The sequence below is a fragment of the Rosa rugosa genome, chromosome 2 (genome assembly GCF_958449725.1).
Source record: "Rosa rugosa chromosome 2, drRosRugo1.1, whole genome shotgun sequence".
In the NCBI taxonomy this organism is placed as follows: Eukaryota; Viridiplantae; Streptophyta; class Magnoliopsida; order Rosales; family Rosaceae; genus Rosa; species Rosa rugosa.
Window position 1 is genome coordinate 51914375 of NC_084821.1, and position 71222 is coordinate 51985596.

The 71222-nt window shown below is 38.8% G+C and overlaps 5 protein-coding genes and 1 pseudogene across 6 annotated transcripts; 2 read left to right on the forward strand and 4 right to left on the reverse strand.

Moving 5' to 3' along the window:
* Positions 1-4188: 4188 nt before the first annotated feature.
* On the reverse strand, positions 4189-8597 carry LOC133730959 (tRNA dimethylallyltransferase 9-like; annotated as a pseudogene).
* Positions 8598-31444: 22847 nt separating this feature from the next.
* LOC133728147 (protein trichome birefringence-like 31) lies at positions 31445-33458 on the forward strand. The gene is made up of 5 exons (XM_062155560.1): positions 31445-31868; positions 32206-32377; positions 32483-32682; positions 32801-32947; positions 33019-33458. The coding sequence occupies exons 1-5, from the start codon at positions 31492-31494 to the stop codon at positions 33371-33373; spliced, it is 1251 nt and encodes a 416-aa protein (XP_062011544.1). The 5' UTR covers positions 31445-31491; the 3' UTR covers positions 33374-33458.
* LOC133728146 (uncharacterized) lies at positions 33422-38907 on the reverse strand. Its single transcript, XM_062155559.1, has 7 exons — positions 38857-38907; positions 37992-38096; positions 37221-37332; positions 35214-37113; positions 35000-35116; positions 34092-34246; positions 33422-33805 (listed from the first exon to the last, which is right to left on the reverse strand). The coding sequence occupies exons 3-7, from the start codon at positions 37314-37316 to the stop codon at positions 33638-33640; spliced, it is 2436 nt and encodes an 811-aa protein (XP_062011543.1). The 5' UTR covers positions 37317-37332; positions 37992-38096; positions 38857-38907; the 3' UTR covers positions 33422-33637.
* Positions 38908-42195: 3288 nt separating this feature from the next.
* On the reverse strand, positions 42196-45414 carry LOC133728148 (UBP1-associated protein 2C). Its single transcript, XM_062155561.1, has 2 exons — positions 44046-45414; positions 42196-42598 (listed from the first exon to the last, which is right to left on the reverse strand). The coding sequence occupies exon 1, from the start codon at positions 45310-45312 to the stop codon at positions 44047-44049; it is 1266 nt and encodes a 421-aa protein (XP_062011545.1). The 5' UTR covers positions 45313-45414; the 3' UTR covers positions 42196-42598; position 44046.
* A 14379-nt stretch (positions 45415-59793) lies between these two features.
* On the forward strand, positions 59794-64031 carry LOC133728152 (uncharacterized). 2 transcript variants are annotated; one of them, XM_062155564.1, is made up of 7 exons: positions 59794-59862; positions 60738-61153; positions 61260-61318; positions 61517-61554; positions 62328-62718; positions 63245-63528; positions 63657-64031. In XM_062155564.1, the coding sequence occupies exons 1-6, from the start codon at positions 59846-59848 to the stop codon at positions 63500-63502; spliced, it is 1179 nt and encodes a 392-aa protein (XP_062011548.1). In that variant the 5' UTR covers positions 59794-59845; the 3' UTR covers positions 63503-63528; positions 63657-64031. The 2 variants fall into 2 exon arrangements, with proteins under 2 accessions (XP_062011548.1, XP_062011550.1); XM_062155566.1 differs by having other exon boundaries at positions 61260-61312.
* A 348-nt stretch (positions 64032-64379) lies between these two features.
* On the reverse strand, positions 64380-66980 carry LOC133728151 (multiple organellar RNA editing factor 8, chloroplastic/mitochondrial-like). The gene is made up of 4 exons (XM_062155563.1): positions 66460-66980; positions 65927-66024; positions 65772-65837; positions 64380-65276 (listed from the first exon to the last, which is right to left on the reverse strand). The coding sequence occupies exons 1-4, from the start codon at positions 66870-66872 to the stop codon at positions 64651-64653; spliced, it is 1203 nt and encodes a 400-aa protein (XP_062011547.1). The 5' UTR covers positions 66873-66980; the 3' UTR covers positions 64380-64650.
* Positions 66981-71222: the final 4242 nt, after the last annotated feature.

Here is a 71222-nt window from a genome sequence, read left to right on the forward strand (position 1 = left end):
CCAACCATTTTTCTCTTTCTTTGCAACGTCTTACTCTCTCTTCTTCCATAAATCAAGAAGAAACTTTTTCTTTTCTCAACTTTTCCCTCCATATCTCTCTCAATCCCTCTTCCCTCACAAACTCATTTGAGTCATTGCCTCAACTGATAATTTCTTCCTATTGATTTCTCTTCTGACATTTTTTTCTTCTTCTTTTTTTTTGCTGCAATCTCTAAAAATTGGGGTTTTTGAAATAATAAGAGGTATGTTTTCTGCTTTTCTAGACTCCAATCGAGAATGAGAAAAAGATTATGTTGTTTCTTTTAAGGAGTTTGGTTAACCTCAATATTGATGCAAGTTTTGTTTATAATTTTGCTTGTGCAATAGAGGTTTTTCATTGGTTGCATGAATTTTGCAGTAGAGTTTGACAGTTCATAATATATTTGTTTTTTTTTTTTTTTCAATTAAGAGACTCACCATGATTTCCAAATGGTTGAATATAACTATTGGTGTGATGACTTTCACTTATTTAGGCGTTTCCATTTTCTCTGGCGGCCCAAAGCGACTTCACTTTCAAGGGCTTGCTGATAAAGTTAAAAGTCATTTCTCCCAATGGCATGGAACCTCTCTTTCTATGGCTGGGCGTTTAAATCTGGTAAATTTAGTGATTCATAGCATGTTTTCTCATAGTTTCTTCATTTATGCTTGGCCTAAAACAGTGTTATTAGACTTGCGAAGATGGGTGAGAAATTTTATCTGGTCAGGTAATGTGCTTACTGGTGGGTTTTCTACTGTTGCTTGGAACAAGTGTTGTGCTCCCAAGAATGAGGGTGGGTTGGGCCTCAAAAATTTTCCAGTTCTTAATAAATCTTTTCTTCTTAAAAAGTTCTGGGATCTCTTAACATCCTCTTCTTTAGCTGCAAATTTTATTCGCCATCGGTTTCTTGACAAGTTTGGGCAACCGTGCAATTATTATAAGCGTTCCTCTATTTGGCCTGGGTTTCGTCCTTTATTTATTGATATCAGGAAAGGTTCTCAATGGGTTGTCGGCTCCGGTTCTAAAATTGATTTTTGGCATCTTGATTGGTTAGGCTCTCCCATTGTTGAGAGGTTACATATTCCGCCTGCAGTAGCTAAGACACTTCAGTCTATGTTATCTTCATTCATTCATAATGGTACTTGGGTATGTTCTGTGGAGTTACAGGCTGTTTTTGCACCTATTTGGAAGGATGTTGTTGAGGTTACCCTCCCATGCAAGGCTGGTTTGGAAGACAGGTTGGTTTGGAAAGCGGCAAAGGATGGGAACTTAACAGTTGCTTTAGCTTATGATTTAAAGCGCACTCATTTTTCTAATGTTTCTTGGGCTCGGTTTGTTTGGCATTCAAGTTTTCGCCCTAGAAACTCTTTCATCTTATGGAAATTTTTGCATGGACGTTTGCTTACTGATGATATCTTACAACGTCGGGGTTTCCATCTATCATCGATCTGTTCTCTTTGTCGTCTTGGTAATGAAACCTCGCATCATCTCTTTTTTGATTGCCCATTTGCTGCTTCTATTTGGGGGAATGTATTGGACTTGTTTCAGGTGGCTACTCCTTTCGATGATATTAATTCTTTTTTTTCTTATCCAATTCGCCATGGTTTTGGTTCCCATTTGAGTATTATATGGTGGGGTATGATTGGAGCTGGTTTTTATGCTATTTTGCATGCGAGAAACGCTATTCGTTTTCAAGATTCCATGCTGTCGGTGAGGACATTATACCATTCCATTCGGCTTCAACTATTTGAGATTGACTCCCTAAGTAAGGGAACCATGAAGAATTCAGTTGTTGAGCTTTGCATTTTGCGTCGGATAGGTGTTCTTGGGAGACCCCCTAAAGCTCCAAAAATTATAGAGGTTATGTGGCATACTCCTTCTATTTTACAAGTTAAGGTTAATACTGATGGTGCAGCTAGAGGCACTCCCGGTCCCGTAGGTTTTGGTGGCATCTTTCGTGATCATTTGGGGCGTGTGCTTGGTTGATTTGCGGGGGCTCTTGGGGTGGCCTAGCTTTGGAGGCTGAGCTTCAGGCAGTGATTCATGCTATTCATATTGCATCACAAAACGGTTGGCGTTCCCTATGGATTGAAAGTGACTCTGCTTTGGTAATTCATTTTTTGTCTTCTCTTCAGAGTGATGTACCATGGCAATACTCTACCAATTGGTTCAACTGTCGGGTTATGCTTGCATCTATGTCGGTGAAAGTTTCTCATATCTATCGCGAAGGCAATCAGGTAGCGGATTCTTTAGCTAATTTTGGGGCAAATTAGGTTGGTGTTCATTGGTGGGACTCTTGTCCTCCTTGTGCACTTGCGGCATATTCCCGAGATTTGGCAGGCCTTTCTAATTTCAGGTTTGCATAGTAGATGTTGGTTGCTTTTCTTGGGTTGTTCTTTTGGGGGTCCTTCCTAGTCCTCAGTTTTTTCTCTTCTTTACAGATAGGACGATTTGCTATCTTTAATGTTGGAAATTTCAGTCCAGTTGTAATGTTTCTTGGTATTGGGAGAGGTTTTGGTTTATGTCCCCCTCTTCCATCTTGTATTTTGTTTTTTATTATTCTAATAAAATAAAATAGAGGGACGGGGGGTGGGTTCCCGGGTGTAGTGGTCCCCTCTCTATTTTGGGGAGGGTAGGCGCCTTGCGCAATGACCACTAACGAGGGGCTAATATCGCCTAATCCTCTATTTTAATTATTAAAAAAAAAATTAAGAGAGAAATTTCGTTTTGTTTATGTATAAATGTGTTAATCCTCAATATATTTTGAAACATGGATTTATATAGACTCTTTAACAATTTAGAGATTTTTTTTTTTTTTTTTTAAAGAATACTCTTTAACAATTTAGAGATAAGGGGCTTAACGATAATTCTCGCCCGGGGCCTCGAAAGACTCAGGACCGACCCTAGTTACGATAGGGTGTAATTTGTAGTGTAATGATATATTATTCGTTTGGCGGACATTTTGAGAGAGTTGCTTTGGTTATTGCTAGATTTTTGGTGCGTATACGTATCCATGCACATGTATATTGAAATAATATTCATGCAAAAGTGAAAAGAAAGAATCTGGTTTACAAAAAGAGGTGTCAATTTTACTCTCCTTTAAATTCCTTGTACCTTCTAATATTTAATTCAGTTAAGTAATCTATCCTTTATTCGTGAAGTGAATTCCGATTGAATCATCAGCACGTTACAGTGAAGGACTCATGGAACACAATGCATCGTCATATTTGTCATCTTGACCTCCATCTCAATATGATTTTGGATAAGCTTCACCTTAGACTCGTAGCACTAACATTCACGTAACTGATGCCTCGCTCACTGAGTTCAACTACTTCACTGAAAACAAAACCCTCAGCTATGATCTTTTACTCGACACAGCCTTCAAAATTCAAAGGAGATTGCATTTGGACGTCTATTATGATCACTTCGAAAGCATAACTATATTGCATTCAGGGCTTATTACCAAAACCAGAGATATTTTGTTGGGAGAATTATATGAGCTCTCTTTCCCGAAGGGAGAAAGCTAGGTCAATACATCTTTTGTGACAGTCTCATTCAAAGGGAAACAAATCTTATTTTAATGTCAAACACCCTAGAGAATCTAGTGCAACAAGATGATCGACGATTGTCGTATCGATGCCAACAAGAGCTAGGATGTCGAGGATCAAAACAAGAACATTTCCACATGGCGTTTGGTGCATATTTTTATATGGGAGTCCGAGTTTGTATGTGAGTTGATCCATTCATGTTAGGTTGTTAATCGCTTTACAATGACTGAATGACATTGCAAAGATGCTAATATTTTCGAGACTGTGAAGTGCAATTCTCGAAATCTATCAAGAGTTTCTCTTCTCTAATTTGATTATTCATGTATCCATGGATGATTACGAATTTATGATTCTATATGTGGTCGATCTTTTGGATAATAAAAAGTTATTGTCGTTGAGCTTTTGCAAAGATACATAAATCACAGTGAGGACTCAACATAAAAGCTGCTGTAAGCTGGAGCCTTAAAAGCTAACCTATCCAAAGAAACAAACTCTGTGATGAGATTTCTTGGCCGGTAAGGGGAAGATTATCCCTACTCAAGTATAGTTCTGTTTGATCATATCAGACGCTTTGGCAAAAATAAAGCACCGAGGAAGTGAATATTAAATAGACAATTCATTGTTTCAGCCTTGTGTTCTCTGTATCCAGTCTAGAATATCTGAACAATCTTCACGTCTGATAAAATGCCTGCACGATTGCATAAAAACAAAACTATTAGCCCTTTGTGCCAACTCAACAATAACTAAAACCATTCAATGTTCGTATACTATACCTGTTCTTAGTTCGAAAGCTCTTTAGTTCAGTCTCTTCTCGGCGGCTTGACAATTCTTTCTTCATTTGCAATGATTCAGGCACAACCCAATTTCCACTTTTGTCATGGTATGCATCACAAATAAAGTTTAGAACAGTATCCTGCAAAACTTGTCCAGTGTGAGATGAGTACACAAAATTTACATGAGCATAATTTAACAATTCCAGATGCCCATATTGATTAATGACAAAAAAAAAAAAAAAAATTGCTAAAGCTAATATGTCTAACCATTCACAGGTGCAAAGAAATAGTGTGGGAAATAATACATATAGCTGAGGGGAGAGTTACCTACATCTCTAGCAAATAATGGAAACAAATTGGAGAGCATACCAAGGGTTTGGAAGCGTCAAGCCAGTGATAGGTATGCTCGTTACGAAACCATGTCAATTGCCGTTTTGCAAAATTTCTGCAGAGAATTAACAAATTCTGGGTTAAAAATTTGAATGTAATGAGTAAGAAACAGGTAAACACTAAATAGGACACAGGGACTATTAAAGCTCCATGCAGCACCAGGTTTTCTACACAATCATGCAAGTTAAATGTTAACTTCGTTTTGGAAAAGAAACGAGATACCGTCAAACATTTGAAGATGTCTGTAACAAAATGAGAATGCTACCCTTTGGAACAAATTTGAATGCTGAGGATGGTGGCACTCGTACTTTTCTTTCTTGTATTACTTGATCTTTTACCAAGTAAATTCAAATGGATAACTCCTAAAAGATATTTGCAAAATGTCTCTTTGTTCCCCCTAACCCAATGGTTTTATCAGATGTTGCTTTTATAAAAAGTATAAGCAATATTTATTGAGCATGTCCAAAAAAGTTGGCTTATGGCTTTTTATACAGATTTATTACACACACACACACACACACACACACACACACATATATATATATATATATATATATATATATATTATTCAAATGAGCTTTTAAAACAGAATTGTAGAGAGAAAATGCATTACCTAGATGCCTTTTGAAATTCAGCCAAAAAGTTGTAGAACTCTCTTGGTGAAGAACTACCTCCTTGCTCTCTACACAATAATAAATACTCCATAGCCTGAAACAATTCCGAGTGTTACTACTTACTACCCATTGCAAACAATAATAACATGATATAACAAAGAGCATAAGATTCTAATGAAAAAAAAAAAAAATCAAGAATGATTGTTTGAATAATAAAAAAGTTTATGTAATATCAATGAATCAAACAAGAAGAGAGCTATACTTGTCTGTAGCCAATTGCTCTGGTTGCTGAATTGGAATCTGGAATAAGACCCGCATCAAGCAGCCATCTGGCCTCAGACAAGAGACCATCAGTTCCTGCAGTAAACTAAATGATGAGCTTATGTAAAACAAATGAAATTTCTGATTTGATTCGATAACACAAAGATGGATGATCAATCTGTAGTAATGTACCCCAATATGACTTACCTGACACCATATCTTCACATCGCCAATCAATTGATCTGTATAGATCAACCCTTTGGTTTGAGAGGAAAAAGCAAATGAAGTCATAGTCCAATTCCTTTGATTTAACTTCCTCCACAACATCAGCAGAATGACTAATGTCATTAGTGTCTACTACACTAGAATCACATTCTTTGCGGAAAGAATCATACGGTACTTTGAAGGCAGATGGAGGTGATCCACTAGACTGTCATTTCATGAAAAAAAAAAAAAAAAATTCAACCAGAGAGACAACAATGAGTTAAGTTATCAACAAAACACTTATGTTTGTCATGTGTCTCTCTGTTTAAAAAATGTATCATTTAAGTCCCTTCTTTTTTGTTTGGAACGGGGCTAGGGGGAGATTCCATTATTCACATATATAAGCAGAAACATTACAGACTAACCTTGATGATCTCCAGGCTGCGTCTTAATCGGTACCAATCATTAGCAGCCAAAAATTGAGCCTTAGGGTCACCTGCTTTGATCACCAACTGCACAGCTGCATCCCAGTGTCCATTTCTTTCTAAATCTGCCAACTTAGAAGACACTTCAGATGCGATCTCTTTTGAGGCTTTGCGAACATCTGGTTTTCCATATATTAACCTGATATTTATGACAACAAATAATGTTATGAATACAACCGAAGAGAAGAGAAAAACAAATAAATAACAGCATCCCTCTAAATTCCAGAGTGTATCTGAATTCAACCTGAAGAGACTGAGTTAAATGGTGCCAATATCACCGACAAACATAGAGTTGTCTTTTCAGAAGATATTTGTTTACCAGGAAGGCTATTTTATCAACAGCTAAGTGGCATTTCTGTGACTTAACATTCTAACTTTAACATAATTAAAATATTCATTAAAGAGAAAATTTTGTAGAAAATATTTACACAAGAACATAGTAGCACCTACCATCGCACGTACAATCCAGTGCCACCAGTAACTATGGGAACACGGCCATTATCAAGAATACACCTTGTAGCTTACCTTGCATCCTCATAAATTGTCCAACAGAGTAGTCTGAAGAATAATACATGTGTTAAATTGGGAGAACAGATATATCCAAAGTTCCAAACATAGCAGTAGAAAACTCAACATCATTTAGGCATACAACTAGAACCATCTTTTAAAGCCTCCAAGTTATAGCAGATGAGAATATATATACGATGATGCATTTCTATCTGCCCTTATATTTAGTAGGTAAACACACCTTCAGATGGGTGCAATATGTCAACCAGATGATGTGGTACTTCCTGCACCAAAAAAGAAAAGAAAAGGAAGAAGCTAATAATTATTAAAATGGCATTGACCTAATAAACCAGAGAAGCTGAGATTTTGATGGAGGCAGAAGCTTTCCAGTCATCAATTATTAGCAGTAGAATTCAATATCATGTTACATGAACCTATAATGACTAAAAGAAAAGTCATAAAAACCTATCTTCAATTAGACTGTTTTCTTTTCTTTCAGTATAAAAATTATTTGTTTACCAATATGATAAAGTGTTCACTTTTTCCATGATCTAAGGACCTGACTTTTGCAATTGGTAAGAGTTGTTCTACACTTCTATCTATATATGAAATTTTCACAAACAGTTATAAAAAAGTCCATAGCACAGATTTACTGCATCCATTACTATTCCTAAATTGCACAAAAACAGATAATAATAGTTCTGGATAGTATGTTCAGACTCATTGCAGAAGATACAGTGATCTGCCAGAGCTAGACAGGCTCAAATTCAAGTCAGATCTTAGGGACAATCCAATCCAAAACAATCATGTTACATATGTTTTAAGAACACCTAGAGCTTTTTAAGTTGCCTATCTTCTTATGATACTAAATTTTCACCATAACGATGGTTAAAACATAAAACTAACATGAACATGAAATACTTTGGAAATCCATAAATTGAATTTCAGTGTAGAAGCATGCTCAAACATATTTCTCAATTAAGAAAGCACCTTTCTATCACCTGGAGAAGGCTTTCCCGATCCAACATCAAGACCCCGATATACCTGTGCCGCAAAAGCCATATCAAATGAAGTCACTTTAACCTATATTGCACAAGTTGTAAACTGCTCTAATTCTGAACAAAAGTAAATCAACAAAGACAATGTGATTTCGATGGAGATTGCTTATCTCATCTTACACTACAATGTTTCTTCTGTCTGAATGTGTTTTTTACTTCAATTGCTTATCTTTTTGTTTTGTGGACACTATAAGCAGGCCTAAGAATTACTGGTTATAGTCAGCCTTCATTTACAGATCAACTAGAGCTCCCCCTCTTCTTCATTGTTCTATACATCTTCCACAGTCAATCCTTCTATAAGCAACCAAACTAGCTCTTACATAAGTTCAATGCATCATAACAAGTACAAATTTCAATACCCAATTCAGCAATACATGCTTTACTTCAAAAAGAAACCACATTTTCCCATTTTCCTTTAAAACTTTCCAAAAAGCCAAAAACTTGAAGTGGGTATTGCAAATTTGGTCAAACCTGGACAGAGTCGGCGCTGATAATCTCGCCGTTGAGCACCTTAGCGAGCTCGAGTGCCAGCCGGCTCTTCCCGGCTCCGGTGGGCCCCGATACCACGATCACCTTCTCCTTGCTCTTCTTCTTCTTCTGGGTGGCCGAAACAGAGCACAAGGTGGTGAAAGGTCGCCACCGGAGAGTGAAAGTAAACTTGACTGCCGACCGGAAGACATGCTTTTCCGACGAGGATGGAAAACGAGGGAAGCGTCCGGACATGGTACTGCTGATAATCATTTTGAGGTTTCAATGGGGTTTTTGGGTTTTGGATGAACTGAGAGTGAGGCTTTGGAGTGTCTTATTTTATTTTATTTTATGTGACATATGCTAAGTGTCTAAGTTTTTATTGTATTTTTGGGTACAGATAAATATATCTCCCCAACTTTTCACCTTCTTTTATGTTCATAACTTCATATAATTAGGAGTCACTAACTTGTTTTGGTTTGCTTTATTAAAATCTTATTATTCATCTAGGCGCTCTCTGGAGCACAGCACCGCCAAACCCTAATATGAAGGTTTTGGCCTGGAACTGCCGTGGGATTAATAATCCGGCCGCCGTTCAATCGTTGAAACGTCTTATTCGACAGCATCAACCATCGATTATCTTCCTCTCCGAAACGAAGGTGGATGATTGGGATTATATGAACTCTTTAAGGCTGTAGCTTGGCTTTTTGAATTGTGAAGCGGTGTTCAGTGCGGGACAGTCCGGTGGGGTAGCGTTGTTATGGGCTGACGGTCTAGATATCCGCTTCCTTTCAAAGTCGTCGTCTCATGTTGACGTGGAGGTTAGGGTTTCTGATGGATCTGGGATTGCATGGCGTCTGACAGGTTTGTATGGGAATCCTGTCACTGCGAACCGGCATCTCACCTGGTCCTTGCTGAACTCTCTGGGGGATGAATCATCTTTGCCTTGGGTGGTTATTGGAGATATGAACGAGCTTCTTCATGCCTCGGAGAAGGAGGGTGGCGTGGTACGTAGGGAAGGTCAGATGCAGCCTTTCCGGGATGTGCTGAGTCACTGCGATCTGGTGGATTTAGGTTTCCACGGGGCTTCTTTTACATGGCGTGGTCCTGGAATGAGAAGCAGACTTGATAGGGCGGTGGCTACGTCCACCTGGTCTGATATCTTCCCTGCAGCACGGGTTCTTCATCTCCCACCTATCCACGGCGATCATGTTCCTATCCTTTTGGAAGCTATTGGGGCTGCGGTGCCGGTCATTAAAAAGGGTGGGCGTAGGTTTAGGTTCGAAAGCTTCTGGGTCCATCATCATGATTGTCAGAATGTGGTTACGGAGGGTTGGAGTAAGCCGATCTTGGGGCGACCTATGTACCAAGTGTCAAGGAGAATTATGAACACTCGTTTCTCTTTGAACAACTGGCAGAGGAGTGTGTTTGGTGTCAGAGGACGTGAGATTGATCAGCTCCGGGCACGTTTGCAAGTTCTCTCTGAATCTCCCTTGTCTGTGGAGAATCAAGGTGAAAGTGTGAGTCTTTATGTCAAGTTGGATGGTTTACTGGAGGAGGAGAATGATTACTGGAAACAACGTTCCAAGATTACATGGTTAACTGAAGGTGATCGGAACACCAAGTTTTTTCATCGCAAAGCTTCTAACCGCAGGGCCAAGAATAGGTTGCTTGGGCTTTTTGATCACGAGGGTGTTTGGAAAGACTCTATGGAAGGGATGGAGGGCGTGGTGCTTCATTACTTTTCAAAGATGTTCTCGGCTGGGACAGTTGATTTTAATCATATGCATGATTCAGTTGATTTAATCCAACCGCGAGTCACTGCTAGTATGAATGCAGACCTTTGTGCTCCGTACTCGGAGGTGGAGATTAGGGCTGCTCTTTTTCAAATGTACCCTACTAAGGCTCCAGGACCGGATGGTATGCCCCCGTTGTTCTTTCAGAAATATTGGGATGTTGTGGGGAATGATGTTGTATCTGCAGTTCAGAGTTTTCTCACTTCAGGTCAGTTATTGGGTGAAATTAATTTCACTCATATTTGCTTGATTCCAAAGGTGAAGAATCCTGTGTCTGTCGCTGACTTACGTCCAATTGCTCTTTGTAATGTTATTTATAAGATTTGTTCTAAGGTTATAGAGAACAGATTGAAGAAAATTTTGGATGTTATCATCTCTCCTTTTCAGAGTGCTTTCATACCGGGAAGATTGATTACAGATAATACTCTGATAGCCAATGAGGTATCTCATTATATCCACAACTGTTATTCCAGTACTGAGGGAGTGTTCTCTTTAAAGCTTGATATGAGTAAAGCGTATGATCGAATGGAATGGAAGTTTCTGGAAGCGGTTCTGTTGAGGTTAGGGTTTGATGAATCCTGGGTTGGAATTATTATGCAGTGTGTTACTACAGTACGATATGCTTTTCTGATTAATGGTCAACCTCGGGGTTATCTCATTCCCTCTAGGGGTCTCCGACAGGGGGATCCTCTCTCTCCTTACTTATTTATGTTATGTACGGAAGTGTTCTCAGCTCTTTTGGAAAGTAAGGCGTCTGTGGGAGCCTTGTCTGGTATTAAAGTTTGTGAAGGGGCTCCGGCCGTTCATCACTTACTTTTTGCTGATGATAGTCTGCTTTTTGGTAAAGCAAACTTTGCTGAATGTAACCACATAAAAGCGGTGTTGGAGGATTATGAATTGGCGTCGGGTCAACAAATTAATTTTGCTAAGAGCAGCATTGTTTTCAGTAAGAAAGTCCCTGAGGATGTTAAACTGGCTATGGCAGCTTTGTTCGGTGTAATGATAGAAGGAAAGCACGAGAAGTACTTAGGGTTACCCACTTATTTGGGTCGACAGAGGACAGAGTCTTTTGCCTATATCAAAGAGCGATTGAGCAAGAAACTAGCTGGTTGGCAAGGTAAGCTCCTTAGTGGAGCTGGAAATGATCTATTGATTAGGGTGGTGGCGCAGTCTCTCCCATCCTACTCCATGAGTTGTTTTCTGCTTCCTAAAGACTTCTGTGATTCTTTGCATCAAATGTGTGCTAGATTTTGGTGGGGAAGCAAGGATGATAATCGGAAAATCCATTGGTTGTCTTGGGAGAAGCTTTGCTTGCCTAAAGGTGAAGGTGGAATGGGTTTTCGAGATTTGTATGCTCATAATCTGGCTTTACTTGCTAAGCAAGGCTGGCGCATAATCAAGAATCCGAATTCTCTAGTAAGTCGCTTGTACAAAGCACGATACTTTCCCAATACTCCTTTTTTACAGGCCCCGAGTCCCCGGTCTCCTTCTGCTTGCTGGCGTGGGATTTTTGGGGCTATTGAGGTTATAAGGAAGGGTATACGGTGGCAAATAGGGGATGGTTCTTCTGTTCACATCTGGGAGGATCCATGGATCCCACGGCCTCACCTTTTCAGGCCTTTACGGCTCTAGGATGTACCTTATTCTCAGGTTAGTGAGTTGATTCGGAATGGGGAGTGGGACAGGGATTTGGTGCAGACTATTTTCAGTCCTGAGGATGCCTTGTTAATTCTTTCTTTGCCTTTAAGTAACAATAGGGTGGTTGACCGAGTTGTCTGGCATTATGATTCTAAAGGTCGATTTACGACTAAGAGTGCATATCATTTGGCCTTTGGTTCACTTCATTCTGCTTTGGTGGAGGCTTCTAGTTCATCTGAACCTCCTAACTTTTGGAAGTGTGTTTGGGCTACAAAGGTACCTGGCAAGGTCAAAGTGCATGCATGGAAGGTATGTCAATCCATTTTACCTACCTTATCTCAGCTTCGTGGTAAGAGGGTGCCTTTGGTGGGTGGTTGCTATTTCTGTAATGAGGAAGATGAGTCTATTCTGCATATTATGGCGGAATGTCCTTTTGTACGGGATTTGTTAATGATGGTGCCCTCGCTGCATGGGGTGCTTTCGGTAATGTCCTCTGATTCACTATTGCTTTGGCTGAAGGCATGTAATTCCTCCCTTTCATGTGAGAACTTTTCTCTTCTATTGATCATACTTTGGTCAGTGTGGAAAGAAAGGAATAAGAGAGTATGGAACAACAAATTTCAGTCCATCTCTCAGGTGTACTTTCAAGCTATGAATCTTTTCCAGTTGATGAAAACGTCTTTCCCTTTTAAAGCTCTGAGGGCAGGACGTCGTTCTAGACCGTGGACTCCTCCTCCAGTAGGTTGGCTTAAAGTTAATATGGATGGTGCTTATGATGCAGTTGCTCATAGGGGTGGTATGGGGGTAGTAGTCCGGGATGCTGATGGCCGGACTGTTGCTGGGGCTTGTGCTAGGATAGGTGTAGCTCTCTCCGCTGCTTTGGTTGAAGCTTTTGCTGGGCGGCTTGCTTTCGTTTGGTGGAGCAGTTCAGTTTGGCTCCGGTTGTGTTTGAAACCGACTGCCTGCAGCTAGTTAATGCTATTCAAGCTGATGGGGAAGATACTTCGGAGTTTGGTAGGTTGGCAGATGATATCTCTCATGCTCTTTTGTTCTTTCAGAACTGCCGCTTTACTCATGTAGGTAGGGATGCTAATGTTTTAGCTCATAAGCTGGCCAAGTGTGCTCTAGGCACAGGTTTGGCACTCTCGTGGTGTGGATCTGTTCCCACAATACTGGAGGAACTCCTCTGTACCTAATGTAATTCGCTTGGGTTTCATTAATATAGTCGGTCGTCTTGCGCTCAAAAAAAAAAAATGTTCATAACTTCATATACTGGTTATAGTTCTATTATGAGGAAAATTTTATTTTGAAAGTGAATGAGCACTACTGATTTAAGATTTTAAGGTGTAAAAGTAGGAAAGATAAAATAAAATTGGTCATTATTCTATCAATTATTGTACATTGAATATGTTTGGTCACTTCAACTTGTATGATGTTTTTGCAGCTAAATCATTATAGATATTGCATTCATGGCTTACTAGTTATTACCAAAACCATAAATTTTGTAGGGTGAATTATATGAACTCTTTTTTCCAAGAGAGAAAGGTCAACAAATGTCGTGTGACAGTCTCATTTAAAGGTAAACAAAAACAAAAAGATAACCTCACCCCCATCCCCATATCATTGTGAAACATATCTCGTATTTGAATTGTTTCCTAGTCTAGAACTAACTTACTGTTTGGCAAGTCAAATCGATTTATCTCCAGGCCTGACTTATCCTCGCCGGCTAATTCATTATAGTTTCTACTTTCTAGTGACACCCTCAAATTTATTTTCTACGGTTCGAATTAAATTTTTTTTGTTCAAAGTCTCATTTTACCGTTTTTCACTTTTTCCTATCTTGTTTCTCCTAGCATGCATCATAGCACGTTCATCGTCAGTTCGTCACCCACCTCCGGAGACAACTCCAATGCCATAGTTTATCCGCTCTCACTTACCTCAGGAGATGCCATCTAACTTGAGAAATGTGGTGACTAATTCTAGGAAAACCCACAAAATGTTGGATTTTGAAAATGCACATGTCTATCTAGTGCAAACACATCGAATTGTTGTATTCAATAAGACGCTACCAAATTTTTCCTTGTTGATTCCCTTAATCAACTCAATCTACAAGTACGGTCATGACTCATGAATATGTTGCGGTAAATCGAATTCCATTCAAGTAGAATTATCTGTGCCATTGGTTAGATAGTCATCTCTAGCTGCATTATGTTTACTGGGTATATATGTGTATCGCAATCGCAAATCTCAACGTAAATAACTAACAAAGAAATACCCCAAAAAAAAAAAATTAAATTATTTTTATTTTGTGAGTCGATATATAATTAGTGGAATCTAACCTTTCATTTTTTTAATAGTTTGTATCACTTGTATGACTTTATGATCAAGGCGCGGCTAATATTAAGTATCAGCTTTCTTATTCTACTTAACGTTGCTTTTTTTATGCTGTTAGTATTACGTATTCTGGGCATGCATTCCTCAAATGCAAAAGTTGCATTTTTAATTTAGCCATGCATATTAATGCAGATCTCACCAACTCTTAGTAATGAGTGAGAGAGTTTATACTTGGCACCGCCGGTTCGAAGCTCTTTTGTTTCCAAAAGCTTTTCTCATCTAGTTTTCTGAAATTTCTCGGCTGCTGGCAATGGAGAACCAAGAAGAGCAAGCTCAGATTCAAGCTCGAACACTCCAAGCACCGGCTCGGGATCGAGAAGCGGAGAACGAGATTAGAGAAGAAATTGAGCAAGACACTACAGAAGCGGATCTCATGAAGGAGCTTATATATAGAGGTAATTCTGAAACTTTCCAGTAGTTTACTGATTAATTTTCGGTATGGTTGATTGCTGCAAGTTTGGGTTGGTATGGTATATTCTCTATAATTGCAGTTTGTGTTGCTGGGGTGTTGGATTATATTCTCTAGAATGCTCTCTGATGTGTAAAGATAATGGTAGAAGTTTGAAGATTAATTAAACTTGATTATCTCAGAGGTGTGCTTAAAGTTTCTAAAGGAGGATAACGTTATATTGTGATCTGGAAAGAACAATTTACATTGTGCAAGGCCCTAAACCGTTTTTCTCTTTCTTGAATTAGGACTGTGTTCTCATTCGGTAGTTGTGCATGTGTTGGAGAACGGGTGTGAATTGGTTGATGGCTGAGTGGCTTGGGTCTAGTTTATTAGATGCAAGGCTAGTTTGGGTCTAGTTTATTTAGAGCTTAATCATTGAAATATTGAGGCTTTGCAGTAAACCTCTAAAGCCGGCCCTAAAGTGATGGAGGTTTTTTACATGAACAAAGAAAATGATTGTTGTTTTGGGGTTTTGCTTATCTTTGATTGTGGCTCTTTGGTTTTCTTATTTTGAGGATTTTAGATTTGAATGTTAGAGCTTTAACATTGTTATGAAGGGAACTTAGTTCAGAGTGTGCAAACCTTTATCAATAAAGTTTAGATCTTATAAGGTACTTGCTGATTAATTTCATTATTCTATTGCGATAAACAAGCCAACAGTAGTTTATGTGGTTTTCGTGTATGATACATAAACTTGCATCTCTGGTTTGATTGCTTGTTATAGGGTTTGCACTATCCAGTATGAAATGATTATTTTGTCTTTACATTTTGATGTTTTTGACTGTAAGAATTTGAAATGATTCTGTGTTACAATCCATCAGTAGTCGATGCTTCTGTCTTTCATTTCTTTGTCAGTTCAATTTGTTTCCGTTTCTGCTTCATTTTGCTCCCACTTGAGGACTTCCTCTGTTTTCAGTTTTCTCCTTTTCTCTCATCTGTGGGAGAAAGTGGCTAACGATGTTGAGGATCTGCTCCTCCTGGGTGCATTTCTCTGTTTTTCTCATCTTTTGCTGTCATATTCATGCATTAGAGTCTTAGGTGATAACCAGATTGGTCTACTCTTTGGTGTTTGTGTGCATGCATATGGCTTCGTGTTAGCGTAGTGGTTAGGTAGCGAGAAATGTGTGAAGAATTGTTCAAGTACAAAATGCACCATGGCCAAGCAACAATTTGAAGTGTAACCTCAAAGAAAATCACACTCTGAAGTACGCGAAAATTCATGTAAATGGATGCTTGTCCATCTTATTGAGAACTCAGAGTGGATATCAATGCCCTGTGCATTTTGAGACTTTGGGTGGGAAGTAAAAGCTTGAGTGCTTTGAGTTGGGGTTTCCTTCCAGTTGATTAGGCTAAGCATAATCTGTTCCCTTTGTGTAATTTTAAGTGACAACTGCTCACCTCTGTATCGGTGAGGTGCCAGTGACACAATTCTCCTATTTCTACAGTGAAGCCCTGTTCAGGGTTCATTAACTGGGAAATATAGTCAGGTCTCTCCAAGGAGAAGAAGAACATTGATCTACCAAGAGGTATAGGGAAAGGACATGATTCATTGTGGTCATTTTGCATCATGGTAGTTTTTTTTTGGTTGAAATTTTGCATCATGGTAGTTGCTTATAAGAAGATTTCCTTATTCTTATTGAAGCATGTCACTATAGTTCTGTTGACATAGATTTGATTGAGCAACTTTTTAGGATTGCTCTGAGTTTCAACGGAGAGTTTTGATGGCATTTGATGTCACAGTCCCTCATATGTGGGTTGGATGGTAATGGATCTTTGATTACTTTTGCATGCTCTACTTTGTTTGTCTTTGTGATTGAAATTTACGCTTCAATTGCCAGGATTGACTATTATGCAATGTAGCATTTCATTATATGGTTAGATAACAAAATGGTTCCTTTAAGCCATCTGTTGATGTGCAATTTTTTCAATTCACTCTGTCTTGATGGTGAAGTGACCGGCAGTCAATGTATGAGGGATCGAAAGCTGTTTTAAGGAACTTGATTTGTAACAAGAATCAAATCGTGCACATCATAAAGCAAACTTGGTGATTGCTTTGCTGGTTCCCTGCCGCCAAACTAGTTACCCTGTAATACTAGATATCGAGGATTATAGCTTTAGTGTTTGATTAGCTTATACTCGATGAAAATGAGAGCTCTATTGTCCCTGATATATGGTGCCATATAGAGCAGTAGTTGCTACTTACAGGTAATATAGCTTTTCCATTCTTATGTTGGCCAATCAGAAACGCTTTTTAAATCTTTTGACCGTTTGGCTTTTGGTATACAACATATCTCTATTTCTCCTGTATTTGCTAACATCAGGGGTAACTTGAGATTATCTCGTGTAAGATTTGAGTTGACTATGGTACAAATTTGTGAGATGCAAATTGCAGCTTTTTCCTTCCTCATTTTTTTTTTTTTTTCCTGCCCCAGGACCTTCCCTACAGTATTGTCACCCCAGTAGAGTCTGGGATGAATTCCTCCAGGCCGAGGATGTTAGAATATTAAACATGAGGTTGCCATCATTTAGGATTGAATAACATATATGTTTTATGTTATTGACAAATGTGTTGGCATATTGAGAAATTGTAGGAGATAAGAAGTTAAACAGGTCCTGGTATTTAGACTAGCTTGTCATTAAGAAGTCAGGTTTGGGTTGAGATGTTTTCAGGTATAACCGAAAGAAGAATGAAAAGAAAAATCTGATCGATGGTGGATGTCCTTTTCATGCCTCATAAATCATAATGACTTAAGCTACTGGTAGTGCTTGTTGATGCTGCAGCCAGTTTTGGCTGTTGTTTCATATAAAATCTAGATCCAGAGTTAGCTGCGTTGCTGACTATATAACATTTGCAAGATATTGTAGTCCATCAAAGATAATTAGCTAATTCCATTGGTTTGTTTAGACCTTTCACACAGCTAAATGGCCACATACAAATTGGTCTTGCTGAAATTGCATTTAAGGATTCGTCGTAGGGGGTGGTGCCGCTAATACAATTTTAAAATTATGCAAGGGCCACTCGGGCCTTGCACAGCAAGTACCTCGCCTAGTTTCTTCCACCATATTCAATAGTATCAAACATATATTCTGTAATCCACTTGCTTGCTGCATCTTTATAGGCAACTAGTGAAAACTTGGTCTGTTTGTAACTGATGTTGTAGCTTAGCAATGATGATACCAGGGTTTGATTGTTTCACTTTCTTAAACTAAGATTTGGCATGGACTCCAGCTTTATGAATCTATGTTTCCATCAATCTGAGCATTCTTCTGGTTTAGCTAGTATCTCGACTTGCATACAAATTAGTGATCCGCACTATCTTAGATTTCCAAATGCTTAGGCTTATTGTAATTTACCCATTTGCTGTTTCGTACAGGTTTTGAGTATAAGATTTTGGAATTGTATGTATGCAATAGTAGCCATTTGCTTGCAACGAAACAAGTTTAGAGTTTGCTGTAGTAGCCATTTTTTTGCAGTAGTTGCCTGCTGTTTTTTTTTTTTTTCAGTTTTACTGCTTTTTTGGTTTCTTTCTTTGAAAGTGGAAATTTGTTGTGCAGAGAATGGATCGCTTGACTGAAGAGTCAAATGTTCTCAAGGAAAGAGAGCTATTGATGAAGACGGGCAGCATTGCTCAGCCCAGTAGTAAAGCTCAAGAAAAGAGGATTCCAGTGGAGGAGGAATCCAACTGGGTGGAGAATCATAGGGCATTGCTCATTGGTGTGGCCACCGCGATCGCATGTATGGCGACCAGATTTGTGGTTAGTCCACCTGGTGGGGTTTGGCAAGATGCACAGATCGACCCAGCAGTTTGCACTCCTTCGAGACCCTGCATCCCTGGGACAGCCATCTCAAGTTATGTCCAGCCAGTACTTTTCAACGAGTTCATCATGAACGACTGTTTATGCTTCGTTTTCTCTATGAACGTCATTCTCTTATTGATCTGTGGATTTCCATCCAACAAGAGAGTGATCGTGTGGATATATACAGTGCTCATGTGCCTCACATTATTCTTCTTGAGCATCACCATCTACAAGGCCATCAGCTTGTGTTAGTATAGGAAGTTGTATTTGTTGGCATTCCTTTATAACTGAGTCCTAGTTTATAAACTTGTATGAGAAGAATGAAAGTGAAAGCTTGAAGAGCAAGTCAAGATCCTATCTGACTCGTACGACATTTTAGATAAGTTCGTTCACTGCATTTTGCATGATCGACTGTTGGGATTGATAGCTATGCTTCAATCCCGAATAAGTCTGTATGGTGTCTTGATCGCTCAAAAGTTGATTTGGTGGCTATAATATCTTGTCTTCTAAAGGCAAGAGGATACTGAGTGTTTATACCAGATTTGATTCATTTGAAGTCTTGATTTGTTCTCTTATTTAGTTAATGCATATCTCTTATTTTTAGGATAAAATATATTGTTAAGTCATGCTATCTTTTTAGAAAAATACTAGGTAGAAAGGCCCGCGCGATGCTGCGGGTTTTTTAGTCTCAATAATAATTGGTGTGTTATTGCAAAAAAATGGAATGAAAAAGCAAAGAATAGCCAAAAAGCTTTTATGTACATTGATCAGTAGATGTACAAAATGTTAGCTGTTTTGGTTGATTGTTTTTCAGGGACCATTAGCATTACAACGAATATAGAGAATGGTCATGACAACCAGTGCTTATAAGTACAGAGCAAGAGATTGTTTTTAAGGACCGTCACCATTACAAAAAACCATAGAGATTGGTCCTTATCACAAAAAGTTACACAGCATGACAAAAAGCCAATACTCGATGATTTGTGGAAGCGGATTTGAGAAATTTCTCGTAGGCCTGAACCACCTGCTTTGTATAGAGCTTCAAAACCACTTTTAACTTTTTCAAGATGAGGTTTTGCAACAATGGCTACGTGATCAACATATGGCTTGCTCAACTTCTTTGCCTCCTGTCACCCCAAAAATACTGTTGTAAGCTGTATGTAACAAAGCAAATAAACCAAAAAAAAAAAAAAAAAGTGATTCAACAGAAATTTACCTGAAAGTAAGGATCAACAAATTCTTATGCTTTTATAACATGGGGAGCTAATGTACTTTTGATGTATAAGCTTCAATAGGCTTTGTTGAGGTTCAACAAATGCTTTCACCACTGACCACTGTTCCTTGACTGCAGGGATCCATTTCTTCAAGAGATAGGACGGCGAAGGTAAAAGGGAGGGAACTACAGTTTAGTAGACAAAAACCATACTATCAACTTAAATTGAATTTGAAATGATGTAACCTAGCTTACAGTTTTAACTTTTAACTGCTTCCACATGGTATTCAGCCCACTCTCCAGCTTCAGCTTTTTTCTCTAGGGCATGACAATTAAGAACATGGAGCTAGTCAGCTAATAAGCGGAGATGGTCTCCAGTCAGCATAAACTATTAAAAAAGCAAAGTCTTCAAATGACTATTCTGCAATTTATTGTAATTCCTTTTGAATCACCACCTCTACAGCAGGTTTTCCATGCTCATTCCAGTGTTTCTCTACAAAGGACTGCAAGTTGATAATAAATTCAAACTCCTTGACAAAAGCTTATCTTTACAATTGTAATATGGATTTAAGTTTGCCTGACAATAGGCAAAATGAACAGCAAGCCAATTTGATTTAGGGTTTTTGAACTGAAAATCTATATGGTCATTTTTTTAAAATTTGAAAATTCCTAATAACTTGAGCCTCTCACATTCAAAAAGTTGCATACTCATTATCAGTTATGTCTACCTTTCTTTAAAAAAATTTGACAACAGATTTCAAATTTGCCTCCATCTTAAAACCATATCGTTTCTTTTGAAGTGACCATTGTAACAAAAATGCAGAGAAATGAATTCATGGGAGACGCATATAGGCGGACCATCGTAACAAATTAACAGAACAATAAGTATATGGATGGATAGAAAAAGGCTGAAAGCGCAGAACAATTTGAAATTAACAGAACAATACATGAACTTGATTTACAGCTCAGTGAAATCTGGAACAAAATTCAAAAAAAAAAAAAAAAAGCGCAGAATCAAACCATACTCATTCCCTCATTCTTCTTTCATGTACTTCCTTCTCTGGTCTCAGTATCTTAAGTAAAAATAGGCAGTTCTATTATGTACAGAATGGCACAGATTATTATCTCTGACTTGTTCGACTTGGTGTGTTCATGAACTTCTTTTAATTCAATCTGTAATTCTGTATACAACCCTGGAATGATGTAGACTGTAGAATATAGAAAGCAGATATGATGGAAAAAGCTTGCAGATAAAATCCCAACATTCTATATGACCATGCACCAAATCCTTGCTCACACAGGGTTTCAAGTGCTCCATTTAACTCAACCTAAATAAAAGGAACGTAGTTTGATTTATACTTTCAATTCACCTGTTGTCATATATATAGGCTTAATATACTTTCACCATAAGTTTGTCATCAGTAGTGTTTTGATTTGGCAAAGCGCCTTTTAGTAATAATGCTAAACAACCTACAGGTTCTTTTCTCCACCTTATGGATATTACGTATAATTTTAAAAAGAAACTTAGTTGTAATATTATTCACTAACATATTGAGTGAAACACTATGTACTTAAAATCATTTTAGTATTGGTTGTGTCGACAAGCAAATGGATTCACCGATAAGCTATAAAAAATATTAGATATCAAGATAAAGATGAGATGTGAGTTTGTAAACCATTTGTATGGAAAATTTTTGAATCCTATATGTATGGTAAACTTAAACGAATATGAATATGTCGTTCTAATATTAGCATGGTCTATGACTAGTATTTGAATTTGGTTAACTAAAAAATTTGTTGCTAATATTATTTTCACTTTTGTACAATCACTTTGAACTCGATACAAACATTAACAGAATGAGTACTAGTATTGTTAACACCATTTACCAAGCTTACCCATAGAAGACTACGCATAATGATCATATACGTTCTAAGTATAAGATTTAGAGGATGTATATATGTATTGTATGTATGCAACAATTGACATTTGCTTGCAACATAACAAGTTTAGAGTTTGCTTAATTTGTTGTTTTCTTTAGCTTTTGTTTGGTTTATGTTGCAGTTGCCTGCTGCTGTTTTGTCGTTTTATTCAAAAAAAAAAAATGTTGTAGTTTTGGTTTCTTTCTTTAAAAGTGAAAATTTGTGGTTTAGAGCACGGATCGCTTGGTTTCCCTACAAGAAGAATCAAGTGTTCTCAAGAAAAGAGCCCAAGAGCTATTGACAAAGACTGACATCATTAGTAGCATTAATTGCTCAGCCCAATGGTGAAGCTGAAGAAAGGAGGATTCCAGTGGAGAAGGAATCCACCTGGGTGGAGAAGCAAAAGGGAATGCTCATTGGTGTGGCTACTGCGCTCGCATCGCTAGCGACTAGCCTTGTGGTTAGCCCACCTGGTGAGACTTGGAAAAATGCACCCAAGGACACAGCATTTTGCACTCCATCCCGCCCCTGCATCTCTGGGACAGCCGACACTCTTTCAGGAGTTCATCAAGAACGATTGTATATGCTTTGTTTCTCTATGTGCGTCATTCTCCTATTGCTCTGTGGATTTCCTATCTACCAGAGAGCGTTCGCGTGGATGTATACAATGCTCATGTGCCTTGCATTATTCTTCTGGAGCATGATCTTCTACAAGGCCATCAACTTGGTAGATGCGAGCTCAACTGAACCTCTTAGCAGCTTAGATATCAGGTCGTTTACTAGAGGATTGTTGGTAATGATTTGGATTCCTTTTGTCGGATTAGTCAGCTTCCTAGTTTCGCTAGGAAAGAGGGTACACAAGAAGATGCAGAAGCCTGCCAAGGAAGCTTGAAAAGAGTGGTAGGAGCCAATCAAAGTTGATGATACTCACCCTTCTATCAATCTTTGCTTTTTTTGAATTGCTCAGAGTTCATTGTTCTGATTTTTGCTAACTAGTGTTTCAATGTTGGATCAATGCAAGGTTCAGATACTTATACTCATTCTACTATTGATTTGTAACTTTCCAACTAAGCACTCTATTTGTAACTGCCAACTCTTTGATCTATGGAAGTTTTATTCTGCATTCTGCCTTTTGTGTTTTGAATGGATAAAGTGCATTATTCTTTATATCACCAAGGTTTTCCTTTCATATTCTTTTGATTTGTTACACTCTACTTGCTACTTCTTTATACCACAAGTGCATTCCTAAAAAAAAAAAGAGGCGGCCTGCTAATTTGTTCATGTGAATTGAACTCTCTAGTTTATATGATAAATGAGATGCCAAATTATAATTACACTTCCATATAGTTTGTCTTGAAAACAAAATGGGATGCTTTCCAATTCTGCAACCCATTATTATCTCTTTTATAATGCAAGAATCCTGGCTGATAATATGGAAAAACATAAAAGAGGGATGTGGTGATACTATATATTTTAGCAACTTAGACATCAGGTCATTTACTAGAGAACTTTTGGTATTGATCTAGATTCCATTTATTGGATTATCATAGTTTCACTAGAAAAGATCATACATTTTTTTTTTTTTTTTTTTTTTTTTTTTTTTAAAGGGTTTGGAACCCAGCCAAGCTGGGAGGCTCAGCCCCACGCCCGGTTCCGTTTATTAAAATAAAAAGAAAAACAAGGATAGGGAATGGGGGACTAGGCCAAAACCATTCCCAAGAATCAAACAGAACAGTAACAGAACAAAGAATACAAGCTGAGAACTCATGAAAGAAAACCATAAGTCGACTAGTTTAAGCAAATCGATATGATGGGCGACCAGAGAAATCACCACCCAGAGCCGAATGCAGGAACTGAGGCACCACCTCCCACCAGACAAAATCCCCATGCGAGGCTTCATAATTAGCAAGCTTATCAGCCACTGAATTCCCCTCCCTATATATGTGTGAAAAATGAATATTCAACTGTCTAGACAAATGCAAACAGTTCCTCCATTGTGTGCGCAGACGCCAAGGAACCTTAAGAGGATCATTAACAAAACTGAGCAGTATCAAAGAATCCACCTCCACCCACAAATTCAACCACCCTTTCAAACAAGCCAGGCGAATCGCCTCAATTACAGCAATCAACTCTGCGTCAAGAGCACAAGGGACAATTACCTTTTTAGTAAAAGCACCTAAAAAGGATGCCTCACAACCCCTAAAAACACCTCCACACCCTGCCTGAAGCTGATCATGGTATGATCCATCTGTATTTACTTTAACCCAAAGAGGAGGAGGTGGGTACCACATTACCTGGATAATTTTTGGAGCCGTAGGCCGCAGTGGAGACAAACCTAAAAACCCAAAAATTGGAGCAGATTGTGGAACAGAGGAAGAGCTAAAGATTAATCTAGCAGATTCACCAATTGAAAGAATCACCTTTTGTTTAAACCTGTTGGGCTCGAAAACCCCCCCATCATGCTTGAGACTATTTCTCTCCGTCCAGACACACCAAAAAATATTGCAAACTGATAAAAACCATAGCAGCTTAGTGGAAACAGAGAAGGTAGAAAGTAAATTCTCATGAAAAAACTCCCTGGTCTCATAGGCTGGATTGAAGTGAAGCCTGAATAGTGGGAAGATCCAATCCCATATTCCAGCAGCTGCTGAACAGTTCACAAAAAGGTGATGCAGCGATTCTGTCGCCGCCGTGCATAAGTGGCACCGAGAGCAAAGGGCCCTGCCTCGTCGCTGCATTTGCACATCAGTTGGAATCTTTCCTAGCATAATTTTCCAGGCTACTAGACTCTTACGGGGCTGAATAGCAGGGTGCCAAATTGTTTTAGCCCAAGCTGGCCTAGGCTGCTGCATAGAAAGAAAATCATAAGCTGCCTTGGTGGTGAGAGTACCTGAACTTTCAGTAGCCCATACCGGTCTATCAATGCACTCTTCAGATGGGATTGGCAAAACCGAAATGTCGTTAGCCACCTCAGGGAAAGACCTCTTAAAACTCCATGGAATTTTCCACTCACTATTTTCAATAAAATCACACACTTTGTCATTAAGAAAAGGATGAAACAATGGATCACAATTGGTAGACTCTAAAAGCACATAACCCAGCCAATTATCCTTCCATAACCGCACCACGGTACCATCCCCAACTACCCATTGCAGGTTTGCAATTAGTGTGGGCCATAATTTCTTGAGGCCGAGCCAAATGGATGACTTTTTGTAGGAAGTGATGCATTGAAGCCCATCTGTGAGGAATCTTTCATGCAATAACAAAGCAGAAGGTGACCTTCTCTCAACTACCTCCCAACACCTCTTCAGAAGCAAGGCTCTGTTCAGTACAAATAAGTTTTTCAATCCCAATCCACCTTCTTCCTTGAGTCTACAGCAAGTTTTCCAGGCCACCAAAGCATGACCATCTTTCAAAGGATCCCCATTCCAGAAAAAATTACGAGTCCAACGCTGCACCTTCAACAGCAACTCACGTGGCCACTCATAAATTTGGAAACTGTAAATGAGGTGACTTTGAATAACCGAAGAAATCAGTTGCAACCTACCTGCCTGTGAAAGCTGCTTACCTTTCCAAGAGCTCAATTTACATCTGATTTTGTCAGCAATGGGGAGGAAATATTCAGATTTCGCCCTGCCAAAAAAAATTGGTACCCCCAGGTAGGTAAATGGAAGACTGCCAATATTCACCCCCAGAATTCTTTTGATACGACGTTGTCTTGGAATCGCACATTTACCCAGATAGACACTGGACTTTGCCTTGTTCACGACTTGACCCGAATTCATGGCATACTCCTCCATGAATGACATTAAATTTTTTAAATGCCTTGAACCTCCCTGTAGAAAAATCATGACATCGTCTGCAAAAAGAACATGTGAAGGAGGGGTAACTCCCAGAGGGGCTGATATGCGCTTAATTTTATTATGCGCAACCAAATTGTCAATGCCCCTACTCAGGACCTCCTCTGCAAGGCAAAAAAGCAGTGGTGAAAGGGGGTCCCCCTGACGGACTCCCCGTGAACAGTTAAAATAACCACAAGTCTTGCCATTAACACTTACAGAAAGGAAGGCAGAATTTAGAATATTTTGAATGTACCCGACAAAAGTAGAGTTGAAACCAAAAGACCTTAGAACTCTCAATAAGAAGCTCCAATCCAGAGTATCAAAGGCTTTGCGAATGTCCAATTTGATTGCTACATTACCATACTTGCAGCTGCGGTCCAGCATATTCATACACTCTGAGGTTTGTGAGATAGGATCAACAATAGTACGCCCTTTAGTAAACGCACTTTGGTTTGGAGAGAGTATCCGAGCAGCAACAGAACCCAAACGATCAGCCAATATTTTTGTGATAATTTTAAACCCAAAGTTGGCTAGGGCAATAGGCCTGAAATCAGAAATGCTTTCGGACTCCTCCAGCTTGGGAATAAGAATAATAACATTTGAATTAAAGTGTGGCATGATGAAACCATTTTGAAAGAAGGCTTGAACTACTGAAACCACATCAGGCCCCACCACAGGCCAGCAGAAAGTGAAAAAACTTCCATTGAAACCATCAGGCCCCGGAGCACTGAACTCATCCATGCCTCTGACAGTATCAAAGATCTCCTGACCAGAAGGAATAGAAAGCAGAGCTACATTGTCAGCCTCAGTCACAAGATTAGGAATGAGCCGCTCCACCATGCCTGTGTTCACTATATATGTTAGTATCCCTTGTGAAAGATAAATCAAAGTGTTGAACGACATGCGCTTCAATGGCCGAAGCATCATTGATGACCTCATGATTCACCAAAAGCGAAGTGATCGATTTGTTTAAGCGTCTGATTTTGACCATATTGTGAAGAAAAGAGGTATTTCTGTCCCCATCATTGATGACCTCATACATGAAGATGCGGAAGCCTGGCACGGAAAATCTGATTTTCTTAGCATTTTCCTTTGTTTTAGTTTCTTTCTGGTGTGGATAAACATTTGAATCCTCTATATATGGTAAACTTAAACGAATATGAATATGTCACTTTAATATTAGCGTTGTCTATTTGCTAGTATTTAAATTTGGTTAGCTGAAAAGTTTGTTGCTAATATTATTTTCATTTTTATACAATCACTAGTCATACACATATTTTATTTATAGAAATTATAACACATAGAGATGTTATGTTTCTTGTGATGAAATTAGATATTTGGATGCATGGGATACACGTTTTGGATACAAACTACAGGCTTGCAATAAAATTCGGGAACTCATCATGCAGGTCAAAGTTGAATAAAACAAAACATGAGAGTTTAAACAACATATCTAGGGTTCATAAGATTGGCCATATCAAAAATAATATAAGAATATAATCAACTTCATTAAATCTATAACATATTTGCTGTGGTAAATAAACATGTGCATTTCGTATTAGAGAGCTAAATTGAAAAGAGACAAAAAAAAAAATGTGTTTTCGTTGGCAAACTATATATAGTTTTCCATTTGAATATTTCACTATCATTCTTTTAAAACAATGTTAACCATTATAAATAAGTGAGTTTGTAAACCATTTATATGAAAAATGTTTGAATCCTATATGTATGGTAAACTTAAATGAATATGCATATGTCACTCTAATATTAGCGTGGTCGAAAAATGATTGTTAGCCTCAAATGAGGACTAAGATTTGTGGCAAGATAAAAAAAAGGGTAAAGTTGGTGTTGCAAGATTATGATGTGACAATATATATTATGTGAAATTAAATAAAACGGACAGTTGGGGCCACAAATCTTAGGCCTCCTATCATTGTCCTAGCATGGTCTATGACTTTTACTAAGATTTAAACTTGGTTAACTGAAAAGTTTATTGCTAATATTATTTTCATTTTTGTACAATTACTAGTCATACACATATTATATATATATATATATACAGATCCTATCCAGAGCGGAGCTCCGCTTTGAAAATTAACGTGTGAAGTTCGAGTTTTCGGTCACTTTTCGGTCGCATATCCACATCTCGACCGTTCAGTTTTTAGATACTAGTGTATAGATCGTCTCTGCAAATTTTCAGCCAAAATGATGATCGTTAAGGCATTGATAAGTGCCTTAAAGCTAGTACGGTTCAGGTTGACAGATTCAGTCCGTCCATTGGTTTAAACCAGTTAGATGTCTTAATGATTATCAATTTGGCTGAAAATTTGCAGAGATGATCTATACAGTAGTACCTAAAAACTGAACGGTCGAGATGTGGATATGCGACCGAAAAGTGACCGAAAACTCGAACTTCACACGTTAATTTCAAAGCGGAGCTCCGCTCTGAATTGGATCTGTATATATATATATATATATATATATATATATATATATATAGCACATACGGATGTTATGTTCTTGTGGTGAAATTAGATATTTGGATGCTTAGGTAAAAGATAAGTTGTTGGCAAGATTTTCTTCGATAAAAACGAAGATTTTATAAGCGATTGCGGGTTGCCAAAGATTCATATTATGTTAGTTGAGAAATAAACTATACATATTACAATTTGGTTAGTAATGACTTTTTTTTTTTTTTTTTTAACTTTTACTATATACAAAGATAAAACAACAAAACAGAGAATCAGTAATTAATCGTTCGAATACCAAATTAAGAAGGAAGAAAAAGTCACCGACGATTACCATTTACGGGTAGATGAATGATAATGTTATGATCCAAAAACAAAAGGCTAGATTGCTACCTAAAAACCCTCTACCTCTCTCGAATGCTTCTCACGTTTTTGGACTGTTTCGTCTCTGTTGATTTCAATTTCTATGCTCTCGCTACTTTTCTCTGTGTTTATGTGATTTTTGGGATCTGATTTCACAAGTGAGTATTGAGAGACAGAAGCGAGAAGAACAAAAGTGTGGAAAAATATCGGGCGCTATATAGCATGATAAACCTAGCTACGGGCAGAAAAGATGAAGAGAGAAACCAACAGAAGGGAGAAGAAACCGGCAAAAGTCAATTATACGGCTGTAGAAGAAAGAAGAAACTGATAGAAACATACGGTACACCTATCTCAATGGCAGAGCCTTAAAAAAAATTCAAATGAGGGCAAAATTATCTTTATGCTCGATGGTTAATTGGTTCAGGGGATAAGATTTCTTTTTGGAGGGATAATTTCTTGGGCAGACCCATTAGTGATTTCTTCGGTGTCCGTGTTGCATTACAGGACGATCTTCCAGACATGGTTTCGAGTTTTATTAGTAATGGTTCATGGGATTTGCCTCAGCTTCTACACTTCTATTTTCCATCCTTGTGTGACTGGATTAGTCAAGTTCCAATTGCCGCAAATCCTTCAGCAGAAGACAAACTTATTTGGACTGCTTCCTCTTCTGGTGAGTTAACTGCAAAGCATGCTTACATATTTTTGCGGCGGCCTTCTCCTTCAGTAGCATGGGGCAAATCATTATGGTCTAAATTTATCTTGCCTCGAATGTCTCTGCTAGCTTGGAAGGTTTTAAGAGGTAGAGTGATTTCTGATGATTTTTTACAGCGAAGGGGAGTAGCTTTGGTCTCTCGTTGTGATCTTTGTGGTATCGATTCTGAATCTCTTGATCACATTTTTCTTAATTGCTCTTTTACGGCTGCAATATGGCGTCATTTTACTTCTCTCTTTGAGTTGGGTGGAGTTCCTCCCTCAATTTTGGAGGGTTTACAAGTGGGTATGGTTATAGGAAGAAGTGGACAGCTTAAAGACTTATGGTTGATTTGTTTCACTTCAATATTGTGGTTTGTATGGAATGCTAGAAACAAAATGAGACATGAGGGGAAGGTGTTTTTAGTTGGTACTATTTGTAGGCTTATCTCTTGTCATATTCAAGCAGCTAGTCGTTTGGCAACAGGTACCATGCATAATTCCATCCAAGATCTACGCATTTTGAAAGCCTTTGGGGCCCATTGCAGATTGCGTCGTGCCCCTAGAGTGATAGAGGTGAATTGGCATCCCCCATTGATTGGTTGGGTTAAGATTAATTCTGATGGAGCTTGGAAACATGATGAGGGGGTTGGAGGTTATGGGGCTGTGTTTAGGGATCATATGGGACGTTTTCTTGGAGCTTTTGCTTCTAATCTTGAGATTCCTAGTTCCATTGCGGCAGAGATGATGGCTGTGATTAAGGCAATTGAGCTGGCATGGGTTTGTGATTGGAAGCATGTATGGCTAGAAGTGGACTCTTCTCTTATTCTGGATTTTATTAAATCTCCTTTGTTGGTCCCCTGGCAACTTCGTATTAGCTGGCTCAATTGCTTGTTCAAGATTTCTCAAATGACTTTTCGTGTATCTGATATTTTTCGTGAAGGTAATAAGGTAGCTGATGCTTTGGCGAATTATGGTACGACTGCTCCTAATATGGTGTGGTGGGATGCTCCACCATCTTTTCTTTTATCGCATTGTCAGAGTGACCAATTGAGTTTTCCCCAATTTCGGTTACGATAGCTTATTTCTTTTCGTTGCTCTTGTAGGGAGGTTTGGTTTGGTCCCCCTCCTATGTTCCTTTTTTTCTTCTTACTCTTTTATTAAATTCAAGTCAAGGGCATGCCTCTTATTTGCTTCAGCTAAAAAAAAAAAAAAAAAAAATGAAAAACAAGACTCGATCTGTAAACAAAAATATTAATGAGGAAGTCAGAGCCATAATTGTATTTATGAATTGTGACCCATATTGATAGTAAGTTTGTTCATGTAGAACTTAAGATAATTTTTACACGACATGAAATATATGGTCATTACGTGCAATAGTTAAAAAGAAGAGATTTAGTTATAATATCATCTACTAAAATATTGACCGAAACACTATATTTAAGGAACATTTGTATAGTATCAATTTTATCCATAAGTGGGATCTCCAGGACTGGAGTTTCGTACTCATGTGTTGTTCTCAAGTTCGATTGTCTGAGAAGCTCTTTAGATTTGATAGATTGGTTTCTGATCCGGAATTTTTACCTCAAGAGCATATCGTTATTGCCCTGCATACTGAACTCTTAATGGCGAACATCATTTGATCAAAAGACTACGTATGGTATGTGCATACTTTTCTAACATATATTTATTAGAGTGACTATACAGACTTGAGGCCAGCGATACCAGTTCTTATTTTAACAAAAAAAAAAAAAAAATTATATACATATGTACAATTTTTTATCACCTCAATATTTATATTTATATAAGTTTGACTTTAAATTGTATCATTGTCAAATATGACCAAGTAAAGACGTGTAGAAGGTAGATTGAGATCTAAGCAATAGTGGAGGGTGGTGAAGTTACCAACCAAATGCTTCTCAAGTCTTAACCCCCTGGATTACTTGACAAAGTGTTAAAATGTGTTTTAGATGTATACATGCTTAACTGTCCGTCCCATTTTGTTCAAACTTCAAACCAAAACTTCGTGAATATAATTTTGCAAAATATTATATTGCAATAAACCGAGTCTCAAATAATAATATACTAGAAAGATTTATAATTCTATTTTATAACTAGTAAACAATCAAAAATAACTTCAGATAGTAGTCTATTATGATATTTTAATTATTTCATCATCAACAACTCTTTACCCTTGTTTGGCATATATTTGTGAAATATTGAAGTACTACTAAACATCAAACATGTAAGCACTTCCAACTTTCCAAGTGCTTTTCACAGGAAGCACTTGAAAGAGTTCAGGTCCTTCTCACAAAGTTCTACTAAACATGAACCATTTAACAGAACTTCTCTCAAATTGAATGTTACTACCTCAATGGCCTACATCAGAACTCAAAGAGTGACAGCCTTATTTCAATATAAAATGAGAGGTATACGTGAAAACTTGATCCTACCAACTGGTGGTTGCATGTATAGCTTTCACCAAACAGACTTAAAACCCAAGGCAGGGGCATGTTCAAAATACTTAACCTGGAAAATGTCTCTTAACAATCAAGCACAAACCATACCTATGTTTTTCATCATCACCTTCCCAAATGACAAAGCAGGTCTCTCTTGATCGTCGCATCCAATCGCTCCTCCCTGTTGCATTGGCTTCTCTGCTTGTCCTTGGGACTACCCGACTATTCCTGGACACGTTGAAGAGCAACCACAGTTTTGTGTTTCAGCTATATGGCAGGTCAAGAGGTCAAGGAGAGAGACCAGCAGTGATTGTTTCCCCCGAGGACTGCATTGATGAAAGTTGTAATGTTTTTGAAGGAAAATGGGTATGGGATAACGAGTCATATGCTCCTCACTATACAGAAGAGAGCTGCCCCTACTTGGTGAAACAGGTTACATGCCAAAAGAATGGTAGGCCTGATTCTTACTACAAGAATTGGAGATGGCAACCCAATGACTGCAACCTCCCAAGGTAAAGAAACTATCTTCTTCTTAGTAAGCATATGTACTTTTAGTGTAGAAGTTTATTAGAGCATCCACCTGAAAAACTAATTGGCGATGATGGAGGATCCAAGGACCCTTAAAGATATTGAGGCAATGCTTAAGATTTCCTTTATGCATTTTGAATGTAAAAGTGTGCACCGATAACAACCAAGGAACTATGGAATGAAGTAAAAAACTTACGTAGAAATTAGAATGAAACAACTGGAACTATGGAACTTGTACTATAGGTTTACATATATGGGATGTGGGTGGTGTCATTCCACGTCTTTCGTTTTCCTAGTAACCGGCATTCGTTTTGAATTCAGGTTTGATCCATTGAAGCTACTACAGATTTTGAGGGGCAAAAGACTAATGTTTGTTGGAGACTCAGTACAGAGAGGCCAGTTTGAATCCATGGTCTGTATGGTACAATCTATACTTCCTCAAGGAAAGAAATCGCTCCAAAGGGTTCCACCTAGGAAGATATTCACAATCAAGGTAAACATGCTGCAACAAATAGCTTAACACTTGCTCGGTAACATTTTCGTTATTGGTTTTTGGCAAAACCATTAAGTTGGTTTTCATTTTTTTTTCCTTTGACAGGAGTTCGATGCCTCCATTGAGTACTACTGGGCTCCCTTTATTGTGGAGTCAATTTCAGATCATGCAACGAAGCATACTGTACTAAAACGGTTGGTGAAGCTCGATTCCATAGCTAAGCATGGCAAGCACTGGGAAGGAGTAGATATTTTGGTGTTTGAGAGCTATGTATGGTGGATGCACAAGCCTACAATCAATGCTACGTGAGTAACATGCGCTCTGTACTTTGGTTGGCCATTATTTGTGAACCTTGAGCTGAGAATGAGATTCCAAATCTAAAATAATGCGCTTAAGTTTGTTTATTTCTGTTGTTTCCCACAGATATGGATCTCCAAACGATGTCCAAGAATATAATGTCACTACTGCGTATAAATTGGCATTACAGACTTGGGCAGAATGGTTAGAATCAAGAGCAAACCCAGAAAGGCAAAAGGTCTTCTTCATGAGTATGTCTCCAACACATCTATGGTGAGTTTCATTGAAACATTTTCGAAAGAATAAAGTTGAACAAAACCGAAACATAATGATTTCTTCTGTAGGAGCTGGGAATGGAGGCCTGGCAGTGATGAAAACTGCTACAATGAGTCCTATCCAATTCAAGGTTCATATTGGGGTACTGGTTCGAACACCAAAATCATGGATATTATAGATGACACGTTACAGGATTTGAAAGTTAAGGTTACATTTTTGAATATCACACAATTGTCTGAGTACAGAAAAGATGCACACACATCAGTTTATGGGGAACGCAAGGGCAAGCTCCTGACGAAGGAGCAAAGATCTGATCCAAAAAACTTTGCAGATTGCATTCACTGGTGCTTACCTGGAGTTCCAGATACATGGAACGAAATTTTGTACGCATATTTGTTAAAGAGTCATCAAAATTTTTTGTAACTTGAAGTTAGCAGTTGAGTCTTTGCTAAACTACATTGATGCAAGAAAGAAGAAGAAAAAGGAGTGAGACATCCAATATCACCTGTATGTAACTCATATGTTCCTCTTTATCACATATCTTGGAACCAATACTAACCCATCTAACGCTATTTAGTCGGCTTGATCACTCGATCACTTTCCAACATGTTTTATCTGAAAGGCAAGCAGCCTTGTAACCGGTCCAATACTCCAATTTCATTTAATTACATACACAAATTATATTGCTTACAGAAGCTCCCATTCAGAGTCACCTGCATGATGAGTTCCCGAATTTTCCTTGTTAGAAGTTGCTTCTTGGCTGGAATCTAAACCAGTATCTCCAAACCAAATCGCTAGCTGTTCATACTCCTTCACCAACCTCTTCTTTGATGTAAAAGCATCCTGGATTTGTTTCTGTATTTGACAAAAAACATGGATTGACACAAAACATGGATTCAGTAAAGCTCATCTTGCTACAAACCACAAGCTTATTTTTGTTGATAAGCCATTGATTCTTATGACAGTTCAGATCAGTGACTAATGTAAATCTTAAGAAGGACTCCCAATAAATATGCAACAGAAGCATATTATCAAGTAATTTAAATGCCAATGTGAAATGAAGCATGCTGTCTTCTTTATCTTCTAAAATTGCACTTCCTTTAACTAAATATAACATCACCAAAAGAGAGGTGGAGTATACCTTGTATGATCTTTGCTTTCTTGCTCTGCGAGAAATAGCATGAAGTACACTATCCTCTACATTGACACAGCTTTCCTCAATCTTCACCTTATCATGCAAGTCAATGCTTTCCATGTGACAGTAAGCAATATCAGAACTTGATTCATCCAAACATCCTGTAAATGATTTACAATATTAGAGAATAGCTGACATCTAAAACACATCAAAGAAACCATATACAAGGGATAGTTGTGGTCTAAAACAGTTGGCTTAGTTTCCATTATGCAATAATACCCCAAGGAGCATACAACCGTGAAGCCATAATACCAAAATTAATTCATGCCCGGCTTTATTATTTTAAGAACCATTCTGTAATATTTTTCTGCATTTCTATTATCTATAAACAAGTTGAGATCTTTGGTTCCTGTTTGTATTTGCATCTGATACCATTTGCACATTTTAAAGTTACACTGCAATCTTATTCCAACTCCAAAGTGATTTATTTTTGAAATCGCATATGGTTGTACTCCAACACAACATTAAGGTGCAGAACACAAGAAAAAAGGCACCGACCAACTAGGGCGATGCAGTTCTTAAAGCTTTGGTATTTACACCTCCTCAATTTAGGTATTTCAAGAACCTAGAAGCCAAATGAGGACCAAAATTGGGGAGTTGCTGAAACATAGTCTTACAGTCTTAAGCCAAAAGCCAAAATGGACCAGAAAGATCTAGATTACCTTTTAATTGAACTATAAATCTAGGTTTACTTAATAGGAGCAAGATTGAAACAGAACTAGTTATCACATCACTATTGTTGTTACTACTGCCAAAGTTGGAGGAAGGAAACAGACTTTGGGCCATGGTATCTTATGGGTGGGAGAGAACAGAGGAAACAAATGTAAGTACCACATGCACATTGAATTGCATACCAGTATCTGCAGAGGGCACTACAGCCTCATGTTGAACGGACTCGCAGATCTTGACTTGCTGTTTTCCAGAAGGTACTGTCAGAGGCATGGTCTCTGTGATTCTGGAAGTGCCTTCTTCTGTAAAATATAATTTAATGAATACCCATTGTGAAATTGAAGCAACTATACATATATAATAAATATATAATAACTAATTAGCCGAAAAAATACTGACCAATTGATAGCACACTGCTGAATGAAGAAAGTCGAACTTCAGTGTCCTTAGTCTTACTGGACACGGTTAGGGCTGGAGCTGATGATGAGAATCCATCCGAGCTATCAGAAACACATCTAGCGTAGCCACCAGAACTATGACAAAACATAGCTTCCACAGATAACATTTGAGGTGAATTTTCAGTGAACTTAAGAAATTCCTTTGCATTGGAACTGCCGAAGGACGGAAGTCCAATCTCCGCTGCAGCATTCTCTCCAGGGACAACTGAACAGGCTACTTCAGATGTATCTTTTGAAGTACCAGAAACACATTGGATATCATCAGAACACTCATCCCAAGCTGGCGAGCTTGGCTGGAATTCAGACTCCACGCCATGTGCTGAATTGTCACGTACGACCTCAGACATATCACAAACACAACCAGCCACCTCACTAGAATTATGACATAACATTGCTTCTGTGGATAACTTTTGAGGTGAATCTTCAGAGACCCTTAGTGGTTTAGCATTGGAGCAGTTGAAGGATGTTAGGCCAACCTCCTCTATAGATTTCTCCCCAGAGACAACTGAGGAGACCATTTCAGAAGTTGTATTTGAACCACCAGAATTACACTCAGTTTCATCAGCAAAGTTATCCCAAGCAGTCAAGTCGAGCTGAGATTTAAACTCCAAACTATGTGCTGAGGTTTCATGTGCAACATCAGAGAAATTTTCAACAAAACTGACCCCCTCAACAGAGTTATGACAAAACATTGCTTCCTCGGTTAACTTTTCAGGTGAATTTTCAGAGATCCTAAGAGATTCCTTTGCATTGGATCTGCTGAAGGATGCAAGTCCAACATCCTCTGTAGTATTCTCCGCAGAGACAACTGAAAAGGACATTTCCGAAGTGGAATTCAAAGCACCAGAAACGCACTCAATTTCATCAACATAGTCATCCCAAAGGGTCCAGTTTTGCAGAGATTCAAACTCCCCTTCATGTACTGGGGTTTCAGGTCCAACCTTTGACAAATCAGCATGTTTATTTTCATCATTGCTTTGATCAAATACCCCAATTGGTGACATCGTAAAGTGTTCTACCACACCAGAAGAGGTTGACTCCAGCATATTAGGTGCATACTCTTTTGTGGAAAATTCTTCTTTGTTAACATCTGAGTTTTCATTTGTCAAAATGCCGTCAATTTTTCCCATGTATAAGATTGACTCTGAGCCCTCAAGAGTATCCATGGAAGTCGGAGAACTATGTTGCTCTAAAAGGTGAGATTGACTAGAGACAAGACTCAGCTGGTTTTCTGGATCCATTACTTTGGGCTCTATATTGGAGACCATTACAGTTGAAACACCAGACACACACTCAACTTCATCAGAAAAGTTATCACGCCTTGATTTTTGCTCCAATTCATCAGTGGAGGTTTCAACCTCAGACAAGGCTGCCTGTCTATTTTCATATTTACTATGAACTGGTGACTCTGCGATATGTTCTTCACCACCAGGAGAAGTTAACTTTGACAGAATTGGTTTGTCTGTGGCCGAGTTTTCATTTGTCAGAATGTCGTCAACCTTTCCTATGCGTAAGTTGGAGTCTGACTCCTCAAGAGTATCCATAGAAGTTAGAGAACTAAGTTGGTCCCCAAGGTGATGTTCACTTGAGGCAAGACTCGGCTGGCTTGTCACAGGATCTATTATATTGGGCTCTGTTGATGATTGCTTTTCAGTTGCATCAACAGACTTTTCCTGCAAGCTTTTCGTTGTCTTAGTACTAACAGCAGCATTCTTTTCAATAACCACATCTTCAGCCACATGTTTGACAGGATGCCCTAAAGGAGGAAGTAAATCAGAACAGAGTTTCTTCACATTTTTACCCACTGAATGCATCTGGTTTTCCACATATTTAATTGTATCCTGTGAACAAAATGTACTTAACGGTCAGAATTATTGACAACCTCCATTAATGCTTTGCAGAAAAACAAAATCAGACTCTTTCCCTTTTGGATATGTTTCCTGATTACCTGTTTTACAATATCATCCACCTCATGGCAGATTGCTTCAAACTTCTGGTAAATGTTTCCAACCCATTTTGGACCTTTGAATTTTAAATCCATCATGAATGGTGAAATTCACCTACAGCCAGTCATATTATATAATTAATGATTTACATCACTCATATGTTCTAAGTAGGAAGATAAAGGTCAACATCCTAGCTCAAAAAACTACATTGCGAAAGTGAAAAATGCATCCCAATTCAATGAGGAAAAAGTGAAATTTTTCCTAAAACAAAAATAACTGAACAACACCACAAGGAGGCCGAATTTTGTTTTAGCACCTCTCTAGTATGGTTTCATAATCCATAGTCTCCAAAAAAAATTTAATCAACATGATAGAAAATAATCTGTCTATAGTACATGTAACAGCAGTAGTGGGGGGAGGAAGCAAAACTTATTTATGAGGGTGCAGCACCATTAGTAATGAGATTAGAAAGAGATTTACAAGTACCATACTATAATAAACACAAAGTGCACATTCAAGTTTTATAAGGACTAAAACAATAAGGTCATTAAGTCATGTTTTACAACTACTGAGACCCAGAGCTCACAGTAAGTCAAAAGAGAGAAAATTTGCCAAGTAATAAACAAGTGCACTTGTAAGTTTACAAACAGAAAAACACAAGAAAAACTATGGCAGGTCAGGGGAATCACCCAGTAAAGCACAAGACAAAAGCAATCAGCACAAGAGAACTTCAGGAATAAAACCAAGCCAAAAATAGAATCAAGCAAGCAAACCTGGCACAAGAAAAGTGCATGACAAGATCTATAGATGAACCACTATTTATGATTCGATGTAATAAGACTAGATGTACAGAACCAGGAAAGCAAGGTCTTGACAACCTGCAAAAAGAATTGGGAGGTCAGCATTTTGAAGAGCACAGAGGAGAGAGAGATATATTCATACATCCGAGGTAATCATCGCTTCAGTGGTTGTATGTTTATGTATTTAGTTGAGGACATTACTAAAGCGCACTTACTTATCCATATACAAAATTGTACCACAAAAAAGATATTATCATCCTATAGTTGTTGCAAATTGCACAAATTTGTTCAAAGTTAATCAAATTAAAGACATTCGCATATTCTTTATCACTTAAATCCCACAAACACAGCTGAAACTTGGTCTTTCTAGCGCTTCTTCAGTGTGCACCACATAATTACTGCGAAAGCCTCAAGCAACACTCATATCTTTCTACTTCAGTGATAAACAAAATTCACCATAATTTCATACATATGCATTCTCATCAGGCAATCCCACAGAAAAACAGAGTCTTCCAGAAAAAGCTTTAAGTATCGTCACAACTAGATTATCAATTTAGTTTGATCATACTAGGAAAGTAGTAATCCAAAACCCAATACCCAAATGCATAAGATAACTGAAACAAAAAAGGGTGATAGCTTTCATGGTTCCATGAGCACAGAGATTGATGCAGACATAACATACTTACATACACACAATCGCACAATTGTTATAGTTCTGAAAAAAGGAGTTTTCTTTTCGAAGAGAAAATCAAAGAGTGTAAATTAAGTGGAAAAGGTTGGAAATTTGAATGAAAAGGGAGGCCGAGAAAAGGAAGAAGAAGAAGAAGAAGAGGGTTACCGGAACTGTAGCAGAAAGTGTCGCCGGCGAGCTCAGGCGATCATGGAGAGGGAGAGAGAAGGAAAGAGAGAGAGAGAGAGGTTTAGGAAGAAAGAGACAGGGTTTTAAGGAGGTTTGTTTGTTTGTTTGTTTATTTATTATTGTTAGAAAAGTAGTACTAGTCCGACTAAAATTTGATGAGGTAGTAGTCCCATTACACGTCAGCTCTCTCCAGAGAAAAGAAAAAAATAAAATATTTTTTGGAATATAATTGATAGGGACGTAGGAAAAAGTGGACTATCTTTTTTTTTTTTTCTTTGCTTTTGCTCCAAGTCTTTGTTCTTTTAGCTTAATTTGTTTTTGCCTTCCATTAACTTTCTTTTTTTGGCTAATTTTCATTATAACAGCTCTTTCTGACGACTTTTATAGATGTAAGGTTATTGTTACGTTTGCTGAATTTGTATAATACATTATCTTTTCAGCTCAAAAAAAAAAAAAAATTCTTTTGAGATTGGCCAAAGTTAAAAACTAGATAGCTTTTCGGTATGATTTTGTCCTTACACGTGGCTATATGAGTAGCCTGAACACTTTATGAATCATTATGAACTTTGAGAAATATTAGCAATTTTTTTAATTCATCACATAACATTATGAGTTTAGACAAACGAACAAAGTAGGATTAAGCTGTCTTACTCTTTAAAGTCCTCCTCGTAGCACTAGGTAATTATACTTGTTTGACTCTGTTATAGTCATTGCTGTACATTCAATGTACTCTACGGATAGAGGAATACATAGAGTTTTTTTTTTTTTTGAGAAGAATACATAGAGTTGAACATAGTAAAAGTTTCACCGCATATCGTTAAGAAATTAGACCAGCTTTGTTCAATTGAGATCGGACCATAAAAATCCCCACATAGCATTAGGAGATTAGACAATCAAACAACGCGACCATCTAAGCACTCTTCAACGTTCTCCACGAGTCCACGTAGCTTTGTGGGATTTGTTCGCTAGCTTATAGCCTATAATACTACCCTTTAAAGTTGTAGCACTGTGGAATTAGACGGTTGGACAAGCTTGTTAGTGTTGGTCAGGTTGTCCAATTGAAGAGCCTCACCACGAAGACTAGGGTGAAGTAGCAAAAGCGAACTTTAGAATCATGCTTAGGGAAAGTCATGCACGTTCAATTTCCTCATCAATATGATGACCCTTTTTTTTAATCACTTCAGGTCTGATAGATGTGATCCTTTGAGACAATGGTTGATATGGTGAAAGAACTATTGGGGCGGCTGTTATCCTCATAAGTATGTTCTTTATATCACTATATACAGACAAATTTGATAACGAAGGAGATAAGAACGATATCACATAAGGCATATGGTTCCCAAAACCACTTATTACTAACTTTTGAGGGGCACTGTACAACCATTTCACTTTAAGATAAAGCACTTGAGCTTAAGAATACAGCTACATATGCTTTGCAGAAATACACCATCACCTTGAGTAAGAGAACCAATGTATTGCCTTGCCCGCTTTAAAGTGCACAAGTAAACAGCAAGCTTTACAAATCATCTGACTCAGCTTGATCTGGCATCAACATATCCTCTCCACTTGGGACTCCTCATATTCCACAATATGACCCCGTCCTCGCCCCGCCGAACAACAACAAACAGAAAACACGGAGTGAAAATGGGGCAAAATGATGGTAATAGCCAAATAATTGTACAGCTTTGGGGTCACATCTGTTAGACTTGAATCTATGTTGCACAAAATGAAATTGTCTGGCAAAAAATGAAAGCCAACAATACACAAGCAGAAATCCCTGCCAAAACTAGGGGAAATTCTACCATGTAGATCGGCTCCACACACAGCTAGAGTTGCAGACTAGTTCCATGCAGTGGTGAACTCCACCACTACAGGGAGTTGGTCGACCATATGCATTCGATGTATTGATGCATTACTAGCACAGTAAAAATTCCTGTGGAAATATTTTCCCATTATCATCATTTTTTCCCATCATCATCACACAGCTACAGAACCCCCCATATGAGAGCGAAAAATGATTCAAAGTTAAGGAGACTATCAATATTCTTCAATCCAAAGAGAAGCACAGAAGAAAAGACTACAGGCCAGATATGCCCACACTTGCACAATCGAACACATAACTGGATAGGGTACCATCAATAGTTGGTCAAACTCACAGAATTACTTGAACACCATCCCATTTTACTATAGGAACCACAGAAACAGGGAAAACTAAGTCTGCCTCAATCATTGCAGATATTCCACAACCAGTCACAAATTCAATCACTCCTTCAAACCACCTAAATAAATGAACAAAAAATACACAACACAAAGCAAAGAACAAGTATTCCAATAGCCCAAGAGGACATGCCAATAAAACTTGAACCATGATTTTGGGATCACAAACCCTCTGGTCCATTAAACAAATGCAGAATGGAAAACAATCACCAAAATCCTCCTTCCCACCAAAAAAGAAAAGAGAACACCACATGAACCAACACAGATCAACGAACCTACAATTGCAGTTGATGCTTTTGCGAGTGTCACCAATCAGTGTATGAGAGGGTAAAAAAAGCTAGTACCACCGATTTTCACTCGAGATCTTCTCTGTTAACAAAACAATGCTCCTTTAACAAAACCAGAAAACACCACATGAACCAACACAGATCAACCAGCCTACAATTGCAGTCGATGCATTTCAAGTGTCACCAATCAGAGTGTATGAGAGGGTATAAAAAGCTATTACCATCATTTTTCACTCAAGATCTTCTATGTTAACAAAACAATTGAGCTCTTTTAACAAAACCAGGAAACACCACATGAACCAACACGAATCAACCAACCTACAATTGCAGTGAATGTTTTTCGGTGTCACCAATCAGAGTGCATGAGAGGGTAAAATAAGCTATTACCATCTCTTTTCATTCAAGATCTTCTATGTTAACAAAACAATTGAGCTCTTTTAACAAAACCATCACAAGCTCAATGAACATGAACATAGACCAGAAAAGATCTGCTTCAACTTATTTCATGTTGACCAACTCCAATGATAAATCATACCCTCAAATGGGTATTCAATTGAAATAAATCCAGAAACTCTGACAACCGCCACAAACAACTCCCAGTGAAGACCAAGGTCATGGGCACTAAAATATGGCCAATACAGCCAACACAAAGGTACCAAAATCCCTGCAGTGTGGTTGAGACCTGATGAGAGAAAACTGTGTCTTCACCGAAAAGGTAAGGATAACCTCACCAGCACAACTTCACAATTGCATGAAGATAATATGCTTAATATGCTTACTTAAAAGCGTTTCTAATACACAATAACAGCAATACTTAAACCCAGAAGCAACCAGCTTGAAATCCTCCATACAAATAAAGCCACATCAAAAATAACAGAATCTTCGAGTACAATATCAGAGCAACCACCACCATACATATTTTCTCATAGTAAAAGAAAATATAAACTTATAATTATATGAAATAAAACTATACTTCATAAAATTAAAATAAAAAAGCAAGCAACACTTCAGTTCCTGACAGAATACAAACTAATCTAATTTAGTCACGCTGGCTACCATTACTCAGAAATGAACTACATCTTAAAAGGTGCAGATGCACAGAGGAAGTGGCGATAAAAGCACAGCTAATACAATCATCAAACGAGAGCATATACTCTGCAATCACGCAAATCACCAGAACCACATAAAGCATCAGCTCCCAACAAGCGGTCATACACCTGAATCAAATATTCATCAACTCAATTCATCATTCAATTCAACCATAAACCACGCAAACAGTTCAACACAACAACCATGCAAATCAGATTCACCCAAAATGAAGTAAATAATCAACACAAAGCATGCAATGTGTTTTTCCTAGTAACTTGGAAAATAGGAATTGGAAAGAATACCAAATATTTTGAATGTTGAGGTGACAAAACAAAGAAAATTGGCTGGTAAAGCAAGAATGCTGACGGGCCAAAATCGCAATCACTAATGGTAAGAAAAATGATAGTGCCAGAACAGTGAAGTTGCAACACATAAAAATTTTGAAGACAAATTTCAGTCTTATACCAAGTTAGACTTCCAAAACACGTTTTGAACAGACATGATCATCAATAAAAAATGATGGACTGATACAAATATAACAAGTTAGAAGGTTTTGAAAGAAACATCACCAATAAAATATCAAAAGGTTGCTGGATAGAAATTTTGAGGCTAGTAAATTAGTAAAACATATTGAACTTTTTATACTCTATGGATATGAGGGAAGTAACTCTATTACATCTGGTTTTACTATTACTATGTCCCATTCAGGAGCTGTTACGATATGTGCAGATCCAATAGGTGGCAAATTGAGAAAACAAAACACAACTACTCCACTAGCCATAAAAATAAAAATTAAAAATTAAAACTTAAAATGAGAGGTCAATCCATACAATTTCAACAACATTTAAACTCAATGCCCAAAGCCAGAAACTATCCACTAATCGAACTACATTGACCTTTTTATTCAGATATTCCACTACCATGAAAGGCACGTCACACTCAAACAATGCGTCGAAAGGCATCCAACTTGAAAATAAGTTTCACAGGAATTAGATATTATCAAGTTACGAAATTTAAGTTTTGAAAAGATGCGGGACTAAATTCCCATACAAATAAACAAATGGGCGGAAGAAGAAAAGACAAAATCTCAACACTCTTTTGATGATAAAAAGAATACCAAAAATAAAACTATGGGGATAAGCAAAAATCATCTTGACTCACAAAATACTAATCTCATAATCATCTTACTAATTATTCTCAAATCCGACTTCTCCGCCTTTTTAAATTTACTCACAAACAAGAAGTCAAGGCATGTACCACTACTAAAAGGAAAGCCCAAAACACCCATCCATCTATAGAAAACAGTTATCTGAATAAGAATTCACAAAGTCACTCGCAGACAGGTGAATTATCACAGAAACTTGAGAGAAACAAACACAAAACACCCCAAGCAAATCAACAACCAAATGCAATGCAACAAAAACCAAAAAGTACCAAACAAATGCAGGATACTCGAAAAATAAAGCAACGACCATACCTCAGTAATACGACCTCAACAACCAAATGCAATGCAACAAAAACCAAAAAAGTACCAAACAAATGCAGGATACTTGAAAAATAAAGCAACGACCATACCTCAGTAATACGGTGCATTGGGATACATTCCCCCGGGAGGAACCCTTGGCAAGGGTGATGTACCTGGCTGGTGGTGTTGATTCTGAAATGCTGACAGGCCATAAGGTCCACCCTCAGGATACCTAGCAGAAGGCAACCCACCTGAGCTCGGTGGCAATCCATACAAAGACGACCCAGTACCACCAGTGCCGCTACCAGGAGCTCCACCACCACCAACTCCACCCAACCCACCAGCACCACCCAAACCATATCCTGTAGAACCGGGCCCACCGTAATTATAAGCACCACCCAGCCCAGAACCATACCCACCACTCCCCGGCCCCTGATTTCCCACAGGTCCACCCAGAGGATGATGCCCCAACGGAGGTTGGCCACCCGAAAACCCCCCATACCCAAACCCACCGGGCCCGCCATACTGCCCAGGCATCGACGACGGCGGAGCCATCCCCATCCCATCTCCATGGGCATTCGGTCCACCCACCGACCCCTGCCCGGCGCCACCGTCGGCACCGCCGCCGCCCATCTTGGGCTTCTTCCCATCGCTAGCAAACTTACAATTCAACTGCCTCCCCTCAATGTTCTTGATGGGATCAACCAGCGCCTTCTGCGCACCCTCCGGAGACTTGTACACAAACAAAGCATAGCCTTTGCACTTGCCGGTCTGCTTGTCAAACCCTAGCGGCCCCTCCTCAACCTCGCCGTACTGTGCGAAATGCGCCAGCAGCTTATCCGCCGCCATCTCATACGGCACATTGGCCACGTAGATCTTCCGGAGCGAGACGTCGACGGGGTTGACGGAGGCGGTGGTGGAGCCCTGGTTGCCGGCGGCGGCGAGCTGCGTGACGGTCATGCGGCCGTCGATCTTCTTGCTGGGCTCCTTGAGGGCGAGGTAGGCGGCGTCGACGTGCTTGAAGGTGACGAAGCCGTAGCCTTTGCTCTTGCCGGTGTTCTTGTCGAGAATGACGATGGCTTCCTCGAGCTCGCCGTAGGCGGAGAAGAGGCTGCGGAGGCCCTCGGTGGTGGTGTCCCAGCCGAGGCCGCGGATGAAGAGCTTGCGCTGGGCGGTGTCGGGATCGGCGATCAATCGGACGGCGTCGAGGACGTCGGAGTGGCGGGAGATGGCGTCGAGGAGGACGTCGATGAGCTGATCCGGGGTGAATCGCTCGATGATTTTCCGGGCGTCTTCGCGATCGAGCTTGGGGATGGAGGGGTCGGTGTCCAAAACGACGCCGTTCTCGTCGAGCTTGCGCTTCTTGGTTGGGTCCATTTTTTGGGGGCAAGGATAAACCCTAACCCTTGGGAAGGAATCGAGATAGAAGACGGCTACTGAGAGTTTTTACTGTTCTGTTTGGTTTGGTTTGGTTTGCTAGAGTTTCTTGTGTTTATATATAGATTCGGGATGGGCCGCTGTCAAAGTTGGATCGGTGCAAGGCCGTCTATGTGACTTTGTGTAATGCAAAGTCATGCTTGAATAAGGTTCGGTGCCTTGTTTAACATTTTTTTCTATTTTTATTTGTTTATGTAAGTGATTTTTGGTGACCTAGAACCATAAGATTCTTAGCTAGCTCGTAATCCCCGAGGTACGATAAACCGGGCCGCTGTGGATACTTTGGGCTCTTCTACTGACGAATATTTTCCTAGTTTTAAAGAGTGAACTAGGGAAGAATCAGATCTCGCAAAGCACCATTAAATTTCGTTTTGACCATTGAAACTCATTAAGATTCGTTAAGAGAGTACTAATTATGGGGTCTCTTGCTTGATGGGGTCTTGTCGTGTTAAGGGAATGACTAATTAATACCCATTAAGGTAACGTGCACATTAAGATGATAAAATCAAAACTAAACCATTAAATTTTCGTGTTAATTATTAAAACTCATTAAGATTCATTAAGAAAATAACTAGCTAGTTATAAAAGTTAAAAACAAGAAGCATAAGGGAATGACTAATTAATACCCATTAAGGTAACGTGCACATTAAGATGCTAAAATCAAAACCAAATCATTAAATTTTCGTGTTAATCATTAAAACTCATTAAGATCAATTAAGAAAATAACTAGCTAGTTATAAAAGTTAAAAACAAGAAGCATACCCGAGCGCTGTCGTCAGTGGCCTGCAACTCTGCAAGCTTGGGGTCTCCTATGCCTCTCAACCATCAATTGCTCAAGCGATTAAGCACAAAGAGGTCCACCGCGACCCATTCCAATGGCTTTAAGTTGAGAGATTTTAAAAGATTGGCTCGGTTTCTCTCGCTATGATGTGAATCTGTTCAATCCTTCTTGTGATGTCGTTGGCTAAGTGATAGAAATATGGTTGATTGGGCTGTTCAAGATCGCTACACTGGCTGCAAGGACCAGGCTCTGACCTCTATGCCGGTGTCTTTGGTCGGGTTGGCAGACGTGGCGCCTATAAAGGCTCATGGTTGTGGTGATGATCAATAGTGCGAGACTAACGGGATTATTCTAGAGGATGCCGTTGGTCAGTTGGTGTGCGGTAGCGTGAGTCTAGCGTTTCATTCTTTGTTTCAAAAAGTGATAATAAATGCGAGTCAGACCACTCACAATTGTGCGACCTGATTTGATTTGGTGCCCAAAACACCTTTGCTTGTTTGGCGGGTTGACGACAGTGAGTTGGCCAAGTATTAATCTTAGTTTTGAGTTTAGGATCCGCAAGAGTTTCTATTCGATTTCGCTCATGGATATGCGTGTTACCCATTTTTTAGGACTGTTGTTCTTAATATCAAGTGGATTGTTGATAACTGCACTCTATGATGAGTCTCAATATATGTATAGGGAGTACCACAATTGAGTGCTTTTGACGAGCTGCGCAAGTTGTTCTTGGATGAGGATAGTTTTGATCAATTTTTTTTAATTCTTGCTTTCCCTTAAAGCAGCCTCTAATTGGTTGATTCATAACTCTAAGGCGTAATTTAGTTCGCGGAATTGGAGTATTGGGAAAGAAAACTCAATTCTTTCTTGTGTTTGGGATGTAAAAGGAAATGAAACATTTTTCCAAAGGAAGAGAAAATATGAGGGAAGTGGTTCATTCCAAATTTTCATACCCTAAGGGACTCATCCCCCTCCGTCCCTTCCTCCTCTATCCTTGCTTTTATTACTTACTTTCTATTATATTATAATTGCATTAATTATAAGTCTTTTACTAACTTTCCTTACATTACCAAACACTAAAATGGAAAGTTCATGAGGAATTTAATTTTTCATCCGGTGGGAAAGGGAAAGATAAATGAATTACTTTCGTTTCCAAACGAAGCCTTAGGTCATGACAATGATTATGTTGTTGGGTATCTTTGAGAAATGGATTTACTTTAAATTTTTTTTTTTTTTTTGAAGGGGTTTGGAACCTAGCCTTACTGGGAGGATCAGCTCCACGCCTGAAAATTATTGATAATAGAAGGATGATTGTACACCGAGGGGGACATATAACCTTCACCTCGAGTACTAGTACAAGAATCCTCATAGAGTGCATCATGAATAATAACAGGTGCCTCCTCTAACTAATACTCATCTAATACAGATAAACTAGCAAGGTGCGCCAATCTATGGACTGCACCATTTGCTTCACAATAAATTTACCTTAATTTAGGTCTTCCTAGTGTTTACATTGTTACTTCAGAGCTGCGTTCTATTACATTAGAATAAACTGTTGGTATGATACACTTCCTAGTTTGTTCTAGGGTAAAGCTAATTTTGGCCCATGTATGCTCCCACTTCTATTGAGAATGCCTTCTTAAGCGATTTCTTGCACTATTATTTCTTCTTCTTCTTTTTTATCGGAGTAGCACTGATATTTCAATGAATTATTTTCTGCAAAAAAAAGAAAATAACTAATTATGAGTTTATGATATCCAATTATATATTTTTAACATTTTCCAAAAATATGTCACAAATATATTTCTAAAGAAACATATATATTCAAATGACAACCAAAATTGACTAACAATTCAAGCTTAGTTTAATTGAGAAAGAAAGTACGATGAATTAGAGACATCTATTATGGTTACTAGTATACGCTAGACAAATAAACACAAACCTACAAAATACTTTTTGTTAATGAGTCCGATCATGTTAATAGACTAACGCTAAACCGAATGGCTAAAACACGTGTTCTTATTGTGGTGATCTGATATGGAACCAAATCAGTATACCTCAAACTGAATTCTTATAATTTTATTCGTGCAATTTTGTTAAATCTAATAAAAACTATGGGTGTCAAATGTGTGGGTTCGATGGGTTTGGCTCTAGTGTTAATAGGTTTAACGATTTAATCCGTTGCACCCCATTAACTTCCCATGTAGAAGGCCTCCTGCTTGATGGCCTTGAATCCTAGTTGTGGTTGAATCCCTGGAGATTTGGGTTAGGGTTTATTATGGTTCTTGTGCAGGCTTGGACTAGGCTTGTGTCCAGTTGGTACTCTAGATTGTTTTGGACTTGAAGCGGGGCTCAGACCATCACCTAACATAAGCTATATCCTCAAATATGAGGTGTCAGATGCTCCCATCGCAAGCCATCTCACGGCATTCAAAAATTTTGTTATGCCGTATGGGGGGGGGGGGGGGGGGGGGGGGGCATACTGGTAAGCCAAATAAACTCAATTTTTTATTATTTTAATTATTTTGTTCTTCTTTTGCCTTTCTCTATTCAACTTAATTTACTTTTATTCCATTTGTGTCATTTATCGTTTTTAGTTACAATTCTTTTTTTCTCTTAAAATTTTATGCCTGTAAATTTGTTAATAATAAAAATTATATTTCGAAGATCACAACGAGATCTTTCATTTGAGACTAATATTGAATATATTTGGGCTATATTATTTTAATAAATTTTAAAATATAGAGGGGATCTAGTTGGCAGCGGATAAACCAAGAAAAAAAACCCTATGCGGCTTTGGCCGCCCTCCCCCTACTGGTGTTTCCCACCAATCTACCGTGGACATCCTCTACGATTTATTCGACGCTTGATGGCAATTAGGAAGCTCGCTCTCTTGATACTTCTGATCTCCTTTTCTTCGGGGTTCGATGTGTGGAAGGCATGGCTTCACAATCGGGATTGGCTGACCTTCGACGACGGCTTTGTTTCTATGATCGATGGTGATGGCGAGGTTTTGGCGGCATATCGGTTGGCCATCTCCTATCGGTGACGGAGTTGTGCCCTGGCAGGTTCCGGCCTTGATGTTTACCATGGTCGGGGCTGCAGCGGACGTCGGTGATGGTAGTGGCCAAGTGCTGAGGCCAAATCTAAGCCCAATTGATGGGATTGAAGTGGTGCAATCCCGAGACCTGTGGAAGATCTAGGTTTGGGACCCAAGTATTAGTGATCTGCATCTTTGCTATGCCGGATTTTTGTGGTGTCTCCATCACCGGGAGAGTAGTCTTAGACCATATTCAAGGACAAGGAGGAGAAGTTGGGGCTTGGGTTGTAGGGCCTTAGTTCAAATGTGGTGGACTATTCAATTGCAGGTTCAAGGCAGTGGACTGGTGGCTTGGGATTGTTTTTGGCCTACTGCATTTTGTGACCCTTTGGATCTTACATTCGTGGGAGGCTCTCTGCAATTTACTAGTATTTTTGTACACCAATTGAGGTCTCTAGGCGAACTTACTAGTATAGTTGTTTCAAGTCATGTAATATTCACTAGGTTACGAGTTTCTCCTGCTAGTTGCTTGTTTAGAATAAGTGAGCTCATTTTGTTTGCAATGAGGGTTACTTGTCATTTGTTAGGAAGCTTGTGTCATCTAAAACTTTTGGCATGAAACTACTTATGATGTATGTGTCTTCTGACCATGGATAAGTAATGAAGTTATCTATTTCTAAAAAAAAAAAAAAAAATTTAAAATATGACTTATGATTTATACAATACGGTGACAACACTTTTTTTCAAGGAATATGTTATTTTATCAAGGGAGTTTCTATTCATACATCTAAAACTAGCATTTGGACCTCTCTCTTTTTCCAAGTGATAGTTGATTTTGTCAACTCATGTCAAATTACTAATAAGAATACAAAAGAGAGGGGGGAAAAAAAACTTGGGTACTCACTCAACATATCGAGCAAAAGGTTTTCACCATTGAAATTAGAAGTGGATCCATATAGGCCTGGGGCCGGGTCAGTTTCAGGCCCAAACCGACCCCGACCCGAAATTATCGGTTGTGGACTTTTTAAGACCAAAACCGGATTTACAAAGTAATGGGCCGAACCTTCGGTTGGGCCGAAAGATCAGGTTGGCCCGGTTCGGTTTCGGGTTGGGTCGTTTTAGAGTTTTTGTCCCATTTTTTAGGCCCAATTCTTTAATATTTCAGTTTACCTGCTTTTGTAAGATTTTTTTTTGGGTGAAGGCTCAATTTTAAGCCTTTGATTCAACACCTGAACTTTCAAAACATAAATCAAACATCCAAAACGCAAGCTAATCAAACTATCAAAGACTCAAAAGTGCAGCAAATTGTGAAGACTAAAAGTGCAGCAAGCTAATAAAACCAATCAGTTCAGCATTACTTAGTTACAGACCAATAAAAGTCCATCATCCATACTAATAAAAGTCCATCACCATCAGTTTCAGTCCTAATAAAAGTCCATCACCAACAGCAAATAAAAGTCTTTGATTTAAGCAAATAAAAATGCAGCAACTTTCAAGTCTTCAACAAGCAGCTCCTTTCACCCATCATATAGTCTCTTCAGGTAGCTCACCAACATTTGTTACACTAGAATCTGCACCATATCCACAATATCAAATTTCAAGTTTTCAACAAATTCACAAAGACGCAAAGTGAAACAAAACACAAAAATTTTAAAACGACAATAACAAAACAGAAGTAATTTACTTGCTTCCATCTTTTCCAGCTCCGCATATTGCTCCATTTCATCCCTTATAGGCTCTTTGAACAGTGGCTTGCTTGTAGCCCTCAACCAATCACTTGAACAAACAAGCCCCTTAACCATTTTAGGGGTCAAACTTGCCCTAAATGGATCCAGAATCCTCTTTCCAAGACTGAAGGCGCTTTCACTAGCTACTGTTGATGCAGGTACAACCATAACATCCCTTGCAATCTGCGACAGAATGGGAAATCTAACACAATTCTCTTTCCACCAATCCAGCACTTGGAAGCTTTTATTTGAAGGGTCCTCAAATGGCTCCAGCAGGTATTTATCAACTTCATTATTGATCTTGACGACATCCTTTTCCTACCTAAGCTTCATGAACTCATTCATGCTTGCAGCATAACTGTCCTCTTCAATCAAACTTGCATTTCCAACATCAAACTTTGGTTGAGTTGCACAAAAAGACGCTTGTGCTACCTCCAGATCATTTTCTGCATACTCGACGAAGAGTTGCAGAAACATGCTCTTCACTTCAGTCACCATCACATCCACCATGGACTTGTCTTGCTGCAATTTTGGAAAAAAATATTCCAAGTACAGCAGCTTGTACCTACAAAACAGAAAAGAATGTAAAACTCCATAGACTAAACTACTAAAGTTCAGTAAACCATAAACTAATACTTGTCAACCAATTACTTCATCAACCACAATAATAAAATAATTGTCTTTTTATAAATCTGTGATCCTCTTTCTCCAAGTAAGGAGCTGAATTAGTCAAAACCACAATATCAAATTTGAAAAGCAAACAGAAAAGAAGCAACAATTTAAGTGCGGCAATGACAAAAACAAAGCAGCAATGACAAAAACAAAGCAGCAGTAATTTAATACGAAACAGTCAGTTCAAGTACCATACCACATATTCAAAAACAAGTGCAGCAATACGAACACAACAGCAAAAAAGAAAAGAAAAAAACAGAACCTTGGATCCAATACCACAGCTATCAAAAGGATCTTGTTCAGCTCCTCAAGCCTCCCCCAGTATTTGTCGAACTTCTTCTTCATTGAATTCCCAATGCTCACAAGCAATGGATCATCCCCCTGTAAAAACAGAAATCGTGCAATTAGTTATATAGTTTTATAAAACTGAAATTTGACAACTACAAAAACAGAAAATTTGACAAGTAACAAAACAGAAATCAAGGAAGTATTTTACCTTGAATACATTTCTCCAACTCTCTGATGATGGTGCACATCCAAAGCAAAGGCTGGTTTGCGGTAACAACTTGTGTCCCACTAAACTTAAGTGTTGCATCGTAAAATATTTTCACAAACTTGACCAGCGTTGCAGCCTTATCCCAATCAAGACCAATTGGAGGTCTATCTCTTTTCTTCCCACCAACCTTCTCATTGAAATAGGATTCAAACTGTGAATCTTCATCCTCCAACCTTAGAAAAGCTTTCCGGTACTTTATAGCTATGTCTAGCATGAAATAAGTCGAGTTCCATCTACTGCACACATCAAAAGGCACTATCCCACCCTTGTGGTCAACTTTTTCTTAAGCTGCACACTTTCAGAACTTTTCCAACCTAGCTGGACTTGACCTAATGTACTTCACGTAGTTCTGAATCCCATCAATTGAGGAATCCAACTCCTCCATTCCATCCTTAACAATTAAGTTAAGGATGTGGCAGCATCACCTCAGATGTAAAAACTGCCCCCTCAAGACCAGCTCTTTCCAATTTCCTATCTTTTCTCTCATGTAATCTAAAGCCACTTGATTAGGTGAAGCAATATCGACGACAATACAGAAAACTTTCTCTATTCCCCACCCAATTAAACAAGTCTAACTAGCTGCCCTATTGTCTTGCCCCTATGGTTTGGTATCACACAAAAATTAAGGATTCTTTTGTGCAAAACTCATTCATCATCAATAAAGTGAGCTGTGAGAACCATATAGTTGATATTTTGGACCGAAGTCCAAGTATCAGTGGTTAGGGACACTCTTTGACCATAAGTGGCTAAAATATTTTTGATCCTAGTCTTCTCCAATTGATATAGATCCCAGATATCTCTAGCAATTGACCTACGGGACAGCAACTTAAACTGTGGATGACAACTCTTCATGAAATCAATGAATCCCTGCCATTCAACAAAGCTAAAGGGCAGTTCATCCCTAATTACCATCCTAGCACAAGCTAGCCTCGCCACATCGTTATCAAAACATCTCGCAACTAACTTCCCCCCATTATCTACCGAATCAAACACTAAATTTTTCTGTTTTTTAGCGGGAATGTAAAGGGGACACTTCTTACACTGATATAGCATATGACTTTTCATCGAACTCGTGCAGTTGAACTTCGTGTGACATAAGTAAGTCTGCGGACAGTAGTTGCATTTGGCCTTCGGCTTCGCCATCTTCGAACCATCAGGATTCATCAGCTGCGTGAAGTGCTCCCATACCACGCTTTTGTTCTTCCTCTTCGTAGGAGATTGAACCTGAGGCACATCTGAAGAAGGGGTTGCAGCGCCAGCAGGAGGTGGAAGTACAGGGGGAACCGTGGCACTAGATGCAGGGGTATCAGCAGCAGTAGTGCCAATGCTGCTCCCAGTAACCTCGGTCTCGACGAGTGGTGGTTGAGTCTCAATTGATTCATCCATCATCTGCATCAACAGTTTAAAAAAAAAAAAAAACACGTAGTATGTCAGTTCCAAATCAAAGTCACAAAACAAAGAAGGTTAAATAGAGAAGCTTAAACAGATCGCTTTAGTAACATAGTAACATAAACAAAGTCAGTTCCAAATCAAAGTCCTTACATGGCATCACATAAACAGATCACTTTACTCATAAACATAGTAACATAAACACTTAAAGGCTTAAAGCTCTGGTTTGAATTGGAAAACGAACTGATCAATGCAGGTTTTGTAGTAGCAATAGAATCCATATACATGAAAACACACAGATAAGTGTTCGAAATCCCTACATCAGAACCCTAAGTCCCTAAAATCAAAACACAAAATTAAAGTGAAAAGAGAGAGGCCGACCCGATCTGGAGAGAGGGAGAGTTGACTCAGTTGAGGGCGACAACCAATGAGAGAGAGGTGGAGCTGTGGAGGCCTGGAGGGCGAGCCGGCGATAGAGAGAGGCGATCGAGGTTGATCGATCTACCGGCTTTTAAGAGAGGCGGACAGAGTGAGAGTGAGAGAGAGGCGCTGAGGGCTGAGGGCGTAAAATGAGTTAATGACTCAAATGAGGCGCTGGATAAGTGGATACATGGTCTTAGGATTTTCTAAAGGTGTGATCGGGTGTGGGTTGATCTACACAAGTGCTGTGTTCCACCAATAATTTGAAGACAGATATAAAAAAATATATAAAAAATAATTAAAATATAATTATTTAAATTTCGGTTCGGTCCGGTTTTAACCGGTCGGTTGAAGATATAAAACCGAAGCCGACCCGGTTCACATCCGGTTCGGTCCGGTTCTGCCAATTTTCAGTCACAATGTAATCGGTTCGGTTACCGAACCGGAAAAACCAGTCCGGTTCGGCCGGTTTTCTGCCTCAATTCAGTATTTTGTCCACCCCTAGATCCATGGATGTAAAATTCACAAAACTGAAGGAAACCCAATTCGATTTAGGTGAAATTAAGAGCAAATTGATCCAACTTGGGTTGAAGAGTTACTTGAGAGAGACGAGCTAAACCCTAATCCCACCTAATAGAACAAACTTCATGGTTCCAATGCTATGCCTCTGTCAGACAAAAATAAAAAGGAAAAATGTAATGATAGCTTTGCTTTTATGATTGTTATTTCTCTACTCCAGAACTCTATTCACATTTGAGGGGTGACTTGAGAGTTGAGAACCACTGCTATATATTATCAGCTTTCTGCATAAAAAAACCTATTGTGCGCACATGATGTACTGATTCCAGTTTGAACTGCAATACTTTGTTGATACAGCCAGGTTATAACCACATTATTATGAACTCTTGTTTCTAGAAATGTTGAAAATAAATCAATTTGATCATCCTTATATCTCCATAAACTGAGAGAGCAAGGTTTCCCACTAAAACGATTACAGCTTCTTCAAGATATACACTACTAGAAAAATTGAATGATGATATGAGTTTGGAGTTTTGGAGTTTGGATAGTTGCATGCAGCTAGCTCTGCTGAAGCTTTTATACACGCGAGGGTTTAGAGTCAATGGCCATAGCTGAAGGTGACCAAAGATTATTGTATTTGATAGTCCAATGTTTAGCGGTTTAGCCGTGTAGGTAATCACAAAAATAGATTTGTTTTAACCAGCCTAGTTGAACAGAGACATGGATATTAAGCCCCCTTTTTTTTTTCCTCTGCTCCAGAACGCCCCGCACGTACCTAGGGTTTTCTCTGAGTTTTCTTTTGCTCATTCGGCGGCTCGTCCCTGCGGCGTTATCGTCGGATAGGTGGCCTCTTGTCTCGTCGTCCCTCTTCGACATGCAAGCATATTTTCTGGTAGAAGTCTGGTGGCAGGGGTAATAGCAGTGGCTAGCAAAGAGCGGTGGTGGTTTATTTGGTGGAGGGGTTGGGCTGATCCGGTTTGGGTCACAGGTTCCTCTCTGATTTCAGTGGTGATGGAGGGTGATCGGGTCTGGATGAGTTTGCCGGCTCTGGGCGGTGGTGCTGCGACGGAAGGAAGTTCATCAGGTTTCCATAAATCCTGTAGCAGGTTCAATGGATTAAGAATTGAAAATTTTATTCGAGTCATAGAAATTTAAGAAATTTGTTAAGGAATGAAGCACCTATCAGACGAAGAGGTTGATTGGGTTTGTTTGTTTGTTTGTAGTCAGATAAACCATTAATCTGATGATGAGGTTGATTGGGTTTCATCAGGTTGATTGGAGCACCTCTTAGACGAGTTTATCCATAATGGGTTTGTTTGTTGACTGCTATTCGTTGCTGCATCTGCTGCATGCACACTTTGGCTCTCGGGTGATGATGGGTTTTTTGCAGAGGTTGTGGAAGAGGAGAGGAGGAAGACGAATAGATGATAAACAAGAAGACGAATAGATGATAAACTCAATTGTTTCTTTCTTTCTTGGGCCAATGATAAAAAAAGGAAAATAGTGCCTTATTATAATTCAGGACACACAAATGTCCTCATGATAACTAATGTCACTTCTTTACAACATACCATTAGAAATAACAAAATTTACAAATCATGCCATCGTCTCCTGCTTCCCCTCTCTCTCTCTCTCTCTCTCTCAATTGACCTCACCACCATGGCTCGAAGATCTTCTGCCACCTTCTAACAAAGCCCCGACCCGGCATCGCGGTCCAAACCCGATCGTTCACCAACATGCCCCCACCCGACGACGGAGCTCCGCGTGCCGTAACCAAAATCTCCGGCGACGGAATCAGACCGCTCGTCACGAACGTCGTCGAGAAGGTGATGGAGGTGATGCACGCGCCGGTTTACTTCGAGAAGTACGATGTCACCGGTGAGATGCCGAGGGTGCCGAAGGAGGTGATTGAGTAGATCAGGAAGAACAAGGTGTGCCTGAAAGGCGAGCTGGCGACGTCGATGGGCAGCGGCGTTAGCTCGCTGAACATGTACCTCAATGACAATGTCAGTTACATGATCAGTTACATGGTCAGTTACAAATATTGTAAGTTACATGGTCAGTTACATAATCAGTTACATGTTCAGTTACATGGTCAGTTACATACATTGTAAGTGACATGGTCAGTCACATATAACAAAGAAATCAATCATCCTAAGATTCAATTAAACAACAATTAAATGAATGATTAATCTAATGACTCAATTAAGCAGCTAAAGAATTCAAACTTCTGATTCGAAACACAACAATTCAGGATCGCGAAACCAGATCAAACAAGCTTAATCAAATTGAAGAGAGAAGCGAGCTTACGTTGATGTCATCGCCGGAGGAGATCTCCTTGGTGGCCTTCTGGCTGAACCAGTAGGACCCTGCCTTGTTCAGAATCTGATCCCTGCAATTTCAATCCTTCCATTCTTGCTGACGACGTGTTTCGGCTTGATCGCGGCGGAAGACGAAGAAGAAGTGACGTGATTAAGGCGAAGAGCGACGAAGCCAGAGATCGAGAAAAAGAGAACAAAGCTGTGGATTGAAGCTCCAAAAGTGAGATTACATATCGTCATAGACAGACAGAGTGCAATCAGAAGCTGGCGGCGGAGAGAGAAACTCCGATCAAATCGAATCAAGCTTTCTGATCAAAAGAGAGAGAAAATTTGAGCTCTGAAATTTTGATTGAACAGTTATAAACGTTTGTTACCTTTAGGGGTAGAATCAGAATCAAAAAAAATTAAAAACTGACCTTTTTTAACATCACTTCATTATTCATAAGGACTAAATTAATATTATTGACAATTCATTATGGACATTTTTATTAAGTGAGAAACTAGGTGACATTTTTATCATTTCACTATCTAATGTGACATTTTCCCTTATTTCCCTTTCTTTTTTCTTCAGTAATTAACTAAATTTTTAGTAAAAAAGAGTAATTAAAAAGTTAACGGTGTTAATAGTAGCAAAGTTAAAAGGACAGGTGTCATTCTTACACGCCTCTGACAGAATTGGAAGACATGTATTAATCATTCATCACAGTCGGATTTTTTTAAGTAGAGAATTTCACTTTTGAAATCGTCACCAATATCAAGCTATTACAATTCCTCTCGATGAGTTTATTGCCAAACCAAAGTTATGTGGTTTATATGTGTCAAACGTATTCATGCGTTGAATGGAAGGTGGCCTCATGGCCAGGTGGGTTCTTACTATCTAATCCATATATAATTGTGTGGAAGCAGCTTCATTAAGATAATCTTGCTTGAAACATTTCTATGAAACACGCCATTTCCTTCTTTCTTGTGATTAAAGTACATGTAATTAGTAAGTAAAACTACAATTAAAAGCAGAACTGTTATTTATATATATTCATGCATGAACTAGCTTACAAAGAACCCAGAAGGCTAACAGCACAGAAATACAAAGAGATCGAGGACCAGCAAGGCCAGATATATATAGCAAGGAACAGGATTGGAATTCCAAGTCCCAAATCCACAACCCAAACACACAAACTCCAAATCCAGATAGAGAAACGACAAACATAAAAAACAAGTAATTAAATACACAAGTAATACAGTCCAGCTCTCAAACCCTAGCAGATCGAGGAAGAAGATAGAGAACCCAACAGTAACAATAACATATATATGTATGTATGTGTCACCCCCTTAATCAATTAGGACGGCCGCGGATCTCAATACTTGAAAAGCACACGATGAGAGAGGTTCTCTTGGACTTGTGGTCATCAGTCTCCAAGTACTTGAGCACTCTGTCCTTGATATCATCATCGTTCTCAATCTCCACGTTTGAGCAACATATCCACAACGACCTTTTCTTGCAGAAAAACCCGCACCTTTTCTTCTTCTTCTTCTTCTTCATCTTCTTCTTCTCGTACTCTGAGGAATCGACGATCAGGGACACATCTGCGGTGGGTTCGGACACCATCGGAGGGTTGAATTTAGTGTACGTTTTCAGTTGAGTGATGAATGGTGATGAGTTTGGAGATAGATCTGCAGCTTCTACTGAAGCTTTTTATTGACGTGAGGGTTGGGTTGATAGTCAATGGGAGCTGAAGGTGACCGTGAGATATTATATTTGATGTTCAAAGTCCAATACTTAGCCGCGTATGGTGTAAATAAAAAACCCAACTACCTTGTTAACAAGCCTTATTCATCAGACGTCAAGTTGAGCAAAGAATAGGAATTTTCTTGTATGGGATTTTTTATGCTTGAATTGATGATAACTGTTTATCACAAATCTAAAATATATGAATTGATGGTTGTAAGTTCCACACAACAACCAAAAACAGTGTGTGAATATATTAGAGCATTTGCTTCTAAGGGTGGTAATAAGCAATTTCTAATCCCAAGAATGGGAGCAGACATCCATTTACTTCCAAATTATTAGTTGCTTCCACCAATAAGATAAAGACGAGGGGCTTTTTTTTTCTTTTTTCTTTTCAATTATTGTTTTACTTGTGTGTTTGGTAAATATGTAAAACATAATGTAATACGAAAATGACAATATAGTCCTATGTTTAGAAAGAAGGTGACGCGAAACCCTACTTGGCCATTTGATTCCATTCGCTTATATTGGCAACTCGGATTCCATGGTTGTTGATATCGTGGAAAAGCCTTCGCTCACTTCCTCACGCCTAATGTCATCGTCGATCCAATGGCCTCCCAACTTGCTCGCCGTTGGATTAGGAATTATAGCCGAGTTACATTGGATAATTGGAGTATGCTTTGGCTGCTTGAGGTCAACTTAGGGTTTCACCTAATCATAACTAACCCTGCAAATGCTCTTACATATAGCAACTAGCAACAGGTGAGTTTTTTGGCACTGCACCTTTCTTTTTTTCGAGTACTTAAAGTAGAGTGTAATTGTTAAAATGCATTGAAATATAGAGGAGATGATACACTACCAGTCTCCTTCTCGCAAAAGACTCGTGCAATTTCAATCAAAAACAGTCACGATAGTCAATTACCGTAGGACAAATTTCTCTGGTCTTGTCCGAGCACAGACCCGAAATTACCTCGAATCGCAAAAAAATACACTTCCAAATGGTCCAATAAACCTGGCAAAATTACACACGACACTAAAAAAATTATAAGAATTTGGTTTGAGGTTTCTTAACCGGTCTTAACTAATCGTTTAGTTTTTGTTTTAACATCATTCATACGTTAGTTTAACGGTTTGTTATCATGTTCTACCATAAATATACGAAATGAACTTAATCCGATACGAAATGGAATTTTGCCAGGTCAATCCAATTATCCCGAGTAAAATTGAAAAAGAGAGTCCAGGCCCAATCCGAGAAGGTCATTACAGAGGTTATTGCAAAACGGGTATTTCTGGTTCGCCTGCTCACTCTTATCTTCCACCTTCAAATGCCGTTGTTTCACCTGTAAGTTCCTTCTTCTCTTTCGCTAACAAACTTTAACGCATTTAACTGAAATGGGTAATCTTCTCTACATTGTTTTCTTCTTACCCACTTTCTGACTCACCTCCAAAACTTGAGTGTCGAAGGAATGCTTCAACTTAGCTTCTGCTCCTTTTTCTGGTTTCTGGTCTTAACTGATATTAATAACTAGGAAATGGGCATATTACTGTTAGTAAGATGAACCAAATTTTGAATCTTTACTGGGAATAATGTGGTTTTACTATGAATGAATGAGTGTGAACAATGTACTACAGAAATGAGTTCTCCATGTAGATGTTATATAAGTGGTGTGGTGGTATATAGAATACTTACAGTTGAATTTAGTGTTCTACTGAATGTAAGAAAAGTTGATTTCAAACGCATAGTGAGATTGATTCTATTTAGCAATGTTGAACTCGTTAAAATGGGTTTAGCTTACAATTGAAATTTAGCAAGGTTCATAGAGGCTGAATAGTTGACAATGCTTCGGGTGGAAATTGCTCATGATTGAATGCTTTAAATGCCATAAAAAAAAAAATTAGATGGCATTAGTAGTTTAGTGTATTTACTTATGTGTAAATGAATGCTTGAAGTGGCTGGTCAGATTTCTATTCTTCATGTTGAAATTCTGGTGAAGTTCTTGTGCAACTGTCTGACGTGTTGGGTTAGTAAAAAGTAGCTGCGAGGTTTCTAATAACTTTGAGGGTGATGATTTGCTTCAATGATTATGAATTGTATACATATGGGGGTGCTTTTATTAAGTGGTTGTGTGTTTGCATATGTAATTTGATAACTTATAATTAAATGATTGAAATCCATATGATTAACCAGTCTGTTATCACATTTTTGAGTTCTAACAGGAGATTGTCTGCTCCACATTCAACCCTTGATCATGTTCCGCTGTTTGGTTATGTGGCGGAAGCCAATCACTTTCCACTGAACACGGAGCATTTGAATTATCATTTACGTGTTCTGAGGAATCGGTCTCCCTCGTTTGCCTCTGTCTGTTCTTTCCCTCAACTTCATTACATTGGAGCTATGCAGATTGGTGTTGGCATGGATGAGAAATGTGATATTGCCAACCTCAGCCATTCTATAGTTAGCAGAAAGCCACAAGAGCAGCAAAACGTAAGAAAGGAGGTTCAGTTAATTGGTCAGAATGACTCTACAGTAAGTATTAGCAACAAAGATTACAAGGAAAGAGAAAGACGAAAGAAAATAGGACTAGCCAACAAAGGAAAAGTGCCATGGAACAAAGGCAGGAAACATAGTGCAGGTAAAGGGATATATATCTATAAAATACAGTGTGTACATTTGTTATTGGATTTTGAACTCTCAAACATTTGGTTGAATTTGAAGTTGTGATTTTCCACATATTGCAGAGACTTGTGAGCGCATCAAGCGACAAACCATAGAGGCCCTAAAAGACCCCAAGGTGAAGGCATGTAAGATTTATCATGTTTTATGATATTTTTCTTCTGCACATGGGTGTTTGTGAAATAGCATGTAAGAGCTTATATTGTTGTTTTCAGTAGTCATAAGTACAGCAGAACTTATGTAAAGAAGAGTAACCTTGTTCATTTTTCAATCCTTTTACTTTCTTTTGAAATCTCCTGTTATGACCCTCAGTAGTTTTCAGGTTAGAAAGAAGATGTCCCAGCGTCCCCGTTCTCATAGGTACACTCAGAGACCTTTTCACATATACTCTTGTTGAAAGCTAATAACTTAATACTATATAAAAGCTAGTTGGATTATCATTAAACTTTCTAACCAAGAGTAGGTTTAGGCTTTGAATGTGTGGAAACCAAAAAATTTAGTTTTACTACTCAGATTCAATCATAGTTACTTTGTAACTATATTTTCACAGAAGATGGAAGATAGACAAATGCTGTGATCCTGCCGTTGATGGTTCTTTTATTACTCTAGAAATGATTGTCTGGACTAAAGTCAGTAATTTCTTGTATAGTTTTCTGGAAGCACCTTCATGTTATAAATGAATTCTAATGATTGCTATACGGTAGAATGGTTATTAGAATTTATGGGGCTTTAGGTGTATTTATGTTTTGAACTCTTCCTGCAAATAGTTGAACTCTTTCTTCCTGCAAAAGAGAAGGAATAAAAGATCTCATGTGTAACCTCTTGGTCGGGCCTCAAGTATATCTTTTAAATACTTTCTTGTAAGCTTTTTCGTATTTTCCCATTGTGTGGAGGAGGGAGGGAGGGAGGGAGGGAGAGTGAGTTCTGTAAGGCTTTCAGGCAATCTAACCAAGTAACATACCACTTTTGTCTCATAAACACTAGAAACCAATCTTTGTACATTGAAGACTGCTGATAGATATGTTTGATGTTCTCATTTGTTTAACAAGTGTCTGGCTCTTTGAGTGGTTGAATCAGGAGAGTCAAGACTAAGATGCCACTCAATTTTAATCACATTTTGAACTGTTATGTAGTGTGGAGTCCAAGGCAAAAATGAGTTCTTCACTTAGACGGCTTTGGGGAAGGCGTCTAAAATGGAAACGGTCAAGGGAGAAACTCTTCCTGTCATGGGTAGAAAGCATAGCAGAGGCGGCTAAGACAGGTGGGAGTGAACAACAAGAGTTAAATTGGGATAGCTATGAGAATATAAAGGAAGAATTATATCTCCAACAGCTTCAGCAGGCTGCAGAAAAGAAAAAGGCAAGGGAACGGGCAAAGATGAGAGCCAAGGAAGCAGCAGCACGAGCTAAAGTTAAAAAGAAGGCAAGGCGTGCTATTGAAAGGAGAGTAGATAGTGAGACTAACAAAGACAATGAAGAGTTGACATCTCTGAAAGGGCTGAAAGTTAAGCAGAGATCAACGAAGGTAATTGCTCATGAACCAATATCAAGTTAAATATAGCTACTACAAATTTTGTAGTGTCTCATTTATAAGATAGACATATATGAATAACACAGAACAACTTAATATGCAAAAATAAAGAAGCACGAATTTTTGGTTGATAAATTGGTCACAGATGTTAGGGCTTTTCCTTACCAACAAATGAGCATGTAGTTAGGGCTTTTGAATGAGTCAAATTTATTAGGAATGTGGCCTGATGAATGGAAAAAATTGGAATGAATCCTTTCCTATTTCTGAGAAGAAAATCCTTTTCATATTTGGGACGGGACTAATTTATGCCTTGTGTATATAAAAAGTTACTTACCTGATTCACAAAACCGGTTGGAATTCTTGAGGTTATATCTTGAAATCCATAGTCACCAACTGTTCCTGATTTCTTGGCTTTTAAAATATAGGGGACCTTTTCTACATGGGCATGTTACTATGATTCTTTAATGTTTCACAATCTTGTTCTTTGGAGTGCTGTCACATACTTCCTTTTTTTGTACAGCTTGACAGAGAGACTTCCACAAATGATCAAGTTGCTAGTCGAAGGGACATAGTTAAATCGCAATTGCATATCTCAGCTTTGGAGAAATTGGATGCAGAGCTTATAAAGAGAGAAAAATTGCGAGCAGAAGTTTCATTTGCAGACCAGATAAGAGCTGCCAAAAACAGAAAAATGGAACAAGCTATGGCAGCCCCATCTGTTGGGGTAGTAAACGAGAAACCAGGGATGCATACCCATACACTTCTGCAGTCTCAGTAGTTTGTTACCATCAAAAAAGGAAAATGGTGATTACTACTCTGAACTTTACCTCTACATCTCCTGGGTTTTCAATTTCGAGAATTCACCACCCTAGAGTTTCAAAATTGACAGTTTTCTTGTTTAGCTTAATGATTCTTCTGCTGATGGTTTGTAGGATTAGAAGTATTGGACTTCTGGACACCTTTTCCATCTAGTGGCAAGAGTCCCCTTGTTTCTTTCCAGGGCTTGATGTTCAAATAACAAGGAGGTTCTGGCTGCAATCCCACCCTTTTTCGGTGAACCTGTTACGGGCAGAAATTGCATGTTATTCATAACATCCTGGTGTAGTTGAATATTCAGATGAAACTCCTTACTAATTTTAGTTTTTAATTCGCTTCTGTGAGGCTAGGTTGAGGACAGGGAAAACAAGGATGAATCTCTCCAACAGGGAACCCCAAAGTTTTGTAAGGAAAAGGAAATTGAAATTGTGGAGTTCATGTAAATTGTAATCCATTCTTATTTCAATATGCTAGAGCATATTTCATTTTTATTTTTTGCCTCAAGTTTATCAGAACTCGACTTAAATTGTGTGTGGGGTAGAAAAGAGTGATATTTCAAGGAAATATAAACAGATCAGAGTTGTACTGAAGCAGGCTACCACCCATCCACGGCAAAAATGATTAAGCAATAGAATTACCAATGACTGAACATTGCCATGCACACATTATGCTCCTTTTACATCAGTCTTGAGAAATAAATGTGTAGATTGACATGATAAAGTTAGCAATCCCCATTATTCCATAATGATTTTGGGTTAAGACTACACCATACATGTCTAGGAGGATAAGATGGTTCACCAAGAAAAGATATGACAGAAATGCAAATCAACACCAAGAAACAAAAATAACTAAACAGTGTGCTTTCAGCCAATATGTGCATTACATGAAATAACTCATATCACATAGCAAAGGAACGATCTGATTAATCACATCCAGCTATGACCATGAAATTATAACCATATCAGATAAAAGGCAACCAGGTCCTGACCCAGCAAGGTGTCGAAAAAAAATACTAGTAAATCAAAAGCCACCTAGGGGAGCAGCCTCCTAACATCTCTCTACAGCATGCCTGACTGCCTACAAAGACTGATGGCAGCATAGCATATAACCTCAATAACGGTTTTGACCACCACCATTGTCTCTCTCTGGTGTGTAGTTATTTTGGTATTGTGCAGGATCAGACCATGATGGCGCAGGTTGCCCTCCTCCCATGTGTGGTGGCTGTCCTCCCATGTGTGGTGGCGGTCCTCCCATGTGGTTTTGGGGTGGTGGTGGCCCTCGCATATTGTTGTTTGGAGGCATCTGATTATAGTTGTTAGGCGACCCCTGATTGTAGTTGTTTGGAGGCATCCGATTGTAGTTCGGCTGTCCTCCGCCCCAGTTGTTGCTTGCCTGTGGCATATTGTTGTAGTTTGGTGCACTTGTGTTGTTGGGAGGCATTGGAGGCCTGTCCACAGGTGGGGGAGGCATATTGTTGGGTGGACTCATGTTGCTGGGAGGTCCAGCCATGCCAGGCCCATGCTGGCCAGGTTGATTAGGCAAAGGAGGGGCATCCCTATTCTGGCCATCTCTGCGCTGCATGTTTTCCCTTCTCCTGTCGAAGTTCCTTGAATTGTCAAAGTTCCTAGGTCTATCATTGCGCCTGTTTCTCTCGTTTGCCCGACTGTTGTTTCTTATCCATTCCTCATGGTACTTGGAATCATATGGTACTGCTTCCCCATTAATAAAAGGTTCCCCTGACAAAACGACCAGCAGAAGGAATCATGTAAAACTATTCTTGCAGCCAAACTAGTTAAAAAAAGAAAAGAAAAAAGAAAAGAAAAAGAAACTAGTTGCAAACCACAACAAAGAAATAGGTCCACATAGCTATTTAAATAGCATCATGTTATCATTGAATTCTCTATTAAAAAGAGTGTACTGAAAGCTTCTAAGCTTTGCTCATCACAGAAACCGTAAGTAACCAGGACAATTTCTACTAAGCAACTTTGAGTGGAGTGGAAGAATCCTTTAACATGATAATTACAAGAGCTCTACTTGCACTACAGCCTATAAGGAAAACAATCATGCATAGCATTATAAAGCCTCAGACTAACCTTTCCCACCAAAAGAAAGACATAGAATTCAGTTACAGCTGACCGCAGAAGAGAAGATGGGGCTAAAAACTTAACTGATTGCAATTATTTTTCTTTAGTGTTTGCAAATGAGAGTTGAAGTAACAAGCATGTTCTTACCTCCGTAATCCTTGTTCTTAACATCCAAGTACGAATCAGGAAGCACCCAGCGGACCTTTGGCAATTCTGCAAGAATTTAATGAAAACATGAATGAAATAACCCTCAAAGCCAGGTGATAATCAAAAGTACAAGCAGGTAGAAACAGAAGTAGTACCCTTGATTTTGTATGAAAGCTCTTCAGACACGAGTGCACCAAATGCATAATAACACCTAGTTGAGACAGAGTAGATCTTCATCCTCGCTTCTTCCTCACTGGTTGAAATGCATACAGAACACAACATCCAATTAATAAACTTACGCAACTATCCCAAGTCAGATTTTAAATAAACTCTCAGGCAACAAACATCCAATTACTTCCGAACCCAAATTGCAGATATGCTCATATAAACTATCATAAACCTAATACCAAAATCAGGTTTAATCCCAGCACAAAAAAAAAAACAAAGAATGATCCTTTTAAATCTCAATTACAGCATATCTATTCCTTCTAAATAGGATCATCCCTATTCAATAATAACCACAGTAATACCATGATCATAGTTGCATATATGTAAAAACACAATCTGGCCGTAATTTATAAGCAATAAAAATAAGCAGAAATGAAATAATCAATCTCCATATATTGTTCATTTTCTATTAATCAGTTTGAAGAAATTGACAGATGATTGAAAAGAATAGATGGATCACCTTCCGACGACCATGGCTAGGGTTTTGATGTACTCCTTGATGGTGTCATCCCTAGTGGTCCCCTCCGGCGGCGGCTCCATGACGACGAGCCAGTGCTCGAAGTCGCAGCCATCGAGGAGGATAGTCTCCTTGGGAGGCCGGTTGGACCAGTTGGGGTTCGGGTCCCGGAGCGAGGAGGTGGTGGCGTTGGCCGAGAAGCAACGGATAGCGGCGGGAGAGAGCTTGCCGGGGAAGGCGGAGATGGCGCCGACGCCGGCGAGGGGGCGGAGGCGGTTGATGAGGGAGAGAGAGGAGCGGGAGTGAGCGGAGGAGAGGGTGGAGGCGGTGGTGGTGGCGGTGGAAAGAGAGCGGGAGAGGAAGGAGGAGAGGGCTAGGGTTTTGGGGAAGGAGCGAGAGAGGATATGGGTCGCCATGGCGGTGGTTGGTTTGATCTGTGTGTGTGTGATAAACCCAGAATGGGAAACTGGGGAGATGATAAGGGGGGTTAGGGTTTTTGAGCCGAGATTCTATCGCTATAGCCTATAGAGTCATTGAGTGAGAGAGAGTGAGTGAGGTAAAACCGTAAAACCATTTTTGGGATGCAAAAGTACTTAACTACCCCTCAATTTTTTAGTATATCACCCTATCTCGGTTTTTTTTTTGTATAATAATAAAATTATAAATTATGGTGCGACATCTATCAAATGTACTTCTAGGAAACAATGATCAAAACAGATCTTGGTAAATGAATAGCTAACACTTTCATACGTTGAATGAGGAAAATTTCATGCCTTACGTAGATTGAGTTCGTGGGGAATTAAGAAAGTAAATTTTTTTTTTTTTTTTTGAATAGAAATGGATTGCATTAGTAATCAAGCCATGAAACAGGTTAGAGTCTAACAGAACTTACATAAGAAATCTCGGGACAAACCGGATAACCTATCTAAGCTACAACTAAACTCATTAAAGTCTAAAGGGACGCTCGCTGAACAACAAGCCTAATCTATGCAAGAATAATCTCACTCTCTAAGGAAAAAATATTCTTCTAGTCTAATCTGCCAAGCACGCAATTGTGGTACAAATATCAACTAGAAACGTCTTAGAAAAGCTTATCGAATTACCCCTACTTCAAAAGGCTTGAGTCCAGAATGTCTAGAAGCTTTGGGCACTTAAGAAAGCGCGAGTCCCTTCCCTGTAGGGTTGGAACCAGCACCATCTGCAGCCCCCTCAGTAGCCAACAAGCTCGGCATCAGGTTGCTCCTTAGGCTCGTCTTGAGGGTCTACAACATATAGCCCCCATTTTCAGATTTTAGCCAAATAGGCCCAGTCCCTGCCCTAAGCCCAGTCTTCAGCCTAGAAGCCAGCCCAATCAAACTAACAGTCAACCCTAGTTCAAAACTAGGGTTTCCTGTCGATTTTTCCAGACCATCTTCTTCCCCGCGACCTTCCGCCGCACTAATCTACATCATACCAGTCCCAACCACCGGCCCAGTCATCGCCAGCCCTCCTGCCGCCTCCACGAAGCTTGACACAGCCGCATAGCCCAACGCCACCGAAGCCAACGTCTCCAGCAGCCCTGACTTGGACATTAATCGGGTAGACCCGCCAAAGAGCGGGTTACTCACTTAGTCTGTTAAAACAATTCGAAATTGAAGATTTCCAAACTTGACTCTCATTCCTCACTGTAGAGTCTAGACTATAGTAGTGCAGACCCGCCGCCATCATGAAACCTAGGTTTCGCCTGTCCAGGGACCTCCATAAGTTTCGGAGGCCCTCTCATCCCTTTCCGTGTTAGTTTTGAGAAGAAAGTAAAATCATTGTTGTCTCATGAAATGCAACAATTAGATAGATATGTACGAAATAGTGATATACATTTTCAAAGTTCAGTATTTATTATTTTCTTTTTCAAATTAGTTATATTTCTTATGGTGGGTGACATTTTCGAAGGTAGGTGAGAGTGGATGATGTGTTGTGGCAATGGAGGTGTCTCTAGAGAAGTACAGATAGGTGTCCACAGCTGTGCTATGGTCGTGAAATCAAGTAGTTTGGCGATAGGAATATGGGAAAATGTTAGAAAAGTGAAGAAAAATTGTGAAATAAGAAGTTTTAAGAGAAAATTTTAGTTTGAGCTACAAATAATAAATTTATAGGTGTGAGATAATTTATTTATTTATTTATTTTTTTTTTTTTATCATTTACTCGCAACAAAAGTGTAGCTCTTACCCTTCCTAACCTTTAAATCAACCCTTAAAAAAAAAATTTCAAAATAAAAATAAAAAATAAAAATAAAAACTTAAGGAAAAACCCGATCCTGGTGAGTCGGGCTTGGACATTAATCGGGTAGACCAGCCAAAGAGCGGGTTACTCACTTAGTCTGTTAAAACAATTCAAAATTGAAATTTCCAAACTTGGCTCTCATTCCTCACTGTAGAGTCTAGACTATAGTAGTGCAGAGCTGGCAGTCTCCTCAAGGTTTTGTAAATGCTCCCTTTTACTTTTGAAATTGTTACGCTTTGTATTTCTTTGTGTTTCTCATCCAAATTGAAAGATTGTACAGATGAAACAGCTCGAATTTTGGTAGAAGAACTTACCCTTCAGGTTTGTTCTAATCACATTCAATCACAAAGCCCATTTCTTGTTTGTGGTTTCTGCAAATATATGGTATTGGGTTTGTTATCCTTCAATTATTTTGGAAAACCCAGAAACCAAAATCCATGTTCTTAGAGTTTATATTTGGTGGTTCATATAGATTATATCCATTCTGCTGTCTCAGGACTCTTCTTCCTTTTATCAAAAAGGTTGGTCCTTTAAGAAAAAAGAACTCCTAATTTTAATTTTGGTGTTTTTCTTAATAAGTTGTTTTTACAATTATCCAATGCAACTAGTCAGTACGTGGTTGAGTTTGGAAAAGACTACTGACCTGTTTTGTTGAAACCTGAAACTTTTACATTGAATATGCAAATGGCGAATAGGTGGAATTCTTTTTCTCACATTACCTGTTAGGATTAGGAATATGGTATATTTTGCTCATATGTTCATCACTCCTATATATAGAACGTTCAAATATATGTTTCTACTGTAGTTTGCTCGAACACCAACGTGTGTTAGGGATGGGTTACAGTAACGGTTAGTTCGAGTGTTTAGGATAAATGATAGAGTTTGAACTTTTGTGCGAATGAAGATGCACTATGTGGATATATGCTCCACATTCATCATAATAAGTTGATTAAGTTCCCTCATTATTGCTGGGTTGCTTCTCTTTATAACTGAATTCATGCTATGGTCTAGTGGACTGTATATTGGGACGAAGTACGTTACATTTCTGCTTCATTTGACATAGCTTTCGCTGCTTTATGTTATGAACGGCAATTTGATTTCTCTTCTGGGAAAACAAGTCAAAATTTCATTTTGTGATGATAGAAACAAATTAAGATTGGGTCATACTCATGTTGACGCCTTCTATTCCCCTGTGAGTATGATTCAACATAATCTTCTCCTTATTCATGTTTTATCTTGTTTCTTCCCAATAATGTGCCATGCAATCTCACTGAAACGGACATAAAATTTACAAAATAAGGTCTGGTGGAGAGAGTAACAGTCATTTTCTTCAACAGTGACAACAACCCTATCGAACAATTAATGTTTAAGCTCACTGGGGATCAGTCCTATGTCTCAAAGGTTGAAGAAGCTGACCTGGTGTTCTCAAGTCTTTTTTTATGAAGCATAAGGGTTCTTTCCCAGAATAAGTCCTAAAGTTCATATTAAATTTTTTTATTCAGTTTCATGCTTCGATGTTGTATTTTGATCTTAACTATCCAATTTAATTTCCTTTTGTTGTCCTTTGTTTTTAACACTTCCATCTTCGGTTTAATTGGTTGAATGCTGACCAGATGCTTGGGTGGTTACTGCACTCTTGAACTACATTTTGGTCCTTCTGGGTTTTCATGCTTCTCTTTGAAGATTGCAGTGCTGCTGTAGGCTTTTTTTTCTACTATAGATGGCGGGTGGGAGATAACGGCTTACTTTCATTCCCTTCCTCAGGCAAGTACGAGTATGGGTGAAAGAGGATCGTTGATTCCGACAGACACAAGGCAGTGCCAACAACTTCCCTTAGTGACGTCCCCTCTTAAGTCAATGAGTAGCCAACCTCTCTCTGTGCAGTTATATCTTGAACATCCAAGTTTATTTGAACCAAATCCTTGAAAGGAGACTACAACACATGCACACATAAAGTTAGTTCAGTATTTCCTTTAAGTTTCTTATTTTACTTTGTAGTCCTCCTTTTTCTAGTTTTGCTGGTGGATCGAATCTAGCTATTATCTGGTTATGAGACTTGGATTTAATCTTTTAATGTGACTCACATTCTATTGCAACAATTTTTGCTATGCAGACCCCAGGTAACAATTGCAACAGCCATAAGTTTCTGTCACTGATTGTACATTTGCCAATGCCATTAGAAGAATGATAGAAGAGTGAGTTTTGCCAATATTGAATGCTGCTCTGGTTTTCTTGTTCTGTTTGCTACATACCTAAGTTAGCTTTAAACTTTCTAGCTGGGGTAATGCACTATTTGGCTGTTTCTACTGCCTCTATTTATTCTCCATTTCAACTTGTAAAGGTTCTTATGCTTGTAAAGGAGAGATATATTTTTCCTAGATATGTTATGTTCTCCAAACTCCAAACATGTTTGCAGATGCATCTATATCCAATTCGATGGAACTATTACCAGGGATAAATTTGATCAGTTGAACTGGGATTTATATGACCAGTGAGTCAAGCTAGTT

Excerpts from the sequence above, each read along its gene's own strand:
- LOC133728147 (XM_062155560.1), top strand. The coding sequence starts at position 31,492 with ATGACAAAGCAGGTCTCTCTTGATCGTCGCATCCAATCGCTCCTCCCT. Across the intron at positions 32,683-32,800 it reads AAGCCTACAATCAATGCTAC|ATATGGATCTCCAAACGATG; the intron begins GTGAGTAACATG and ends TGTTTCCCACAG. Across the intron at positions 32,948-33,018 it reads ATGTCTCCAACACATCTATG|GAGCTGGGAATGGAGGCCTG; the intron begins GTGAGTTTCATT and ends TTTCTTCTGTAG.
- LOC133728146 (XM_062155559.1), bottom strand. The coding sequence starts at position 37,316 with ATGATGGATTTAAAATTCAAAGGTCCAAAATGGGTTGGAAACATTTAC. Across the intron at positions 37,114-37,220 it reads TGGATGATATTGTAAAACAG|GATACAATTAAATATGTGGA; the intron begins GTAATCAGGAAA and ends TTTTGTTCACAG. Across the intron at positions 35,117-35,213 it reads CAGCAGTGTGCTATCAATTG|AAGAAGGCACTTCCAGAATC; the intron begins GTCAGTATTTTT and ends TATATTTTACAG.
- LOC133728148 (XM_062155561.1), bottom strand. The coding sequence starts at position 45,312 with ATGGACCCAACCAAGAAGCGCAAGCTCGACGAGAACGGCGTCGTTTTG.
- LOC133728152 (XM_062155564.1), top strand. Across the intron at positions 61,154-61,259 it reads AGGCAGGAAACATAGTGCAG|AGACTTGTGAGCGCATCAAG; the intron begins GTAAAGGGATAT and ends CACATATTGCAG. Across the intron at positions 62,719-63,244 it reads TTAAGCAGAGATCAACGAAG|CTTGACAGAGAGACTTCCAC; the intron begins GTAATTGCTCAT and ends TTTTTTGTACAG.
- LOC133728151 (XM_062155563.1), bottom strand. The coding sequence starts at position 66,872 with ATGGCGACCCATATCCTCTCTCGCTCCTTCCCCAAAACCCTAGCCCTC. Across the intron at positions 66,025-66,459 it reads CTAGCCATGGTCGTCGGAAG|TGAGGAAGAAGCGAGGATGA; the intron begins GTGATCCATCTA and ends CATTTCAACCAG. Across the intron at positions 65,838-65,926 it reads GCTTTCATACAAAATCAAGG|AATTGCCAAAGGTCCGCTGG; the intron begins GTACTACTTCTG and ends AAATTCTTGCAG.